The sequence below is a fragment of the Populus euphratica genome, unplaced genomic scaffold (assembly GCF_000495115.2).
Source record: "Populus euphratica unplaced genomic scaffold, PopEup_1.0 scaffold133.1, whole genome shotgun sequence".
Lineage (NCBI taxonomy): Eukaryota > Viridiplantae > Streptophyta > Magnoliopsida > Malpighiales > Salicaceae > Populus > Populus euphratica.
In genome coordinates, this window is record NW_011499937.1 from 521,591 (window position 1) to 591,897 (window position 70,307).

Below are 70,307 nucleotides of genomic sequence, written 5' to 3' on the forward strand. Positions count from 1 at the left end.
GAGCTATGAAGTTCTGGGAATTTTAGAGAGCACAAATATAGATCTTTTTGGAATTGGCGCGGAATGTAGAAGCTGAAACCGCCGGTGCCGCCGCTTATCTTGGTGGTCTTTTAGCTGTTTGATCGTTCGGTAACTGTCAAAGTAATTTTTATTTAAAAATATATTAAAATAATTTATTTATTTATTTTTTAAAATCAATACATTAAATAATATAAAAACAAAAAAAATTAACTTAAAAAAAATCAATTTTTTCAAAAAACACCGTCGCAGCTGCAGCAGGGTGGGTGGCGGCTTCTATTTTTTTTTTTCCTTTGAGAACTTTGAAGGGGTTTTGCTTTTTATTATTTTAAATTTAATTCTTTAATGGTGATTATTAATAACGTGGATTTAACGCTTAAATTATCTTCAGGTAAACTATATTTTTATCCTCATAGATTCATCATTTCTCATTTGTACCCCTTTTAGTTTAACTTTTCTTAAAACTACCCCTATTGTTTCAAAAGATTCAATTTGCTCTTTATTACTCATAAAGTATTCATGTCATAATTATAATATAATCATTTTGCAATTTCTTCACCTTTAATTCATTAAAAATAATTCATTCGTATTGTCGTTTATTTTCCATCGATCTACATATAATAAATCTTTTGTAAAGAGAAAGTTATGGGTGATTTTATGGGGTTTTATTTGATTTTTCTAGAGCTTCTGTGAAATGTTTTTGATTTTGGTGTAGCCATCCATATTACATGTAACTAAATTTTAAATCTTTTTTCTGATTTATATATAAAATTATTGTATTGTGATTATAGTTATAAAATAAACTAAAAAGACTGGGAAAAATGAACAATACAATTCACTGTTTATTGATTACTCATTTGGGATTCTTTATTCATTTGTACAGTTTTTTAATTTTATTTTGATTATCAAATTTTATTTCTTTGCAATCTTATTCTTCCAAGTTATATTAGTATAGTTTTACATGTTAATATATAGTGTCAAGGAATGTTTTAATAATAAATTAAAGATTGATTTTATGAAATAGAATTTTAAGTTGAGGTTAAAAAATTATAAGAATAAAAACTGGATTTAATAAAAAAAACAAAATATACCCATTTTCATTCTGGTGCAAAGAACATCAATTTGGTCCTTGAAGTTTTATTTTATATATTATTTTCTCCCTTTTATTTTAGCATTATATTTCAATTATAAATTTATTTTTTTATATTTTTAAGTCCTTAAATGTTAAGAGAAAAAAAAAAGGATTGCCAAGAAATATTAATAAGAAAAAAATGTTTGAATAACCATATTATATTATACCTATCAAAAATATTGATTTTACTGTTAATGAATTCGTCTTGCAAGAGAAATTCAATGGAGGTGGTATTGCTCTTTAACCATACTAGAAAAAAAAGAATAGATTTCATAAAGTTTTTTATTGGTTTATTATTTTTATTTTTAGAGTGATTAAAGAGTATTTTAAATTTAAAAATGAGTTTAATAAGATTTTCATGATGTTTTTTTTTAATATTTTCATGTAAAAAAAAATTAAATATAGGTTTTTAGAATTTTAAAACTCGAACCCTATTTTTTTTTTAATTACATGAAGTGACTAAAGAGTTATCTAGTGAATAATAAGTTATTTATAATAATTAACAATATCTTATCTGTTTAAAATAAATATCAATCGATGCATGTTATTTTTGGTCAGATATTTGAACCTGATTTATCAATTCAACAACTCACATTTTTTTTAATTAAATTTTAATTAATATTCCTATTTTATTTTTAAAATTGTTTATTTTAATTTTTAAACTACAATTAATATTTTTATTTTTTTTAGTTTTATAGTACTTTAAAGAAACTATTATAATTTGTCCTTATTTTTGTTATCTTATATATTTATGAACATAATTTTATTTGCATGATATATTTATAAAAATAAAAATAAATTGTTCTTAGCCACCATAAGTGACTTTGAAGATAAAATAAATGAATAAGTATATAATAAAAAGGATAACTGGGATAAAATATTTACATGTACACCTACCTCTTGTTTTTAGATGGAAGAATAACTTTCTAATTTTAATATTAATTATCATTAGCAATTTTTTTTTAACTTATCAATTCATATATTTTAACTCATTTTATTAAATATAAATATCATTTTCTTATTTCTCAAGATACCAAAAAAATACATTTACAACATCAACATATTTTTATCTTGAATTAAAATTTAACATGAACTTTGCATAGTGCAGGTTATAAGAGTATTATTGACTAAGCAATGTATCTATTTATATAAAGTTTTTATCATTAAAAATATGATTAACTTTTAATTTTTTTCAAATAAAACTATAGGATTTGTGGAATTTTGCATCAAATTAATTTATATAATAATTATTAATATTTTCTTTTATGGTAAAAGTGATTCATTAAAGTTTTCATAAAAAAAAGAATTATAAACATTTTTAACTACTTTCTTGATTCTTAATATATTTATATGAGCTCAAATGTATAACTGTTTCGTTGTCTTAATCAATTTAATTTCCACCCAATTCATGTTTAAAATACTTTTCATTACAACTTATGAACTGTAATAATCTGTGTATTCAAAGCATGTTAGATTTATTTCAAATACATTTACTTTTTGTTTCGGAAACAAATACATTTTTATCTTTAAATGTTGATTAATAAAATGAATGGTTTGTATTATTATTATTATTATTATTATTATAATATATATATATATAAAAGTAGTATGTAACAATGCATGATATATTATAAATGATTTATTAAGTATTTTAAAAGGATTGTTAAACATTGAAATCATAGTTTTCAGATTTAGTTTAGTGGCCAGTCAAGTTCAAAGTCGAATTTCGAGTTTTTATAGGGTCAATTTAAAAAAAAAAATTATATCGTTTTAGTAAAAAAATAAAAATTAACAAGTCGCAAGTAAGTTTTTAACCGGATTTTTTCTTTCGCTATTTTTCTACAACCTGATCCAACTCTAGTTTTGAGTCGGTTGGGTCGACTCGCCAGACCGGCCTAGCTTTCAAAACTACGATGAAAACATAATATATATATATATACTATTTTCTGAAATTTTTGTTATATTAAGTTTAACATATTGGGTATGTTTTTTAAATATAATAATATAGAATCGATTAAAGAAATAATAACATGACATTTAGAAAAAAAATGAGGTACATAACTTCTTCTTTTTTAACGATTGTTAAGTAGTCTACCATCAAGGGACTATATTATTGTTTCCAAACTAGAGGGACTGATTAAGTATTTTATTAAAAATATAGTGACTAACATAAATAAGTTTTCCTTTTTATAATGCCTAGAGCATACAAGTTTCAATAAACCAGACGGTAAATAAAATCCTGGAGCAGCTTGCTGGCATAAGAAAAATAAAATAGAGAAAAAAAAAGCAAAAATAGAGATAAAAAACTTCAAGTACTGGCCATGGAAGCAGCAGCTTCATCATGTTCAATTCTTCATCCCCTTCGTTCATCAAGCAACTATCATAGCAAACACTACACTGAAACCCCACCTAGAAACAACAGCAGCAGCAGCTGCTGCAATAATCTCTATCTGGGTCTTCCATTTTCTTCCACTTTCCTAAGAAACTACACTTTCCCTGGAAAATTTGTGCAACAAAATCTGTTCACTACATTTTGCTTAACATCTAGCTCTAGTAAACAAAACCCATCTACAGAATTTGCTGTTCTTCTTGAAGTTGACGGGTATGTATTCTCACCATCTCTGTTTCTTTTTTCTTTTTTCTTTTCTTTTTTTCAATTGCTCCATTATTTATCTTCTCTTCCGTTATTATTATTATTATTATTATTATTATTATTATTATTATTTATTTAATTATTCAGAAATGAATTATCTTTTCTTTTTTCAGGGTACTTATAGATGCATACAGGTTAGGCAATCGCCGGGCTTTTAATGTAGGTGCGACTATTGATTAAATTCTCCAAGTAATTGTATGTGTATGACATAAAATGATCATGTTTTGAAGGAAATATCTGTGATTGTATATGTTTTAGAGTTTATATTGTTGTTTTTGTTAATTTTTTCATGTGCCACCAGCATTTCAAAAGCTTGGACTTGACTGTGCTAATTGGACTCAGCCTATCTATCAAGACCTTGTAAGGTGTGTGTGTGTTTTTTGTTCTTTCTTTCCAAGCGTTATATTGCTGCTCATATTTCTTACAAAATTGCTTTTTAATTTTTTTGATTGAGTTGGTTTTAATCAAATGCATAGTTTCTTATCATCTGGGATTTGTTTAAGCTATCGTTTTCACTGCTTCTCAGAAAGAGCGATGGTGATGAGGAGAGGATGCTGGTTTTGTTTTTTAACCGGGTCAGTCCCTCTCTAATTTTGGAAAGTAATCAATAAATTATGCCTTCTTTGTGATTTTTTTACATATTATACTTTTTGGCCTCCTTGCAGATTGGCTGGCCTACTTCATTGCCCACAAGTGAGAAAGGCGCGTTCATAAAAGGTGTACTGCGAGAAAAGGTATCTTTTTGGAATAAACGGTAACATCATACCGAGGTTCATTTTTCTTGGTTGGATGAGAAACTCAGTTCATGTTGTACTACAAATCTGGTGATCAAATAATGGTTCAAGGGTACACGTTACCAATTTGATTTTATAGTTATATGTGACTGAGGAAAGGAGAAGTGGAAGAACTATGAATGAAATTTAATTATTCAATACTCAAAGCTATGCAACTTTTCATTCCTTTTTTCAAATAAAGATGCCTGGAAACCGTTGCAAGTTTCTAACATTTTACAAATTGTTGGCAGAAAAATGCATTGGATGAATTTGTGGCATCTAAAAGTTCACTTTTGCGTCCTGGAGTTGAAGAGTAAGCTTTCTCATCATACTTTCTGTGCCAGTGGAATTGTCATTATGTCAGTTTCCTTTCTCCAACTCTCATGTCTAATCTTTTATCTAGGCAGAGATAAATATCTCCTTTGACACTGTTTTATGTATGTATGAGATATGTTCACTCAAGTTTGTTTATAAAATATTTGGGTGATTCTCTTCCAACGTCTGAATTTCATTATGTTTGTGACATTTGATGAATCTGTTCTTTCAGCCTTCCAGTTTTTATGAAGAAAGTCTCAATTTTATAATAGATGTTGATGTTCCCTGCATTGTCTTTGGCTATTCGCTGCTGACTGGCCTTGATTGTTCCTTTTCCTTTCTACCGTTTTGCTACACTTTTATTTCTAATGTTAAGAACTATTCCTAAATTTTGAGGGAGTTATCTCTACCCTTCCAAGTCAGGTCTGGCAGCGAATCATGAATGTCCGCTTTAATGCTTTCATTCAAACTTTGATTTTCAACTTCTACAACATTTTTAAATCTTGGAATTGTGTGCCAAGGATCTATACCTGTCAATTCTTATAAAAAAAATATTATTGTTTCTTTTTTTCAATTCACTTTTATAAGCTGTTGTGTCAGTTTTTGACATCTTCTATTTGCTCTGGATGTGCCTTTTAATATTTGTAAATCAACTTAATTTTAAACCCGCAATTGCCAATTTTGGCTTGCAGTTTTATTGATGATGCATCTAATAAAGGAATACCTGTTGTCATCCTAACAGCTTATGGTAAAAGTGTGGAAAAGATTGCCAGGTATGGTATATTTATTACGGAAAACTATTCCAGAATGTAAGTAGGTTCTATAATTATTAATAAATATGCTGCCCGGTTGCTATACAAAGGCATGATACTGACCTTGTTTCCTCTGTTTAAATACTTAAGTATTTCGTACTCTTATCAATAAATCTTTGAATTATCCATGTGAAGAAAGTCTACTGGCATCATCTTAGAGCTGTCTGATATATCCACTAAATGAAGAAATTGACTCTAATTGTTGATGGTTTCAAGCATTGATGCCTATAAAATAATAGTAAAGCCATAGTTGAAAAAAAATGGCACAAATGGTCGAGTTACCTATTTGAGTATATCACTGCCCTTCTGATCTTTCTGTCAATGGAATAGCACCTCTCTTATAAGCAGAACTGTAGGCCTCACAGCTTAGAATGTTAAAGGTTTAGATCATGGTGTTCTATTCTATTAAGCATATGCTTGTAGTCTTCATCCTGTTTGGGTGATGGGCGAAATGTTAGAATGAGTCACGGCAAATTATCCTGTCAGGGTAGTGCCCCTTCCAAACTGTATTTTCTTTCTGTGGATGGAAAACATTCTGTCATGTGTTTCTCTATAGCTAATTTATTATTGTTGTTGTTGTTGTTATTTGTGAGTTACGGTATAAGTTTTATGTAAAATTATAAATACAACATGCATGGAATGAGCTTGGGTAGGCCTCGTCCTTGTTCACCTGTCTGGGCTCATTTATTGTAAAAGCTTGAACCTAGCCTCAGGATCATCTCACGTGGGACTCACACTCACCTAATCACAGGCTTCACTAACTATGTAGTTTTCTGGTTTCATCAACTTAATGGAACAAGTGGAATCCTTCATACTGAAGCCAGTGAATATCAGCTGTTTCTTTTTTTTTTTATCAACCCACTATGATAGCTTGTTATCTGATGAATTCCTGCATAAAATATATAAATTTATGTATACCCTAAAGCCTTCTGCCCTATTAGTTTCAGTTCTGCACATTTAGCTCACCCTAGCCCCAGTCTTGTTGCTCTTCTGACATAAGCTCCAAGGCTTCACACTAGGTATTTTGTTTGCTTGTCTGAATATTGTTAGATCCATCATAGACAAGCTTGGGCATGAAAGAATCTCAAAGTTAAAGATTGTCGGGAATGAGGAAGTTGAAAAGAGCTTATATGGTCAACTTGTGCATCATAAAGGAATCTTGTCTGGTACGAATGAGGAACTAGCTAAGGAAGCAGTGAAAGCAGGTAAGCCCTTAACCTGGGCTGATTGTCACCTGTTCTGTAATATTTATTTTTTCACAGCAGATGATTGGATACTAAAAGGGTCCTTTACTGCTTTCTGCTCAGTTTCTGCCCAGAAACAAAAGATAGCAGAGGAGGTTGCATCAATGCTAAAGCTGAGTGTTTCCCTTGATTCTAGCTCATCTGAAAGGTTAATCCAGTAACTTTCTTTTGTATTTGTTTCCCTTTTGCACTAAATTCTAGCAGTACTTGGCACGCTTTTTTTTTCATGGTATAAGGTTCAGAAACAATGAACACTATTTCTGATTAGATAATGTGCCGTAGAGTTTGTCTCTGATATTAAAAAAAAAAAAAAGATTTTGAACAAGCTATCAAAATCACAGACTGGATTCTGAATAACAAACACATTACGTTGAGCATCACAACTATAATGCAGTAAGAATCAATGGTTCTGGTTCTAAAATTTCTGCCTTTGGTGAAGCATGAAGGTGATGTTGTGTTAGAACAACAAAAATCTAGGGCATCATAGAGAAGAATGTGCTAGTAAATATGTATTTTTTTCCTTATGTTACTACTTTTACTAAATCAATTAGATATCCAATATGTCACTTTAAAAAGAAGTTGATGCAGCCAAAGAAAAAAACTAAAAGTGATGTTGAAGTTTTATGTAGAATTACTAGTTTTGGACTTCCGTTATCATTCTGGGAATTTATTATTTAGTTCATTTTAATTCTTTATAAAGTTATTATGATTAGAACTACTTGTATTTTATCCAAGTAGGGATTTCATATCCTATTTTGAGTAGGATTCTTTAGGGTTTTCGCGTGCCTATATAAGCATACATATTCTGTGTATTTGGGAGGCTATTTGGATGACTGACAATTTGGTCTTGGAATTTGCTGCCCAATATTTTTTTTCAAGTGAATCCTGAATTATTCTATTCGTGGTTTCTATAGAGGCTACATTGTCAAAGCTGCATAAATTCAGGCATATGTATATGTGCAATGACAGGCATTATTTGCAACAGCTGGCTTGTGCTTTCCGAGTCATTTGTTAAATTGTTTAACTTGTTTTCCTATAGCAATCCTAAATTGAACTAACGTATAATGAGTTATCCAGCCTACAAAAGACTGTAGCTGCATTGCGTGCAGGGGCTGAGTATGCTGGGGTATCTGTAAACAATTGTGTCCTTATTGCTGGAAGCCAATCTGGAGTGGCTGGAGCTGAGCAAATTGGCATGCCTTGTGTTGTTCTTCGGAGCAGGTGAAGGCTTGTTTCTCAAGTTTTTCACTGTTACATAGTGAAATTTACTAGCATATTTTCTCTATGTTATTATTATGAGTAGCATTTTTGGCAAACTTTCAAGTTTCATAGCATGGGTATGCAATGTCATCATGAATTGTTATAATGATCTGTCATAATTACATGGAGTTGGAATTCTGATACCAGCTATCCTAGCCACATGTGTATGTGTCCAATTATAGATAGAAATAAACCTGAAATCCGAGTCCGTTGAAATAATAGGAAACAATGCCTTGGGACAAAAGAAGTAGACTGTGTGAGCACCTTCATTCCTGCTGTTCACAGCATTTTATTTATGCTCTTTCAGTTTATGTATGTACCAGAGGAAATATGATGTTATAACAAGAACATTTGATAATGCACTATAAGAACAAACGATTTTGGTTAATAAGAGAATAAATTAGGGGATCAGTTACAACCTTGTGGTGATGATGAGTAAATTTAAAGGTGGGTAACCTGAGAAAATTGAGCATTTGACTGATTTAATATTTATGATTTGAATAGTATTTCTACTTCTGGTGTTTCCCTTGAAGTTTAGTGAAAATAGAAGTGATAAAAAAATAAAAATCAAGTTTTTGTTTGATGTTGTGTTTGTTCAACCAAGCTGAGTGTAAAATTTCAAGTGAACCAGTTCTCAACATCTCTAAACTGAAATAGTCTAAGAACAGAAATGCAAGTCCTTATTTCACATATTGGGCATCCATATCCGTTCTTCATGTTTCCGAGTTCTGACGGTGATATATATAATTTTTTTTCTTTCATCAATGCAATTAAATACTCTTGCATGTGCTGATGAAAACATGCTGCCTTGAACGGTCATGTGTGCAAAGAGGCTTTGACTTGCTTTTATATCTACATCCTGTGCTGCTGCTTTTGTCCCCAACCTTTGTTGAATCATTCACTCCTTTTGTGATCATAACAATCATAACATGATTTCTCATTTTGTTTCTAAATATAATTTTATGCCAGTTCCTTTGCTAATGCTTTGAATTATGTTTGTAGCTCAACATCTAGAACTCAGTTCCCATCTGCAAAAGCTACAGTGGATGGGTTTGGAGGTCCGGACCTGACGATCTCTAAGCTACTAGAGAAGCGGTGGTCCTGAGATTGATTCAAGGGCTTTTTGTTGAGAACTATATGAGGCCATGAGCTGGTCCTTTTTGTTTCCTGGTATATTGTAACAGTTACACCCATCAAATTAAGACCTGCCGGAGCTGTAATTTTCCAAGATTTTTGCATAATACAAGTATATTTTGTGGTGTGTGTAACAGATAAACTGCACTACAGGCTTCTGTTCGTGTTCATGACATTGCTGACTCATGTCTTGGATGCACATCCTCATTATACGATTGAAAGAAGAAGAAACAGGAGAGTTCGTTTCCCTGTGAGAAATGTCTCTTGGCTTTGTGATAGGCCTCGAGTATTGAGAGAGGGACTTTGAACAAAGTAATAAATAGCAAGAAACGTGTTCTCTTCCCAAATAAAAAAGAAGGTAAAAGAAAAGAGCTTATGATAATGACCTGTAAAAATTGAGTTTAATCCAAAAACTGTATGATTGAAACTGCTCTCTGATCAGGGGAAAAAAAAAACCCCTAAAAAAAAGAGAGAATTGAAAATTTTACCCATCTCAAAATTGAGTTTAATCCATGAAAGATCTGCTGGAGCTGTAATCTTCCAAGTATTTGCCATAATATCTGTATTTTGTGTTGTACATAAAAATTAACGGTTCTGGATTTCTCGTTCATGACAGTGTTGATCCTTCTTAAGGATGCATATTTCACGTTGTGAGACTGAAAGAGATGCAGGAGAGCTTGCTTCCATGTATGGTGTGGTTGTGCTAGAAAAATCTCTTGGTTTTGTTAGAGTTATCGAGTATGATAATGAGAGAAACTTCAACTTGTTGGAAAAATTTGTTTAATAACATGGTTAATGGATTATTGTGAAGTCAATTGTATTTCACTCGCTTTTTTAGATAAAATTTTGTTGTAATTCAATTTTCAATATAAGTTTTTCTAATAATTAATATTAACATGATTTAAATAAATTATAGATATGTAAAAAATTAATCTTAATAATATATATTCAATATAGTTTTTTTAAAGAAACTCTAAATTCATAAAAGATTACATATATAAAAGATTTTCTTGATATTTATAAAGTAAAAGTTAAAATTATATCTAGATAACACCTAAGCTTTTAGATTAGAGAGTTTGTAACTTGGTGCTTATATATACATATACATATACATATACGCGGGGGTGATAACCTATCTTGTGTCAAGACTTGCTTTTAAATTTACTGTAAAATAATATTTTAAGTTATAAATCATTATGTTTTACCAATTGAAATGTGAATATTAGCACCTGAATAATATCTTAAATAAGCATTTTATGCAAACATGAAAATTTTTTTTTTCAACTAAAAGATTCAAATTTATGGCCAAAATGTTTAGGTTTGATTTTTAATTTATGGCGACTAATTAAAGATCAATAATATTAAAAATTAATTATGATTACTACTAGAATTAATAAAAAATCCCCTATAAAAAAATGAATGAAAAGTTTCCTACAATTTTGTTTTTCCAAATTTTCTCACTTTATCTTACCTATTTTTTGTGTTTTATTTCTCTTTTTATGTTTTGATTGTCTTTCCAAGACTAGAACTTAGAATCACTATATTGAGAAATAACTGGGTCATTTTATTTTAATATAAAAACTTTATTTAGAAATATATTAGAAATATATCTAAACTAAAATGTTGGAATTTTAAAAGATTTATTGCAAATATTCTTTGCTCTAAGAGGAGTAATAATATTTTAAAAACAAAGAATTTATTTTTGACAACAATAAAAATTTATTATTTTTAAGTACTTTAAGTAAATATTTTTTTATTTTATTTTAAACTTAGATATTTTGTAAATACCTTTCTTATGAATACTAAAGCTTTATTTTGATATCAATTTCAAGTTTGATGTACAATTAGCATGCACTTTGAATCTTTATTTATTTTTGTTAATAGCATATTTGTCACTAGTTATATTTTTAGTATATATTTATAATTTTATACATGTATAAATTCTAATATTTCGTTGGAAAACTTTTGTTTAACAAGTAAACAATCTATTATAATTATTTTAACTAATTATGAAGAGAAAGTAGGGTACACTCCAAAAAAATAATCCCAGATGCAGCAAAAACAAAGGAAAAAAAACCTCTTGAAAATGGCCCTTAAAACTTATTTTAATAAGTTTTTTATCACAAAAAGAAATCAAAGCATAAAAATAAAACTTAAAAATCTAAAGAAAAAGAGAGGAGGAGAGATTATTCTCATAGATTTTGGCTGTGCAGTATTATGTCTGTAACTTGGGACTGCCATTATGGAAACCGAAAGATAATTTTACCAGTGACAGTATTGATAAGTAGGGCTTTCTCAGAGGGGTAATCAAATTACAGATTTCGTTTGATAAGATTCACCATACCATGCTGCATTAAAATTAGGGCCTTTAGCCTAAGCTAATACTGCTGCCGCCAGTCCGACTGCTTGGTCACCAGTGCAATTATAATTGCCACTATTTGCGGTTGTAAAGATCTCACTGCCACTGCCGCTGCATCTTTCAGCACCTCCAACACATCTATCCCTATATATTTCAGCGTCTCCCACACCTCCATCCCTAAATATTTCAGCACCGCCAACAACCATGTTGTTACAGCTTTCAACACTGCTGCCACCTCCGGCCTTGCAGCTATCTTCATGGCTGCAGGTACTCCCACTGCCGTGATCACTGCTGCCCCCACTACCCCGACCACTATCTTAATTAGCCTTTTAGTATTCCTAAGAGCCTCCTGCAGAAAACAACAAGAATGCCATGAAAGATTGCTAGTTAGATTCCAAGACATGAGAAACTTCAATGGTCGCACAGTACATATTATGCTCTTGTAAAAAACTGTGCAGGCGCATGCCATATAGAAATAGTTTCCATTCCCAAGATTAGAAAGCATAGGAACTTGTTGGCAAAAACTGAAAATGTTCTAACAAACAAGGTGCTGTAAAAACATAAAGCAATATATAAAAAGGTACCTGATCGGATCTAGCCTGGTTCGTTTTATACATCATGTCTTCTTTGAACTCCATCCACAATGACTTGCACTCCACTGGTGTTAGCAGCGTATCGTTTGGAGAAACCTATTTCATATTCGATTCCTATCAGAGACCACTTTGATAAACACATGAATGCGCACGCGTGTATTTTGAGTAGATACATTTGCACACATATAGTGATATGGTTACACATCCATATACACCATTACCTCTTCCCACGTGTTGGATGCAAGGGGGTCTGGAGCAGCCCCTGTACGCTGGGAAGATGGAATGTCACCAGATTCATCCATGAGAGAGGAAAAGAGTAAATGCTCAATCTGATCTGTCAGTTTATCTAAGCGCACGGCCGCCATTGCTGATAGAATTTTCAAAGACTGCAACAAAATAACCGGGAAACCTTCGGATATATATTGCTCAAAAGGTATAAACAATTTAACATGCTAGCTGCCAGTCAGTACAAAATGTAGGCATATTACCGCTGAGAGCGCATTCCTTTCAATTTCATCAATGTTTTTTTCCCTAGTCCAAAACCTTGAATTTGAGATTTCATCACGATTGAAAACCTGTTGGAACCTAGATACGATCCAAAGCTTTAATTAACCAAAAGAACAAGAAAAAGAAAAACAATTGAAAGAAGAAACAAAAGCAACAGTTAAGATAGCACTCCACCTCTCCTTCATGCGCGTCAAAACTCTCTCTGCAGCTGCCGCTTCTTTCGCCTTTCTCTTCACTACATTTCTTGCATTCTCCCTCAAATGTTCCAATTTAGTGTCAATTGCTGATCTGTGCACCTTGAAACCAACAACAGCATTTGAGAATTCTGATACAGCATTCTCAGTCTTGCTCTCAAGAAGATTTCTCACTGATAACCATGTGTCTCTTTCACCAGTCTCAAATAAGAATTGTAATTCATCAGCGAGCACATCAGTGAGTTGCTCCTGCATAGGGACATAACAAGTTTTGGTTATTTGATTGAGTAAAGGGATTGCAATATCAAACACGTAAATTACCTCATATATTGCCATCATTTTTGACAACATATCACGTGTAAGTTTTTCCCGGACATTAGAAGCATTCCACTCACTTTGTCTTATGGCAGCATCTGAGAGAGCATGATAAAGGTAATACACCAAATCCAAGAAACAGAATTAGTGGATCAGACAGTGTGCCAAGCATATGCAAACGATTTCAACACCTTCAAGGGATGAGTTTTAGCAGCAACAGCTTGAATAATTTGTAGTAGATGCCTTTTACTTCGCCTATCAAATTACTTTTTTCTTATGTTTATCTCAGCCAATGAATTTCTTAGATAAAGTATTCGGTTAACTAGCATTTATCTATTACCGTGAGAACCATAACAACTTGAGATTTCTTCAAGTGCAGAGTGCAAGCTGGTCAACTTGGAGGAGGTGGAGGAACACACCCTGAGAATGTCGAGTATCTAGATCGCACCATGGTTTTTAATGATAATGGGGATACAGGAGTTTTTAAAGTCCATGGGAGAAGAAAACCAATTCTCACGTAGACTGAAACTAATTTAGGGTCCTTTGGAGAACTTGACGTTATCATTCATATCAGTCAGATATGAGGGTTTCTCAGGTTTAAACTATTTCTGTGGTCATAAGGTGCATGTAGAAAATCTGACAATTCATCAAATAGAAGGTTTAACAGTAGCATCAAAGCATTTAAGCCAGACCCTCAAGACAAATGAAAAGATAAGAGTATAGCACCTACCCTAACTGCCAAGCTAAAAAACCTTAGCCTCTTCAAGAGAGATATGTATTAAATTTATAAATATGTAACAACATATTACATCCAGAAAAGCTAAGAGTTTTTATCATACTACTACTATAATAATTGTGAAGAAAAAACATTAAGATCATATTGAAGATTTAAAATATTAAGAAGATCAAAAGAATCTCACAAAAAGAAAAAAAAAAAGTAAATGAAAGAGCCACTTTTTCAATTGGAGATGAAACGGGGTTAGATACCAGTGGAGTTAAGAGAAATTCATTTTACTAGTTGAAGTTGAATACCTTTGCATCCTTGATCAAATTCATGCAAGCAAGATCGAGCACAGCTACGGGCAGAAGCAACAAACCCTTCTCCTTCGTTCAGCAACTGCTCCAGCTTTGTTTTAAAAATTTCTAGTGTCTTGGAAGACAAGTGTTCCAACATGGTTACATAAGCATCGCGTACCACCTACACCACATTTTTTTAGATAAGAGAAAATTGCATCAAATCACTAAAAGAAAGTAAAGAAGAATATGGAGAATAAGACATCCTCCAAAAAAAATGAAGGAAAAAGAAAATCATAAAAGAACAGCATATCCTGTTGAATATCAGCTAAGACAACTCCTGTCAAAGCACCTGATGTATGACACCACAAAGAGACGAGGAAAACTATTCTATCCCACAACAACTAAAACTAAGTTCACCTCACTAGAACCGTATATCCAGAGCATCGAATGAGAAAGTTCACTTCAGTTAACTAACGGGGAAAAGAGAGGTTAAATAGTAAAAAAAGAGGAAATATGCTCATTAAGGCCCTACCTCCAATGCATTTAACTCCAGCTGCCGTCGTTTTGCATTTCGTACATCTTGATCAAAATAAATCACCTCCTTGTCATATCTATTAAAAAAGAAATATACAAATTAAGAGATTCCGAATCAAGTTGAACAAGAAGCAGAGTCCAAGACTGCAGGCACACAATGCTAACGATTGGTTTGGATTATTAAGCATGATGTACACTGACTGTGAAAGATAGGTTGCTAAAATAGAACTGAGGGTTGCTCCAAACCAAGGTACTGGACCAACTTGAACATCTTCCTTCAACTCCAGCCATTTCTGTAAGATATCAATTTAGTATTGTATGATATTCAGAAGTTGAAGTAGCTTTCAAAGAAGGAAAGAAGGTTATATTCAATTTAAGTGCCTCATCAGAAGTAAGTTGTTTGAGCTTCTCCTTGGCAATTTCTTCGCACCGAACAGAAGCAGCCATCACCTGAAAAACAAAATGGAGAGATGTAATCACATTAAATCCTGATGATTTATTCTCACACAAGTAAATGGCTTTTATAAACCTTTGGATCAGGAATATGTAGATCCTTGTTATCCTTTATGGTTTTCCATATCTTCTCTGCACAAACAGAAAATCCAGAAGCAAGATCCCTTGGAGAATTGGAATTGAAAAAACGCTGCTTCAGATGAGCAACCTGTAAAACACATCATATTAGGCTACAATCCTGTAATACCAATTTGTAAGTGTCAAAGCTGTCAATAAAATGCAGTCAAGGATTGTAGACTCTTGGGTCCTCATCTGAGACATATATTTATTTTAATTATTATATGACCTAATGGTCATTCATCACCATGTGATAGACTCCTAATGTCTCTAAGTTACTCTCTAAATTACTTGATTTTACAAGAACTGGGAAACAACACCAGTCAAAGCACAAATATGTGTGGTAAGCAGACATCAAGTAGTTTGATATCAATTATAATATGCATAAAAGTGTAATTATTGATCAGTTATAGAATCTGCAATTAACTTCTAAATTAACAAGATGGATTAAAGAGGTGGATTAGTGGACTTGAAGCAGGCCAGTCACTCCGAATTGAACCTGTCCTACAGGGCTTGAATGTTAACTCATTCATCTTTTTGGACACACTGTCAAATCACTTGCCACACTTGCCCAAGTGTCTCCCCTATCAGTATAAATACAACTCACTCATGGATTTTTCTACCATTTCTTCTACACACAACCTTTCTCAAACTTCATAGTTTCTCTTTCTAAACCTTTTACATATCCCTTCCATCATTCCGTTTAGGGAAGGTTCACCTATCTCGCAGAAGGATATCACATCCCACTTAAGATGGCTACCAGTGATTTTGATTTCCAATACAAAGCTACAAATCATCCAGGACCTTTAATTTTTTTTAAAAAAAATGCCACAACATACTGCAGAAGAACACAAGTGATGAACTTAAGTTTTGAGGTGATTAACTGCTATTCTTAGAGAAAAGGCTACCTGATCTTTAAACTTATCCTCTTCGAATTCATAGCTAGACAGGGCAGTGATCTCCACCTTCATTTCAATAATTAGAAGAAAATTAAGTTATATGCCAGTTAAACAAAAAAACAAACGTATGAAGCATATATGTCAATGGCGTTAGTAAGAGAGATGATGATGATATTTTTCATACATTAAAATAATCACTGAGAGCAGCACTGCTATGTGTCTCAGGTTCAGCAACTGCAGCCCATATCTGCAGAAATTATGACCTCTGAAAGTGCTGGAAGAAACAAATATTTGACCCGAAAAGAGAAAGACATAGATGTAGCATAAGAAATATGCAAAAAAGTACCTTCTCTATATCTTTCCTAAGAGCAGTCTCCAAAAACTCAAGTGGAGTCTACATAGAAACTCAGAAAGGGCGTGGATTCAGTATTGGACAAAAAAATGCACTTAAAGAATGGAGCACGAGCTAAAAGGTGCTTGGATTCCTCTTTTAAAGAAACTCATGGGCATAAATTCCATACCCTTGTGTGATCACGTATAACAAACAGCAATGTTCTTTTCCGGGGCTGGAATAAACGCTTCATGACCTGAACAGAAGACAGGTAATAAGTTATCAACATCATAGCCAAATAGCTCGATTGTTGGCTGTGCTACCAAATTATTTGGGTGCAATAATTAACATATCACACACAGGCCTAAATGAATGTAGCTGAACAGTTTTCATAAAATGGAGCGCGTTAGTGGCAAATATGGAAGAGCCGGCACTTTATTTAAGCATGAGAAATTGACATATACTGGAGATGGAATAGGCTGTCAATTTTTGTTTTTAGAAGAGAAGAGGCTGTCAATATCCATGCATGTGTGTCATTCATATTCCTGTATGTATAGCTCTTGTAAAGTGATAGTTATTAGCTTCTTCTAGCTGCAATTTTGAACAGCTCAATAATTACTTCACAAGTACTTTAAGGTTAAGAAAAACAGCTATCCAGTCAAATACAAGTAAAATGATACAATCCAATTTGACTTTCAAGGGAATTGATTCATGGTGAATTAACTTGACAACAGCCAATCACTTGGGATAATTCTGCTTATTGCTTTTCAACATGAAGTACCTGGAAAACAAGTTTCAAAAGGGGTCTGCAGGCTGCATGTTCCAGACCAATGTCTTTGCACCACCTGTACAATGATATTCAACACAGGATAGAAACAGTGTGTGAGCATGAGAGGGAATGTCTTTTCTTGCAAAACATTACCTTCGTGTCTCCCTTTGAAATCTCTAAATTCTAGAGTGAAAGTTTATGAAAAGCCTGATTTGCGTGAAGGCATAATATATCCAACACACAGAAAAAAAGTTATCAACAATTTCACAATAGGATACTAACAAAAGCTCGTTCACAATTTTGTTCTTTTTCCCTGGCTGGATGCACATGCAGTTGTCTTGTAGGTAAGTTGAAATATATTCCTCAAGTTCATCTGAATATCTTGTAACAAATTCAGATGCATTTGCTCAGTTATTTGGCAATCAAACAAGAGACAGAAAAATGTTTAACAGACTACAACCCCATAGGATATTTGGATTGCAAAAATGCAAATAGGCAATGAGCCCTGAATGCCTAAGGAAATCATTTCAAGGAAAAGGCCAAGAGTGTTTTTTTCTTTTTTTTCGAGATTTAAACATAGGATAATTCCCAGTAAACCAGTGACTAGTAGTGTATCAAATAAGCAAGTCACAACAATGATATATAAGGGCCAGCTACTGCCTAGACCAAGCCATTCATGGCCATCCTTGACTATACCCAGGTGTGGACATTCATCAATTTTTCCAGGAAGAAATAGCATCTAGATATTGTAATCCTGAACTTCAAAACTCACATGTTCACCAATATAGTGTCAGCAATTGCTAAAGCAAACAGGGTACTCTGTTTCTCGAACGCAGTGTTGTCCTGAAAGCAAGATATTCACACAACGTGAAGCCATACAATGATGTAAACAGAAAAACGAAACCATATAGTGATGCTTGTCCTCGACAAAGCTCAAAAATCATAGTACTAATTCAAAGCTCTCAAAGTACCTCGCCTCTTGCACTGCTGTCGGTTCCCTCCAAATCCATGGCAATTGTGAAAGGCTCAATTTCACTACTCTTGGCAATCCAAATGCCCTTGGTTGTTTGACCTCTAAAACATATACAATCAGATTGTCTTCCTCCATGTATACAAAGCAGCAAAGAACTACAAATATACAAACTCTCCTTTCTAAAACTATAAAATTGAAAAAAACCATAAAATATCAAACCTTCCTTTGCTTGCATTCAGCATCTTGAAATCAGTACCGAAGACATGATTCATTAGGGTGCTCTTCCCTGCTCACAAAGAACGTGAATGAAACCATAAACGTGTATGCAATCAACTTCATATGAACATAAGAAAATAGTAGAATTTAATCAACTTCACATAGACATAAACAAAGGGTCACTGCTCACTAAGAAGTAAGAACTGAAAAGAACACGAACATACCGCTACTTTGCGGGCCAATGATGGCAACGACAGAATAAGAGAGACCGCACTGCGCGAACTCGGTGGTTGTCATGAAGTCCTGGAATCCTTCCACGTTGAACGTGCCATTTCCATCAATCAACTGCATGCCTTTCTCCATTTTCACTACCGTTCTAACTCAAGAACAACAGCTTTTGATGTGCCTTCCTTACCAGGTTTGTGTTTTTTTGGGTTGCAGAGGATCTTACAAACAGTGAAGTGGCAGTTTGGCAGAGACAATTGAAGTAAAGTCTTCATAAAAGCAGCACTAAATATTCTTTCTGAGCCAACCACATGACTCCTTCGCCGAGAAGTTTTTGGCTTTTTGAGTTTTGACCCCACTTAAAGAATATAAACTACTCCATACATGGCTGCATATGACTCCTTCGCCAAGATTTTTTTTTTTTTTTTTTGCTTTTTGAATTTTAACCCCACTATGCGTGTTTGTGACTGCGTTTTTTCCGCTAGCTTTTGAGCGGTGAAATGAAAGTAGTGACTACAAAACTCTACAAGTTTTCAATATTTCTCCTATTCTAGAGACCACTTTCTAATATATTTGGTAATAAACAAAACTGTATTTTATGCTGTAGGAATCATTAAAAAAATTAAATTTGAAATGTAATTTTTATATATTTTTTAATTTAATTTTATTAAACCCTATTTGATTTTATATTTCAAAAGTGATTTTGAAAAAAAATTATTTTTTTTGCTTCTAATTAATATTTTTTTGGTGATTTCAGATTATTTTGAAGCGCTAATATCAAAAATAATTTTTTAAAAATAAAAAAAATATTATTTTAATGTATTTTCAATTAAAAAGTACTTTAAAAAATAATCACTATAACAATTATAAATATAACTACCAAACATTTTACATATTTGTTTTACACAAAACTTTAACTGTAATTTTTATCAAATATGAAAAATCCAACTAATCAAAGTTACCCATATTTTTTTAAAAAAAAAAATTTCAAATCACAACTACAAAAACTACCTAAAAAGCAAATAAATTAATATATATGCTTTTTAAAATTGATTTATGAGGCTGTTTAGAAGTGTAATTAGATTGTAATTTTTTAAAATTTTAATTTTTTTAGTATTTTTTTTTATTTTGATAGATTGATATTAAAAATAATATATATATATATATATATATAGTTTCAAATAAAAAAAATATTTAAAATAATATATATTACATTCTCGAGCAATCTCCTAGTTAATATTTGTTATTATGGTATAAGTTTTTTTGTTTAAATGCTTTTAAAATTTAATATGTTTTTAGATAAATTTTTTAAAAAAATACTATAAAAAAACAAGTTATAAACTTATAACCATAAAATAAATACTTGCTGGTAGTTGTTATTGAATTATAAAATCAATCCATCAATTACTAAAATATTATTTTAATATATTTTTTAATAAAAACAAATTTTTAAAAATATTTTTTACCATATTCTCAGCAATCTCTTAGTAATTATTTGTTATCATAGTTTAAGTCTTTTTTTGTTAAAATACTTTTTAAATTTAATATTTTTCATATTAAAAAATAATTTTGAAAATTACTATAAAAAATAAGTTATAACACAAAAATAAATACTTGGTAATAAGATTGTTACTGAATTATCAAATCAATTTAAAAATGATGCAATTTAATTATAACTCTTGAAAAAACAACTACAATACTTCTTAAAATTAATATTTTTTTCATATAAAAAACAATTTTAAAAAATATTATAAAAAAGGTTATAACACAAAAATAAATACCTGCTGATCTGGCTGTTATTGAATTATCAAATCTATCCATGAATTATCAAATCAATTTACCGTTTAATTGTAACTTCCGAAAAAACCACTAAAATGACGTTAAATTTTTTTTGGAATTGACATGACCCGCTCTCACCTGGGATAAGAAGAATAACGGAAAAACAAAAGCTGAAAATAGAAAGGAAAGCAAGTGGTCGAGAGCCACATCAAATCAAAAAAACGCAGGAGAAGCATCAGCAGATGAGAGAAAGAACAGTAGTGTTGTAACAGTCAAAATATGTCTAGCTGATGCAAAGATAATGATGCTGGTATTCCAGATTGGCTTTCTTCCAGCATGCATTACCAAACCAATGAAGTCTTCATGGAAAGCTCTTTACATGGGAAGTTCGTTCATCTTCATTATCATTTGATCCAGCTAGTAGACATCAGGGCAATTAAAGGGCATGGCCATTCTGAGCAAGGTGACTTGACAGCCAAATCAATAAAAATATATATCCGATTCAGTTGAATCTAGCAAGATACAGATTAGCCGCCCAATTGTAGTCTGACAGTCTTTCCACAACACAGGATTATTTTCTTGTTACATATATAAATATATCTCAACTTCCCGTATGACAAAATAACTCCATGCCTTCATCCCCAGCCTCTTTCTTTCTTCTTTCTTTTTTCCTGTTGGAAAGGGCAGAAGAAGGCTTTAGCCTATTTATCTCCTCTACTTTGGTACAAATTTTACACACGTTCAGTTTTCATCAAGAAAATTCTTCCTCTGAGATTTTTGTACTTCGTCTGTGCATCAAGTTTGGACTTGAGTATTCACTATCAGTTGATGAAATGCAGGATGATGATACCGAAGACTCAGGTGATGTTGGATTCAGCTGAGTTTGATTTCTGGAATTCTGAAAACTAAATGATTGTTGCATTGGGGCTTCAGGAGTCGGACGTCCTTGAGCCTCTTCTGCAAGTCGCCTCAAAAGATTCATAACAGTGGGAAGTAACCTAGAAGAAATGGATAATATACCAGGCAACTGCACACACCAAACAAAGAATTAAGGCACAGGATCTCTGCATATGACAAGAGAAGAAAATAGTTTTTTGAACAAGGAAAAAAAAAAGTACCAAATAAAGCCACTGAGAACACTGTTTTATCATAAATTACAGCTACTTCTCTTATTGCCTCCTACTAAGGTCTAACCATAATGAAGAACGGAAGCCAAGCTTCATATAACAGGTTGTGCATGGAAAGGTAAATATCCCGGCACAAGAGCTTAAGACCAATTTTACTGTGTCAGAATTTTGTTCAAGCACTGGTGGGGGCTTTACTGTGTGCTTAAGTTCCTAGACAAGTTTTAAGAACAATATATTTTTTAGCAGACATCTTTGATTTCCATTTCCATATCCATGCATAGTTCTAGAGTCAAATCTTCTAATCACAATAAATCGTACCCATCAATAGACAAACACATGATAAAGGTTTGTCCCATTTTAACCATGTACTTAACATATGCACGATATTCAACATGGCTAACAAGAGAATGAAAATTTTATTTTTTTCTAAACTTACAGCGCCATTTCGAAATTCTCCTGTGATGTCCATCTGTACCCATAATGCTTTTGAAAGTAAATATACAACAAACAGCACCAAAAGGTAAAGCGGATTCCTGTTTCATTAGCAAAAAACATGTCAAAGAAAGGCACCAGTCAACTGGAGAATAAAGCAAAAAAGTTGTGCATGAACAGAAACTGTAGGAAAGCAAAGACTCTAGGTTTGAAGTGAGTACCTTAACAGAACCATGAATTCATTAAAACCAAGAACAACCATCGCCACTATTGCCCATGGAGGAGGTAACCAGTTATTACTTCGCTTGTGAGCCTCCTGAAGAAACACCATTTATTGCATATAAGAGTGCTAGATAGCTTGCAGGACATGCTACTTGATAAATGAATAAAATATACCCTTGGTTTCTGAAAAGAGAGTGATCTCTGTGCATGTGTGTGACTGAGTGAACGTGAGTTACATATTTTGGTTTGGTGCCCTACTACATGCATAGAAACTTTAATTGGCATGTAAAGCAGAAGATAGCAAACAACAAACTGAAAATATTCCCCAAATTAACTTGAACATTATTTGATTAAGAAATAAAACATCCAGTTAAATATTGTGAATCCAACCAAATTAGTATATGAAAACACATCTTGATAAAAGGATACCATAAATGAAAAATAGAAATATATAGTATAAGGTACCTGAGCAGAAATAGCTTGGGTCACACTATACTCGGTCTCTGCTTTGAACTGCCTCCACAGTGACTTGCACTGGACTGGTGTGAGCAGCGTAGCTTTTGGAGAGACCTGCCTCATTTGATTTCATGAGAAACAGTTTGAAATAGATAAGGCATATATACAAATACAGATGCCATCATGCACATGTACACAATTGTATTATTATCAACCATCTGTTTACCTCTTTCCATGTACTTGAGGCAAGGGAGTCACTACTGGCTCCTACGCTTCTATCTTTGGAAGATGGAACAGAAACAGTTCCATCACTGAGTGAGGAGAACAGTACATTCTCAATATCATCTGATTTCTCATCTAAGCGTATGGCTGCCAAGGTTGATAGAATTTTCAAAGACTGCAACAAAACAAATGCAAGATATTTAGATGTTCCTCAAAGATAAAAGGCAGCCAGCAATTCATAGAAATCTTGGTTGATTACCGCAGCGCGTGCATCCTTTGTAATTGCTCTAATGTCTTCTTTCCCAGTCCAAACCCTTGGCATTGAGTCATTGTCATGATTGAAAATTGTCGTAAACCTGAAATGTTATCTAAATTAACCAACAAAAAAAGAAAAGAAAAAAAAAAAAGCAACAATCATGTACTGCACCTATCCTTCATGCGGATCAGGACTTTCCCTGCCTCTTCTCTTGCCTTCTTCTCCACTACATTTCTTCCATACTCCCTCAAATTTTGCACCATTGTGTCAATTGTAGGCTTATCCAACTCAAAACTAGCAACAGCAGTTGAAAACTCTGATACAGCAACCTCAGTTTCACGTTTAAGAAGCTTTCTTATTGAAGTCCATGCATCATTTTCACCAGCTTCGAATAGGGCTTCAACAGGTCCAGAAAGCATATCAGTAAGTTGTTTCTGCATGATTAGTGTAACAAGATTTTGTTATTTGTTTCAATACAGAGTTCAACAATTTGGAACATTCAATTGTAACATCAACCAAGAAAATACCTCATATTTGGCTATCATTTCTGTCAACATGGTGCTGCGTACTGATGCTGCATGTGCCTCAATATCACGATGAAGTTTTTCCCTGACTTTTGAAGCATCCCAATTGGCCTGTCTAATGGAAGCATCTGAGGGATAGGATATTACATGTCAATCACCAAATCCAGAAAAAAAGAACAAGTAGATAACAGATCTTTGGAGAATAAACATGAAGTTTAAAGAATTATAGAAGGATGAGTTCTATAACTTCTAGTATCAACAACTTAAATAAGTTGGTACAGCAGCCCTTCACCTTGCCACTTTTCTTTTGTATAATGAAATTCTTTGATGAAGTATTTGACTGCCTTTAGTTTTGCAGTCACAGTTTTAATAATTGATGCTTGTTCAAGTACAGACAAGCTAATTAGCTAGGAGGATGGGTTAGAGGAACATGTCCTGAGAAGTGCTGACTAGCCATACCACTTTACAGTTTATTGTCAGGGGCAAGTCAAGATCCTTAGAAGTCCAAAAGAGAAGATGCAATTCTTGTGCAAGATAAGACTATTTCTGCAATTACATTGTGGCAAGCAAAAAGCAGTTATAAGATTCCACAGTTCAAAAATAAAAGTTTAAACCGTATCCTTTAAGCATTGTAAGGAGACCCTTAGCATGAATAGACTAGTTGAGAGGACTAGCTATGTAAGACCCAAACTTTTGGCCCAAATCATGCCTAAGTAAGCCCAAACACAACCTAAGTTGTATAAGGAAACAGTTGCAACAAAATTCTCTCTCTTTTCTAATTCTTGTGGCTGCCGTGACCCTGATCTCATCAAACCAAGGATTTCAATTTTTTATCTTGAGTTTTGAGTTCAAGAAAGGTGGAAGTAATAAGTAAGTAGTTCCTTCTCATGTTACTTTCGATTATGGCTTGTTTATAGAAGAATTAAAGAAGAGATTATGATTTATAAAGATTTGAAGTTTATGTTATTAAGATTGATTCATGATTATTATTGGTTAAGGTTAAGTGACTGATTTTGAGTGTGTTGTTAGAAATAAGAATTTGTGAATTGATTTGTTATGGGTTAAGAAATTCGTTTCAATTTTGCTGGAAAATCTGGAAAAAATGGTCTTGAGGTTGAAGATGATGAAATTTTATTTTGGTTCTTGATTTATAAAAATTACAGTTTGATCCCTAAACTTTGAAAAATTATAATTTGACCCTAAAAAGTATTTTGGGATTCCAGCCAGTATTATTACAAGGTTAAGGATGATAAATCTCAGTTTGATAATTGATTTGGAATATTTTCAGTTTGGTCCCCTGATTTTGGGAATTTACATTCTAGTCCTTGAACTTTAAAAAAATTACAGTTCAGTCTCTGGTTCGTTTCTGGACAGAACTGATGATGGTTTATGTGGGAAATTTTAGAATGGTTATGTATTTACAGCTTGGTCCTCCCATTTTGGTAAAATTACGTTTTGATCCTTTTTTGGAAATTTGTTGTTTTGATCCCTAAACTTAGAAGACTAAACCTGGTTTTCTTTTATGTGTTGTTTTCGGTTGTTTTTAGCATATTCCATATATTTGTTATAGATTCTTATAACAATCCTCAATAGGATTTTCGAGTCTTTCATTTGATATTCTTTTTAGTTCTATATTTTACGGGTGAATGAAATAATCTTTAATATGCATATAATATAAATAAATATCTATGTTGATTATATGATGAGTACGATTAGTTAATTTCTTAAATATTTATATATGTTGCTTTATTTTCTGAGTACTTATCTATTCTTGAATTTATACTCGCATTCTATTGAACCAAATTGTATTTGATATGATATACATTGCTTTGATAATTATATGAATATCTATTATGCCTTAATATAAGACTTGTCGGTAACTCCATGCTAACGAAGAGTAATTAGCCTATATGTACATAGTATTCTATATATCTAACTAGTGAAAAAGATATCAACATGCGGAGACTGATCCTCTCACAATGATCACCTTCACATGTCATCTATTCTCTAACATGTATTCCACTACTTTATGATAATATGCTGTGTGTGTGTGTGTGTGTCGAATTGCAAATTATTAATATCTAAAATGTATATTAAATCTTATTCCCTCACTGAGTTGGGTGAACTCACCCTCCTTTTTTATATTATTTCAGGTTCTTAGTTTATGTTAGTAGATTAATTTTTTGTTGAGTGTTCCTACTTCTTCAGTTTTGGTCATTAAGCCTTGGTTGTTTCATGACACTTTCCTTTTAGTTTTGATTCGATATCTTTAACGCTCTATTATTACCCTGTTTTAATTAAGTTTGGGTTTTGGCAATATAATAAGTATTATAATTTTTGTTTTAATTACTTATGATAAGTTTTGAACTATCATTTGATTTTATGAATTTTGAATAATATAATATTTTGGAAATTTATGAAATGTTGTGTGAATTTTATACAGTTTTGTTTATGATATGTACATTCTGAGGCTTAGCGTAGGTATGGTGTCCTTACAGCACCCTTCCTACGTTGCCGGTCATGGACCCGTGATTTGGGTTTGGGTTGTGACAAGCTAAGCAGTCCAACAGCTAAGAAACTTGGATTCAAAAGGTAAGGGTTTAAATCTGGGAAACTATGCACGCAACAATCCTGCTTATATGAATAATAGTCGCTGAATTTAGCCTCCTAACAACGATCTATTGAAGTAAGTGTTTCTCATAACAATCCTAAAGCACACTTTGTAACTAGCACAGCTGCAAATAATACTAGGAAAAGCAATGGCAGAAATTATGTTTTAGTAGAGAAAAGTAGGCACAGACTTCCAACACTTAACATAGTTAATGAGCACCTACCAATATTTGTGCACAAATCCATAAATCACACATACCTTCACACCCTTTATCAAACTCAACCATGCAAGATTGAGCACAGGCACGAACAGAAGCAGCAAATCCTTCTCCTTTGTGCAATGATTGTTCCAGCCTCATTTTAAAACTTTCAAGAGCTTTAGAGCGTAAATGCCCCAACATGGTAACATAAGCATGGTGGACCACCTACAGGAAAAGAAAACCCACAATATAAGAAGCAATTTTTTTAGATAAAAGCACCCACCAACTACAAAGACATAAGAATCCAAAAGGTAAGACATATGATTAGACCCTATATAATCCTAAAAACTTCCATCATGGAAGATATTTTAGATCATCCTACTGCAGGCAACAAAAATTATAGAACTAAGCACAAAAAAAAAACACTCATTAAGGACTTACATCTAATGCTCTTGATTCCAACTGTTGCTGTTTTGCGTTTCTTACACCTTCATCAAAATAGATCGCCTCATTTTCATATCTAGTGTAAAAGAAGAGTCATAACATCAGATGATGCAAATCAACAAGCACAAAAAAAAAAATTCTTCTGTGAGATAAAACTAATGAAATTGAGGAAATTTGAAATAAAACACAAATACTGATAAGATGAATTAGAGATTTTTGAATCTCCAAACATTGAATAGACAGAAAGAAATGTAGCACTCCACTATTTAGAATAGCAAGATATAAACTTACTCTGAAAGATAGAATTCCAAAATAGAGCTGAGTTTTTTCCCAAACCCTGACACTGGACCAGCTTGAACAGCTTCTTCCAAGGCCAACCAACCCTGCAAGAAATCATATTAGCACTTCTTGATGATAAATTTCACAATTCTCACATTTATCAGAGTAACTTTTAAGTAACCTGATCAGAGGACAAGTAGCGAAGCTTCTCATTGGCAATCTCTTCGCACCGAACAGTTGCAACCATCACCTGATAAGCAAGATTTGCAACATATTTCACATATGAAGAAAAATCTAACAATTTAAGTTCACATAAGAAAAGGTAAATCATAAACCTTGTGAGCAGGAAGATCCAGATCCTTGTTCTCTTTTATAATTTTCCATATCTGCTGTGCACTGAAAGAAAAGCCTGAAGCAGGGACAACTCCCTGCCTATCACCAGCAAGACCTCCTGGAGAAATGGAATGGAAAAACCGCTGTCTAAGTTCAGCAACCTGTATAAAACATCAAATTAGTCTACCACATGTAAACTCGAATGCTATGTAATCAAGAAGTGGTTTCCTCTGGTTATTTTAAATTATTTGTTCAGAATCAATCAGTCAATTGATGATCTGTAAATTGCAATCATGGCTACAAGATTTGACAATAAGGTCACATTGCCATTAACTTTGGACTCCAATCATTTTGGTAAACATACACAAGCTACATATCATTGACCAAGACTTTAATAAGAGAAAAGAAAAACACTACAGCAGAATCCAAAGTTGAAAAACCAATATATATGACAAACATAAGTTCTGTGGCTAATAAACTGTTACTTTTGCTATAATGGTAGCAGGTTACCTCCCTTTCAAACTGCTCCTCCTTTTCTTCATAGCTAGACAAAGCAGTGACCTCCACCTTTGTGCAAATGAACAGAAGCAAAAAATTAGAGTTTATGCCAATTGAAAGAAATGATGCACAATTGTCAAAACACGAGAAAGATGAAAAATGAGAGAATTATCTTCATACATTAAAAAATTCGCTGAGAGAAGTACTTTTATGAGCCTCAGGTTTCGTGACTGCAGCCCATATCTGCATAAATTATGACCATTGAAGATGTTAAAGAAATGAAATAATCAAACAGAAGATGAAAAGGTATAGCCAGAAAATAAGAGATGCACAAAAGTACCTTTTGAATATCTTCTCTTAAAATAGGCTCCAAATATTCAAGAGGAGTCTACATGGACAGTCACAAAGAGGTTACAGATTCAGCATTGGATAAATACAACTATAATCAAGGAGAAAAGGTAAATCATCTTAAACAAATCATATGGGCATAACTCCATACCCTTGTTTTATCACGTATAACAAAGAGCAGTGTTGTTTTGCGGGGGCTGAATAAACGCATCATGGCCTAGGTACAGGACAGAAAATAAATTATTGCATGCAAGGAACGCACAATAGTATGTTAATCACAGGAAATGGCAAAGAGTACCTGAAAAACTGTTTTTAAAAGGGGTTTATTGGCAGCCTGCTCCCGGCCAATGTCATGGCACCACCTACAAGTAATATTTCAGCATCTACTTAATTAGGAGCAGACCCAATAAACAGAAAACTGTAGTCATGCATGTTCGTGCCTTGTCAATCTTTAGCTGCATCTCTAATTTGCAGTGTCTAATTCATCCACTGTTAAAATATGAATATATTTTAATCCAACAGAGAATATTTCTGAATCAACATCTATTTTTCCTTTTTTTGCAGGACATAATCACTTATCCCTAATGATAAATTGAACTCATTACAATTGTCCAGGTTATCTTGTATTTAAATTGGACAAGTTTTCCTCATCACTCAAGCATCAAATGAGAATCAGAAAGATGTTTAACAGACCAGAATCCCACCAGATTATTGAATTGTAATATACAAATCAGCAACAAGCCAGGTAACAGCTGAGCAGATTATCTCAGAACACCTACAGACTGTGGAGCCAAGCAAAGTAGTTTTCCCAGATTTTAGACCTAACCGATGCCCAGCACAAACTGGACTATTTTTGTGTGTAACCTAATCAGCAAAATGCGTTAATCTCCAACACTAGCTAAAGGTGATTAAATGCAGTATGCAATTTTCACTTTTGTTAAGGCCATATCCCTTTCACCTTCAGCTTCATCTGTTTGGTCTGTGCATTCAACCCCTCCCATCCAGCACTTATAGCAAAGAATAGGAACATCAAAAGAATAGTATGTTCAGCATGCAAAGAGATGCCCACATCACCAAAACACATGTTAAAGTAGTAAACTACCAATATCAAACAGTTCACTGCACTGTTAGCCATGGTTTCACACACTTCTTTAACCACTAGAGGGTAATAGCACATAAAAAAGAACAAGATGGAAAATTGCAACAAAGTCGAAACAAAGTAAAGTTAAATTTAATCCTGGCTGTGCACTATACACATGCATTCATATAAAAAAAAAAAACTTCACAACAATTCTGGATTTTTTTAAAAAAAAGAATGTGATGACCATAACCAGGCAGAGCCGTTTCAACCATGTCACTCCTGACCAGCACTGGGCAATATATTGATAACAATATAGCAGTCTAACTAGCCTGACAGTCTAAAGCCACCACCAAATACAGCCAGGGGTCCAGGCATCCACTAAATTTATCAGGCAGAAAAGGCATCCAACACTATAATGCTTAGCATAAAATAAAATAACTCACATGTTTATCAGTACAATGTCTGCAACTGCCAAAGCAAAGAGGGCACTTTGTTTCTCAAATGCAGTGTCATCCTGAAAACAGCAAATATTCAGAGGATCAGGAGTGTCAAAAATTCCCTACAGCATGTGTTCAATAGATTCACGAGCTGAAATTTGTAGCTGGTTCGTTCAGCTTACTACAAGCATTAGACACCACAGCTTATAGAAGCATACAGTATTCTCCATCCTCAATATTTCTCAAAATTTACAAACTAATGCTACTCGGATTCCTATCTCACAAATGTTGAAAATAATAAGCTGCCACCATAATACTCTATATACTTGACATGCTATTGTAAATTAAGACTTACATTGACTACATGAAGCCACTAATCAATTGTCAAATCCAACAAACTTAGGGGATAATCAAATTAAACACAAAAGGCAACGACCAAAGACTATACAAGCCACCCAATTAGCAGAGCGAAGCTAAAACAATATATATCAACACAAAAGCTCACTACCTCTCCCCTTTCTCTGCCATCAGTTCCCTCCAAATCCATGGCAATTGTGAAAGGCTCAATACCAACACACTTTGCCATCCAAATTCCCTTGGTTGTTTGACTCCTGAAACATAATTATATAGTGTTTCTTCATGTGAAGATCACAAAGGCAAAGTAGAGATACAAAAAGGCATAATTCTCCCTTTGAAAATGATAAACTCACAAAACTAAAACTATCTAACCTTCCTCTGAATGCATCCATCTCCCTGAAGTTTGTATGAAATAGATGATTCAAAAGCGTGCTCTTCCCTGTTCACAGAGAACACAAATTAAACCATTTTTTGATCTACACATGCAAAATGCATATGCACAACATAAAGTTCTAATTCTAACTGTAACTAGTGTCATTGATGTACATCACTAAACAAAAGTCAAGAGATATCTTTAGTGCAATTCCTGCAGAATAGATTTCATATAGAAAAACAAACTCCAGTTTACAACAGCCCTTTATTACATTACTATACAGAAAGTTTCAAACTTCAGGTTTGCAAAAATAAAAAGGATGCAACAAAAATGAGCAAAACAATTTGGATCTACTAAAAAAAACCCAATTGAACAAATAATTAATCAATTAAACAACAGATTTAAGTTCCAGAGATTTCATTTTCACTAAACTTTGCATAACCAAACGTTAAGAATATTCGATCAAACTCAAAAACTCTCAACTTTCAACTTCCAAAAAACTAAAAAAACAACAAGAAGAGCAAAATATTTTGGATCTGCTCGTATAAAACCCCATTAAAACTAATCATTATTTAAACATAAAGAACAAATCAAGTTCCAGGAAAATACAATCAAACACCAAAATCTAACCAAACAAATTAAACATAAAAAAGCCCATTTCACATTTAAGCTAAAACAACCACTACAACAAACTAACAAATCAAAAGAGCTTTTTCACAGTTATAACTAATAAACCACCAAAAAAACAAAAACCCATTTCACAATTAATCTAAACAACCACAAAAAACAACTAACCAATCAAATGGACTTCAGATCCCACTAAAAAAAATATTTACCGCTGCTTTGAGGGCCCATGATTGCGACAATAGCATAAGAAAGACCACACTGTGACAGTTTCGTAATCTTCGAGAAGTTATCAAGTCCTTCCACGTTAAACACTCCGTTTCCATCAATCAGCTGTGTGCCACAGCTATCTTGATCTCGCTCCATTCTTGCTCTTATTTACTCGCCGATCTTCTACTTAAAGGACCAAAATTTAAAGGGTTTTGGAGAGGGGGCTGTGAAGAAGAGATTTAAGGGTTTTAGAGAGAGATAGTGGAAGAAGCAAGAAATTGAGTAGAGAAAAAGCAACGGCTTCTTCTTTGTTTCTGTCTTTTTTTTCCTAGTTGCTGAAAGCATTCTTCTCCTCGTCCAAGGAAGGATTGCTCGAAAGCAAAAGAGCCCTCGTTTTGCGTTATTTTTACTGTCTTTTTTATTTTCTTTTTATGGATCTCAATTATGATGTAATGATCATCCAAGTAATTCAAGTTTTGCCAAGTATAATAATAATTGATTTTTTTATTTCTTACGGTTGGGTGATTTTTTTTAGGGCGAATTATATATTAGTCCTTGGCTTCTCTTTCTATATACTTTAAAAAATATTTATTTATTTGAAAATATATTAAATTACTATTGTGTTATTATTTTTTAATAATTTTAAAATACTAATGTTAAAAATAAAATTAATATTAAAAAATTATTTTAATATGTTTTTTTATTAAAATACTCTACACTGTAATGCTTAACATACACTTGGTAAAATAATAAATATAAATTATTATATAATATAATTTAGAGTTAACTTACAGCTAATTAATCTAGATTATGGTTGTTTTTTAAATAAAACTTAAAATAATATGTAAAACAATAATAATTTAAAATATAATTTATTTTAAACTAGGTTAAGTTTTACAAATACTGAGTTAATTTTTTTGATTTTTTTTAAATGAAATAATGACAGCTCTTTTTATTTTTATAATTAGATGTATTAAGTTTAAATTTTTCTAATAGATATATTTATTTATTAATGATTTTAAGGGATATAATTTTTTTATTAGATTTTAAATTTAGTCTTTAAGGATCAATAATTCAAGTTTTATAAATTTTAAAGTTATTAAAAATTTATATGGTAATTAATTTCATAATTTATGAAATTGGTCGCATGAATATATATGTTAATAAAAAAATAAATGTATATTAAAAATTTACTTGCGTATTATTAAATTATAATGTGGCTTAAAATCTTACAACTGCTCGTGCTATTATTTAACAGGCATAATGGAAATTTCTGACAAATGTCTATCAAGGCATTTGATTGTACTATTATTATAGAATTAACATTTCAATTAATAAAAAATATACAATAAAAAATCTAATATATCCTTACGTCTTTTAGAACAAATTGGCAACTCAAAATACTAATGACAACTAGCTATAAAAGGAATGAGCAATTAATGGAATGAAATACATGAACTGGATATGGATTTTTATTTATTACAAGGACTAGGACTAGTTAATGGATTCTATAAAATTAATTGACCCGTGATTCTAGTCTTTGAATTTGTTTATTTTTTTATTATTAATATAAAATATTTAAGTTAACTTATATATCTTTCTCGACTAGTCCTTAAATATATTAAAATTAATAATCAAGTCAGTTTTTAATATTTATTAATATTAATAATTACATAACTCGAATCTAAAATTATTAAAAAAATAATTTTTTTGATTTCAAAGTTCTATTATTTTGCATCTAGTAGATAGTTTACTCTTCAAGAAGGCTTGGAAAGTTTAAATTGTTTTTCATTTTAAGAAATTGCCCGTGTGGTTACAAAATTGAAATCATGTTATAACTCATGAGAAATTCATTTAGTAATATATATAGCTCTAGTTGAAGGACCATGCTGTTCTTTCTTTCAATCAATGACGCTGTAATTTCCTTCATGCCAGATTCCCCCATGCAATAATTTTGAAGTTGGATGAATTCAAAATCTAGTATTTTATTTATTCTTCTACTTGTTTATTTTTTTAATTAAACATCACCATGATAATTTGTTTTTTTTTTCATGCTGGGATATTGCTGTATTTAACTAAATTACAATGAACATTCTAATTTGTGGACATATGCATTTATGTAATTTAAATACAATGAATACAAGCATAGAAAATGGTAATATTTATTTATTTATTTGAAATGAACATTTATTTTTTATTTAATGTATTTTTTGCATGGCAAAATGATTTTGATTATATGCATCATTTAATATTATAGTAGCGATTATTTTTTAAAATATTTTTTAATTGAGGATATATTTAAATAATATCTAAAAAAATAAACTTCAGCTTTACATTTAAATAGATTGATTTATCTGTGAATAAAATATAATTGTTAAAGGAAGAAAAGAAGTGAAAGAAACTCAAGAAAATGAAAAGGCACAAACAAATATTCATCTTTTTTATTTTAACAAGAAACAACTTTTAAGGGGTATTGACCTGGCTTTACTGTTTTTTTTTTAAGTAATAGTAATTTATTCAAAAAAAATGTGCCCCAACAATCTCAATAAATAATAATAATAATAAAAAACTTTTCCATGCGATTAGCGTATTGAATTGTTATTTAGCTAACACTACATGGCCACGCCATGCGCTAGTTTGGAGCGAATATTTTATTTTAAATATAAAAATTATTTAAATAGCCGGGAACTTTTTACTATTGTTTTTAAACTTAGTTCAAGGGGTTAAATTCAAAATTTTTAACTCTACTCTTTATTTAGTTTGGATTTCAAATTATATTGTTGGTGATGAGTTAAAAAATAAAACAATAAAAAAAAATGATAAAAAAAATTAATGAACATAAAAAACCAAAAATCATGTTCATAATTTTAAAGGCAACTTATAATACAATTAAAATCACTTTGTTTTTTTTAAAAAAACATTGAAGATAATAATTTTTTATATTAAAATAAAAATATATTGAATTGATTAAAATTAATTAAACAAATTTATGATCTAAATTATAAACTTTAATGGTTTTAATAATATTTTTAATTTTTAATTATATAATAAAAGATTAAGAACAATTTAAAATTAATTTAATATTAAATAATTTTTTTATCAAAACTTTAATATTATTTAAAAAAAAAAAAACAAGCATGCATAACTAAATAGCCCAAAACTCGAGTTTAAAAAATACCCTAGGCCCATTGGTCTAGGTCTAGAATATATAGGATGGCACCTGAAAAAAGAAAAGAAAAAAAAGAAGCATATAGCTAAAGAATCCAGAATTTTGTGAATGTCAGAAAATTATGGGGTGAGTTTTTTATTTTAATATATTTTTATCCAAAAAAATACCTTATAAACAATATTTTAAAAAATACCCTATAAACAATATAAAAACCACTTTAAATTATCTAATAACCTTAAAATATTCTAAAATAACAAAAAAACTAAATTCAATTGAATAAAAAATCAAAATAAAACTTGATTTTTTTTCCATGCATGTGTAGAGAAAAAAACTTATTATCATCAAATTTCTATTATCAAATAAATTTTTTTAACACAAAACTTATGAAAACCAACTATTTTCTCTCTCTTAGATTATATTTTTGCAACTTTCTCTTTTCATTCCTAACTTATCCTAACTTATTGATCGGAAAATAAACCAAAAAAAATGGTGAATTCGAGGGAGGTTATATTTTTTGTGTTTTACAATTCAATTATATTTCTTTTAATTTGATAAATTTACTATAATTATAATATTAATTTTATACAACTAGGTTATCAATGATGAACTTAAAAGGAATTTTTTCTTAAAAAAAAACACAAGGTTCACTGTTAAGCTTCCCAAATCTTTTAAATGTATTAGATAATTAAATTGACGTTAAACCAAAATATAATTTATTTATTTATTTACTTTGAAAGGACGTTTTTTCCTTTTCTTATCATAAAAGAAGGATTTCCCCTAGTTTAGAAATGCATTTTTCTTTAAAAACTAAATTTATACAGCTGCAGTTTTTATTTTTGTAGAAGTACCTGTTAGTGGCGGACAGACGCCAATGGAAAATGTCCTGTCATGTTTTAATTGTTGCCGCATTCATTTCTGACGAAAATTCATTATGAACTTTCAAGAGTTTCTGGTTCTTGGTTAACCCACCGGGGGCAAAAACCCAGAAACACAAATTTAATTTTAATATATTTATGAAGTGTTGAGGTGAAAAGGAATAATCTTTTCGTTAAGAAATTGTTGTAGAATTTAGTTTTAATTAACACGTTTAGGGATGCTCTTCTTCGTTAAAAAAATAAATCAGTGACGCCATCCGTATAGAATTTTCTATTGTAGGTGGCCAACGGGACAGCTGAGGAGCCATGAGAAACTTTCACTTCAAGCTCGCAGTTTCCTACCAGACACTGGATTGTTTTAGCCTAGGATTTCCATAAGCCCACCAGTTTGATCAATGCACCATGTAATTTGGCTAAATTTGAATGTTAAAACTAGAGTCCAGAAAAAATTATTAGATTTATATGTACCCTTGAATATGCAAGCAGTTTCCTGCTGCATGAATACGTCAACCATCCAGAGCCTAGCATCAAGAACGAAGACAGCAAAAGAAAGCATGACGGATCACCAAGCATATTCTATGAAATTGGACACCATACCCTGACGTATCCATTGAAATACAACTATGAATCTATGGCTGTTACCACACACGAATCGCCTCATTCCTGTGGCAGCCGCTGCCAAAACCATACCAACTGTCCCTCCTACAGCACCCGCCGGCCCCACAGCGACCCCTGTTGCCGTCCCTGTATTTACGGCAATTCTCCAGTGAAAAGGTGGCCTCCTTTTTATCAACTACCGAGCCTCCTGAAGAAAACATTGAAGGCAAATGATAGCCAAAATGCTCTGCTATGAACTGCTCCCGTAATACTTATGCACTACAATGGCGTTAGCAGTGTAGCATCTAAAGAGACCTACCTGCCTCATCTTCTGATTTTATGCAAAATCCATTTAGAAAAAAAAAAGAAAGAGATTGAGATCTGTATGCAGGAAATATGTAATTCCAGCACTGTATACATACTTTATTTAAATAATATCAATCAACTATTATCACTTCCCATGCTCTCGAGGCAAGAGGTCCATGCTAGCTCTTGTGCTTCTATCCACGGAAGATGGAACAGCAGCAGCAGCAGTTCCATCCATGAGCTTGGAGAATAGCACTTCCTCAATATTGTCTTCCTTGCCTAGGCGTAAGACTTCAATGGCATGATTTCAAGATATTCAGATGTCATTCAAGTGCAGAGAGGCAGGGAGGCAGCTATTTTTTCAATAGTCTATCTAGGTACAGCATTTCTTGCATATAACTGATACAATTTCTTCTTTCCACAGTCCAAACTCGTGGTTTCAAACCATCATCATGATTGAAAACCATTGAGAACCTGAAATATGATCCAAAAATTAATCAGCAAAACGGACAATTGAAAGAAGAAAAGTAGGAGCAAACTGTATACTCTACCTGTCCTTCATATGGAACATGACTTTCCCTACTTCTTCTCTCACCCTTTTCTCCACTAAATTTATTGCATGCTCCCTCAAAGATTGCTCCTTTGTGTCAATTATAGATATGTCCATCTCAAGAGTACTGTTAACATCTTTTTTTAAAAAAACATTGATAGCGTAATCAGTCAAGAGCTTTTGATTCGTTCCTATTCCAGCCCAGGTGTCATGTTTGCAGACTTCAAAATAGGGAATATATGGGCCTGGTGAGAGCAGAACTGAGTTGTTTCTGCATATGAACAGTGTATCAAGATTTTGTCATCTCTGTGCATATTGTAACAATATAAAAGACATTCTTGAGGCAAGAAATAAACACAACAATAATAAGATGATGTAAGATTGTCCATCCATATTTCCTACTTTAGCAAAATTGTATTTACGTCTTCTATTCCTTGACCACAAATATCTCCAGGGCCCCTGATAAGGTCCCGTATACTCTTCATGTCTTATGAACCAACATGAACCCAATTGCTATCATGCTAGTCCTAGCCCTCTTGGCATTTTCCTCGACCCGGGATCTTCAACATCCTTCATCTGGTAATAATGGGGAGCTATTTCTACCAGCCAGTCTAGCTTTAGTTCCGTTACTTTTTTTATTTTTTAGATTAACGTGGGTGTCCGGGCTAGCTTGTGCGTATCATGACTAATCCCATGGGTCCTGAAGTTAACGACCATGTAAGGCTCTAGTGGCCATCATATGAGCAACTAAGAACTCGAACCTGAGACCACAAAAAAAGCAAACCTCTTAGTCCTAAATATTAGTTCCGTTACTTGTCTGAAGTACTCCTTGATATATAGTAAGAACCAACTCGTGGTATATAACCCATGTTGGGAGCACCCACAACAACCCTGAGCTGGGGTGAAAGTGAATCGTCTGTGGGATGTTTCACAGTTCTGTAGGATCCATTCTTCTGTAGCCTAGCTGAATGGGGAAAAAACCAGATGCTATGGACTTCTTTATCACATCTAAACCAATGGGGTTGGACGATAGCTCAATTTCAACCATCTCCAAAAGGCCCTCCAACTGGTTTCTCACATCTCTTGCTCGCTTCATATTCACTATATTTGGTCAGATTGATTCATTATTTAGCTCAATCAGGCAGTTGTGATTGCCATTTTATTTTTACAAATAGCAGATTGCACTATATACTGTTACACAGGATATAGTTTTAGATTTTGCCTTACCTGAACCCATCAATCATAGGTGAATCGCATTGCCGTCAGTGTTTCTGGGTTCCTCTTTTTGGAAATTATACATGATAAGGATAAAGCTCGTATTAATGATAAAGATATACTTCAGCATGTAGAGGTTGCCGAAAAACATTGAATTCTAGTACAATTGTATTTGAACTCTGATTCCTGCTTATCATTAGCTTCCCTACTGTATTAAAACACTTATAATTAATGATAAATATCCTGTAACAACTTTGATAAATATATATATATATATATATATATATATATGGCTGAGAGAACACAGTTTCTCTCAAGCATTTGCAGAAGTATTTTAAATTCTTTCAATACAAAAGCAGCAATGTTTTGTATGGGATTGTACTTTATACATAGTGGGTCTCTCGACTCCATTTTTTTAGCAAATGAAGCATAAATCATATTATTTCTGTTGACAAGCCATTTTTGTTCTGGAGCCAGTTTCTTCATAAGAAATATCTTTTTTTGCATCATTTCTGTGATTTTCATCGTTTTTCTAAGCCCTAATTCACCTGACAATCACTAATTTCATTGGCAAAGATGGTTGACAAATATCCCAGAGGAAGCTCCTGTGGAATGTGTGTGGTGGGGGGAGAGAGAGAGAGCGCGTCGCTAAACTACTAAAAAATAAGATACAAATGGCCACTTAAAGCTCTAGTCTTGCTACATGGACAAGCAAATGGGCTACTCATCTATTCTGACTTGATCTTCATAATCTTTAACGTTGCCTTTAGGATTCTCTTGAAATCTTTCACGTTGCTCGCTTCAAAGATTTACTGAATAGAAGTCCTAGCTGTAGTCTCTGAGTACTTTAGGGAGACCCTAAGCACGATTGAACTGGCAGAGATGAATAGTTGAAACAAGATCCTGTTTTTATACTAACAGCTATAGAAACTCAGATTATTTACGCAGAAAAAAAGTGTGGTTTTAAATCAGGAGAACCTGTGCAAACAGTTCTGCTTTTATGGTAATAGTTGTTGAATTTGAAGCCGATTTAGCAACATTGGTGCTCTCATAACATATCCAAAACATGGGTGGCAACCATACCTTGTAAGCAAACAGCAAACTGTATTTACAATGAAAGTTTAATAATATATTTTCACATAAGAAAGGGGCTCGTAATAAACCTTGTGAGCAGGAAGATCCAAATCCTTGTTCTCTTTTACTGTTTTCCCTGCCCGCCACAGGCTGAGAGAAAATCCTGAAGCAGGGACAACTCCCTGCCTATCACCAAAGATTGTATGCTAATCAAGAAGTTACCTCTTGTTGGGAAGAAGAAGAAGAAGCCACCTCAAGAATCAAGAGCATGTATGGAGTTGAATGGCATGGCATGCATATAAACTTTCAAAAAGAATGTCATGGCATGTATGATTGATCATGCTTTGAAGGGTGGTAAGATTTCGCTTGTAATTAAGATATCCATTAAGTTTATTTGTACAAGAAATTAATATAGGAGTACAAAAGTTCAAAGGTTTATTGATCAAATAATTTTGTACATGCATTTTTTAATAATATGATTTACCTTGTTTTCAGACTTGATTTGAGAATTGATTAGGAAAAAAAAATCTGAATTATTAAATCATTAAGTTAATTTGTGTAACATCAAATCAATTATTTTTATTAAAATAAAGTTGAGTTTTTTTTTCTTTATGTTGAATCGATTTGAATCGGTTTAATTATGTCAATCAAATCACTAAAAACTCATAATTTTATCAAATAAATATTTCATTTATTTCAATTAAAAAGCTATAAGTCAAATTAGACTCTTAATCTCAGATTATCAGTCCATTAATCCAGCCCATGTTTAACAACTGGTATAATCTGACCCTGACCATGGCGTGCTAGGGAGTACCAATCCTTTAGAAGTACATGATTAGCCAGGTTTAGCAGGAGCACTAGAGCTTCTCGCAAGAGGTCTTTTTCAACGAACAGGCCGACCTTCGATATATGCATCAAGCCACAAGTAAAACAGCCGGCAGAGAGGCCCAAGCTTGACCGAGATCTCCCGATTTCTATGAAGCCTAAGTTCTTACAGCTTCCACGGAGCGCTTCAACACGAAGAGTGCTTTCGTTTTGTCCATTCTTAAATTACAAACAATTCTGCAGGTGCCTGAGTTGATGTCTTCAAGATACGTCAAAGGCTGAAAAGCTGCAATTTCTGAAGCCATAGTCCCCGACTCTCAGTCTTCTGGAAAGGTTGATCGTTCAGTCACATCTGGATCCAGCTTCCCCGTTTTGAAGAAGCTAGGATTTCCTTTCTTTTATCCAATTCCGAAGACCTATTCTTAACCCTCCGATGAGGTCAGTCTCGTTGATCCGGTGGCTTCGGTTGGATTGAAACCCCTATAGTTTTTGTTAGAGCTGACCCCGATTGAGCCAACATGGGAGATTTCCCCGCCAAAGGCTTCTCCAGACACCAGAAATAAACGTTCGAAGGAGTCCAATCTAGGAGTTATAAGCTCGAATTCAATTTTTATATCAATGCAGATATTAGTATATTACATGTAATAATGGATAAAAAAAATTTAAAAGAAATTTGAAACACACCCAATCCAACTTTCTTGCTTTCTTGTTAGGTTGATATTGAAGGTGCTGTCCAAGATCTGCTTTAAAATACAATCCATTTTAAAATATAAACCATGAAAATTAAAAATAAGCTTGAGTTCAATTTTTTTTAATATATCATTATATATAATTACAAGATAAAAACCAGTTATCCTAGTACATTCGCCATCGTTTATGTTTGATCACACAAGAAGATGAGTTCAATTCTTTCAAACCTTGCTTCAAAGTTTCCTTAAAAGTATAGGATGGTACCACCACAGGCTGAAGAGGCATTTATAGGAAATCTGACGACGATGAGAATTAGATTTTATAGTTGAAATTTAGCTCTCAAACATGAGGTTGTCTCCATCAACAGCAGATTTAGTTATTTACACGAGCAAACTTGCTTTGCTTCAATTATTTTAAATTTTACGCCTTCTCAACTAAATCGCATGCCTACGTAATAATTAAGCAATAAAAAGAATAGAATTCGCAAGTTGCTTTAAGGCAAATCGAGAATAACACATCTAGCATCATTTGAGATACCGACATCACCAAAATCTATAAAATTTGTCTCGAAACTCACTGACAATTATGCTAAACTTGCAACAACACATGGTCGAAGTAAAGACTCTTGCAGGCTCAACTACCAGGGACCACCTTCGTCAATCACAGCACTTGCAGTTTGCTGTGGGGGAGGGGGAGGGGGAGGAGCAGCAGCAGCACCCCAGTCTGGATCCAATCCACCAGCAGCTGTGAAAAATGAAAAGTATAAGCCAGGAACAGAACTAAAGAAAACGATGTTGGCATTAAAAACTTAAGATGTGTAGCAGCCAGTGCGAACAGACTAACAAATTCAGCATCCAACACAAAAAGCTTCAACCTAAATCATTGTCAAGCGGCTTAATCAACAAAGTAAACACATTTCATACCTTGGTCAGGTGTCCAGCTTGTTGTGACAGGTGCAGCAGGGATTGGCAAGGCCTCATTGGTCCATCCAGCATCAGCCACAGGGGTAGACCAGCTGTCAGCAGCACCGCCCATATAGTCAGGTCCAGTAAGTGCATAGTCAACAGGAGCAACCACATCTTCCTCTTCCGGTGGTTTTACTTCCTCAGGCTCCCTGTAGAAAAATAAATCAACCTGCCAAAGAAGAATAACAAATGGACATAAGAAAACTTGGAGCTAGGATATAAAATTGCCTGCTAATTTATGTTGACAAGGTCCTAACAATTAAAAGATTAAAAACAAGGAGGCACTCAGGATTTCTCATTTCAGAAAAGATAAAAAACAAACATGAGCATTCATTGCGTCATGCACCTAAGCAAACTAGGTAATGCAATTGCAGTAATAGCATGAGCATACAAATCAGAGAACATAATTTATGTCTTATTGCAATTTAAAAACAGAGAAAACCATATGGAACTCACCATCACATCCCACTTGTGCCCTGAACGAATAGTGCCACGCATTTGGAGAACCATCCTTGCCAAAAGCCAAAATAGACACCCAATGCTGTGCTTCCCCTTGTTATTGGCTGGAATACCAATATCCACAAACCGCATTGGTGAGTCAGTGGCACAGAAAGCAATGGTTGGGATATTTCCCAAGGCTGCTTCCTTGATTGGCTGCAAGACAAAAAAAACACTCATGGTTAAAGTAAGAAAATCAGAAAGCACTCAAACAAGCCATCAACTACAAGAGATATAAATGATTGTTAGCCTCACCTGGTGGTCAGTCCTTGGGTCGGTAAGGACGAGAAGACGAGGCTCACAGAAGGAAGTTTGGAGCTGATTTGTAAATGTACCAGGAGTATGCCTTCCAGCAATAGCATTAGCACCAGTGCATTGAGCAAACTTCAAAACAGCTCTCTGACCATAGGGCCTAGCTGACTGAACAATAATGTCTTGTGGGTTTTCAATGGCAACAATAACCCTGGCAGCTAATAGAAGTTTCTCCCATGTCTTACCAAGGTTGATGATGTAAATACCTGTAACAAAAAAAATACAGAGCAACTCAAAAAACATAATCAATCACATCCTAATTTATCAAAATAAATTTGAAAAGCAACCAAGAACCAAATTTCAACAAACGCAAATCTGCTTAAAAGCTAGTGATTTATTTAACATAAAAAAATAACCCTTCTAAGATACATTATCTTAACTGCAAGTCATTAATTAAACTACATTATCCTAATTAACAACTAATCATAATTCTAAGAGCAATACCAACCAGACACCAAATCTTCCCGAAATCCTCAACCATTGAATGAGTGGATTGAGTCCCATAAATACAACGGTTGAAATTCTTTACGAAGCAATTTCGGAAAAAAATTCAGCAATATTACATTATTCAAATTCAACAATAAACTTCATATTAGAATAATAAAATTTTTATTATTTCCCACGTTTTCTTGACAAAAACCACAAAAATACCACTCTTTTAACAACTACTGTAGAGAAAAAGCAGAAAATATACTGCCTAAGAATCCCAGAATCCAAACATGAAAAAAACAGCCAATTAATTGCTTAAGAAAAAATCCCCTCAAGACAAAACTAGATTAGAACCCAAAAAGCTTGTTCTTTCAGACACTAACAATACACAAACTTCAAAACACAAAATCGCAAAACTAACCATTTCACTAATAAAAAGAACAATATTTGACTCCGTGTTTTGTAATTATAAGTAACTAACCGTCGTTGCGGCGCTTGAAAACGTAACGTTCCATTTGGAAATTACAGTTCTTGGTGCCGAGGTGGACTTCAGCAGCCAACATCATTTGAATGTCAGCTTCTTTCTGCGACAGCTCCCGAGGTGGAGCTGGGGTTGCTCCTGCTGTTGTGTTCGTCGCCATGATTTCACCCTCTAGAGAGTTAGAGAGATTAACCCGTAAAAGCTAGGGTTTTGTGCAGCTAGGAAGCAAGAATGAAGGCGCTGGCGCTATCTGCGAGAGAGTCTTGTACTTTGCTTATAAAGGAGACGGTGAAGAAACCCTAGATGCACTTTTATGGGGTTAATTACTGAGTTGCCCTTTTAAGTATTGGGCTTCAAGTTAACTAACCCAGTGTGATAACTAAGCCTAAGTGGCAGCTTACTTTACGAAGATAATGGGCTGAATCTGTTTCCATAAATATCACAATATTATTAATATTTATTATACTATATTTTAAAATATTTTTTATTTTAAAATATATTAAAATAATTTTTTTATTTTTAAAATTTATTTTAAAAACAATTTTAAAACATAAAAAAAATTATTTAAAAAAAATAAAAACTTTATAGAAACACGATGAATCACTTCCCAACACAACATTAAAAAGAAAAAAACTTTCTTTAATTTTCTGAAGTCTGGTCTAGATATTGATCCTTGCTTCAGGTGAATAATCTCCAGAAATTTTCGTCCTCGTATGTTAGGAAGTAACTTGTCTTTGAACTTTGAAGGTCTTAGGATGCTGTGATTGTGTTGTGCAAATCTGGATCGAAGCAGGATATCTTAGACCATTAACATCTAACAGATATGGAGAGGCATCAACAGTGTTTCGTAGAGATGAATTTTACAAGGAACCCATCTTGATAACACGAACTTCTGAGCAACAGAAATTTCTGCTGAGGTTTCTGACAAAAAGGATGGGCATCCATGCATAGAGGGGGGGTGTTCTTGCCTCCAGCAAGAGTTACAGTTAGAATGAATAAAAAAAAAATGAAAAGAAAAGAAACCTCGAGCAGGCCAGTGAAGGACTAAAGCCAGAAAGTCTCTCCTCTTTTAATCATTTCTTTCCAAGGAACCAAAGAGTGCCATAAAAAGGTCAGAAGATTCGAATAAGGTGATCAAAATGACTTCACAGAACATTTTCAGTTTCAATTATGCTTAAGAAATTAATCCCTGCTGGTGAGCCTCTGTGATGTACTTTTTGGCTGGAAGTACGTAAAAAAACATAAAAAAATCGGAATTCATTCTACTGTAGAGCCACTGTAAAAACATAAAAAAATAAAACAAAATTTAAAAATTTTAGTTTTTTTATTCTAAACTGCATACAATATTAAAAAATAAAATCAAAAGAATAAAACTAATAAGAAAAAAAATCTGAATCAACCTGGTTAACTCGTCAAATCAGTTAACCCATCAAACCTGAAATTCATGTCATGGAAGTGTGATAACTAAATAAAAAAATAATTTATTATTAAAAAAATTAGAAAAAAAAAGATTAATTAAAAAGAAAAAAGCAAAGAGAAAAAAAACCTAAAAGAAAAAAAAAACTAATGAAAAAAAAGAAAAAAAATCTGAATAAACTGGGTTAATCTGTCAAACTTAGGATCCATGTCATGAAAGTTTGATAATTAAATAGAAAAAAATTTAATATTAAGAAACTAAAATAAAAAAACTAAAGGCATCAGCTTTTTCACTGTGAACTGTATTGTGCAATCCACAATAAAAAACTTACAAAAGAAAAGAGAAAAAAAAAGGTACACGCCATGAATTAATTTTTTTTCTTGCATAAAAAATATAAAAAAGGCTAAGGTCTAAAAGTACTGGCTCTTTTTGCAAATATATGTCCAAGAGCCTTTAGCTTAGCTGCAATGCTTGACCCAAGAGTAATATTTATAATAGTAATAATAATATTAAACTTACATAACTCAAGTTTAAGTGAGTCTGACTACAACATCGGACCCAAGAGTCTTGAATGTGAATCTGGCTGCAAGGTCGTGTCATAAAAGTGTGATAGTTAAATAGATTAATTAAAAAAATAAAATAAAAAACCAACATTAAGAAAAAAACTAATAAAGAAAAAAATCTGAATTATCTAGGTTAACCCTTTAAGCTAGATTAACTCGTCAAACCTGAAATTCTCGTCATCAAAGTTTGATAACTAAATAGAAAAACAAATTGGCGGGCTAACTCGTCAAGTCCGGGATACGTATCATGAAAGTCTGATAATTAAATAGAAAGAAATTTAACATTAAAAAACTAAACTAAATGAAAAAAATTAATTAAAAAGAAAAAAAGCAAAAAAAAAATCCAGGTTAACTCGTCAAACCCAGGATCTATGTCATGAAAGTCTGATAACTAAAAAAAAATTAACATTAACAAACTGAAATAAAACAAATTCATTAAAAGAAAAAAAAACACAAAGAAAAAAACAAAAACACCCCATAAAGGCATAAAAAATAATAAATAAATAAAACAGAAAAAATTAAAAAAAAACAATTTAGCATTTCACTGTGGACTGTATAGTGAAACACTTAACAATTTTAGTATATGTTATTAATTAAAAAAAAAAATTCAGGTTAACTCGTCAAATCAGGTTAACCTATCAAATCCGGGATCCGTGTTATGAAAATTTAATAACTAAATAAAAAAATTAACATTAACAAACTAAATTAAACAAAAAAATTCATTAAAAAATACAAAAAAAACCCCATAAAGACATAGAAATAAAAAAAATAAAAACAAAAAAAAAAGAAGAAAATTATTCAGCATTTCACTGTGGATTTACACAGTAAAACATTTAGCAGTTTTAATTTATTGTTAATCATAACATTACTATTCAGAATCCCCAATACTAGTGACTATTTTTATTCTATAAAATATAATTAATAAATATATCTAATTTTTTCTTGAAATTTCTTTTATGTAGTACAGATCTCGAGTTATTATCCAAGTTGTTTATATACTCTAGCCGGCTATGCTTTCCATGTAGGAGTAGTACTTATTTCCCTTATCTACTCCTATTTTCTTGTCCTTGCATGCTAGCTCCCCTTATACTTTGCTTGTTTGGACATGGAGTAATTCGAACAACTCCCACGTCCAAAGGCAACCATGCTCCCTTCTTTTGCCTCTTTCTGGCCTATCTTTGCTCGCCTTGTTGGTTTCTCAGCAGTGTCCATATGGAAGTGTATCCTTCTGGATGTCTCTTGTCAGGCTAAATTGCAGAGTACTATGCCCTGGAATAGGATACGTGGATGCCAGAAGCCAAACTTCTCCCAAAAAAAAAAAAAACTGATATGAGTTAATAAAAAAATTATTATTATTATTTGATTAAAAAGTAATAAAAAATCCTAATATCAACAACGAAAAACACTTCAGCAATAGACTTTTCAAATTTACATATAATATTTCATTGCTGATTTCATTTCTAATTTGTATACAATGAATTTTAGTTTTATTCATAATGAATTAAGTAATCGTTAATCATTTTGATATAAACTGTGTAGCAGAGAAGTTAATTGTAACCTTACCATTAGTCTTGAATTTCTTCGGCATAATTTCAACAATCACAGAAATTAATGCCAAAAAGTAATCCCTGGAATTTTTCATTTGTAACCTTCATCTTTGGCAATCACTGCATCCCAATTTCAACAATCACTCAATTAGTCTTGAATCTTTCATCTCTAATAGCGCAGTCTTGATGAGTTTTGATATAAACTGTGTAGCAGAGAAGTTATTGTAAAGTTGCTAACAATATTGATGGAACTTTTATAACAGTTTCGTTACTACATTTAAAGGCTTATAATCTACGGATCGTGGAAATATTTTGGTTCCATCTATTCTATTATGACTACAGAATCGACCAAATATCTAGCAGAAATTCTTCTGTTTCAGAACTTCTTGCCTATTGACTATTGATATGCAGCCACTTTTCTAAGCTCCCATTAGGCATGTACTCAAGATCCAATGCCTTAAAATCAACAGTATTAGAGCAGCTACTGATGATTTTTAAAAGGTTTCCATGCCGAATGTTGCGCATAATCTCACATTCTGCATCAAAAATTTTGAAAGCTCCTTCAACTTGCAAGTTGAAGACCTTTACCACAACAGTCATCCCATCTGAAAGTACACATTTGTATACTCTACCATAACTTCCTATTCCATGAAGATTACCGTCATCGAATTTATTGGTTCCAGCTAAAAGTTCTAGATATGAATTTTTTCTCTGTGATGCTATGAATGAGTGGTAAGGATCCTTCTTGGCTGGGGCCTTGCCTATTCTTCTTTCGAGTTCTTATTATGATTACAGTAATTAAAATAAGCATTGCAAGAAGAATAGATGGCAAAATGTATCTAAAAAATTTCAACTCGGCTTTATTTAATCTTGGAGCATTATCATTCTTTCAAGTTGGGAAACTTAGAGGAAGGCCACACAACCCATCGTTCTTGAAAGTTCGACATGAAAAACGATTCTGTGAAGTTTTCAAATGGTCCTCCACTAGGAAGTCTTCCTTGTCATTGATTGGAAGATAAATATAAGTTCTCGAGTTGCAGAAGTCCTTCCATAGAAGTTGGGATCCCACCGGAAAAATTGTTGTAGGATAAATATCATTCTTTCAAGTTGGGAAACTTAGAGGAAGGCCACACAACCCATCGTTCTTGAAAGTTCAACATGACAAAACGATTCTGTGAAGTTTTCAAATGGTCCTGCACTAGGAAGTCTTCCTTGTAATTGATTGGAAGATAAATTTAAGTTCTCGAGTTGCAGAAGTCCTTCCATAGAAGTTGGGATCCCACCGGAAAAATTGATTTAGGATAAATCCTAGGATTCCAAGCTTTTCAACTCAACGAATACTTCTGGAATCTGACCTTGCAGTTTGTTGTTAGCTAAGGAGAGATTGAGGAAACTCTGCATGCCTCCAATGGTGCTGGGGATGTTTCCTGTTAAGCTGTTTCCTGATAAATCTAATGCAAGCAAGACCTTCATCTGTCCAACCTCTAGTGGTAGAGAGCCACCAGAGAGAGCTAGATGATAAGTTTAAAGCCAAAAGATCTTTAAGACCCCATAGAGTTGAGGGTATCTGTGATGTCAACTTGTTGGAGTCCAGAAACAGGCCTATGGTCTGCACTACTTGTTCTTATAGCTGTGAATTGTTTCTGGTGCACAATTATGCTTCTTCCATGTTTAAAGAAAATAAATAGACTTGAGAATTAGAGAGGCCTGCACTACATGTTCTTGTTGGCTTTAGGTCTGGATTAGAAATCAATGTGTTTGGTTTACTATGTTCTGATCCATGAAGAGTCGGCTGACTGGAGAATATTTGCGAACTTGATTTACACGTACCCCTGCGGCATGATCCACTTTGTTGATCAAGATGTATGTAGTTCTCGTCCTTTTTTTCGTAATTACCTTTTTCTTATTAAAGCAGATTTGCAAATAATGAGATAAAATTCTACTTACTATGTAAAAAACTAAAGGAGCGGGATAAACACTGTTGAGCCAACAACTTTGATCTAGTATTTACAAAACATTATGATATACTCTATATTGTTTAATAATTTATTTTGATTCTCCAAGTTTTATTTTGAGTAATTTCATTTTAATAAATACCAGTTGTTTTTAATTGAAAGTAGAGGGAACTAAATAAAAAGGATACCAAACATGGGTGAAGTGCTAATTTTTTTTAAAATACACTTAGGTACTCAAACTTTAAAAATAATATAAATTAAACAATTTAGGTCCTTTTATATTAAAAAAATAATTTTAGTATAAAAATCTATTTTTAATATCTTTTAATCTCTAATTAAAAAAAGAAGATAGAAAGATTGTTGGATTCCAACTATGAGAGAAAAGGTTGTTGTTCAAGCCATTTCTGGTTATCAAAATAGAATTTTTTAGTATTCACAGGTTCCATGAAATAAGAAAAGTTTTGATAGTGATTATTTAAAACCTCAATATTATCTAAAAACATATTTAAGCTGAGAAAAATAATTTTAACTTAGTTTGGTTTCATGTTTTTGAATTTGTTTTTAGATATTTTGAGTTGATGAGTTAATTTATAAGTATTACAAGAGTGTTGATAAATTATTTTTTGTTGAAATAACTTAAAAATTAGTTTTTTTTAATATATAAAAGAGGCATTGTCCCAATTTCCTAGTCACCATTCGGTGGCTGGAATCTGGGCTCGCAAATAACAAGTCATCTATTTTGTCAAGCGACATAACATCTATGTTTTTTTTTAAAAAAAATGTTGTTTGTCCCTTTAATATATATATAAAAACAAAACTAAGCTCAGGTGCATAAACATAGGCTTAAAGGCCTACCCACATGTATAGGCCTTTTCCTTGCAATCGCTCGCATTACGTCATATGCATAAAAGCCTAATGTGTTTATAGGTCATCTTTTGTTTTTTTCTTAATGATAAATATAAATTACAAAAATTATTCAATGCAATTGAGTCCATGATCCATAATATAAATTTGATGAGTTAAGCCATAACATTTGAGTTATTATTTTTTGTAATATTAATTTATGTAATTGATATATTTTTTTATTTTTTTCTTAAATAATTTTTAAATTAATATTTCAATTAATATCTCTCTTTTATGATATTTATTTCTTATTTAACCTCTTTTTTTATATAAAGATGTCGTTTTTAATGATGTTGTGTGTATTTAGTTTTTGAAAGATTATTCTAATTTATCTATAATTTTAAAAAAATTATATAGATCAAATTTATTTTTAAAAATTAAAATATTTATTTTCAAACAATATTTCTAATATGTACAACATTGCATAATATCCTTTTTTTTTATTTAACCAGTTTAATACATATGTCTATTTTTATTATCGTTTGATTGAATAAAAAAATAATTTTAACAAATAAGTTCAATAAGGACAATTGGGTAAATATATTGTTTTATGAAATTAAATATCTTACTATATACATGTCTCTCGATTTTTTTAATTTTATTTTTAGTTATTGTTGATGACTTTTTTATCTGTTTATTAACACATATAATTCTCGATTTGTTTGATTATATTTATGCATGAGCCTTTTGGTTTATAAAATTTTTTTATGAATAAAAACACATTGAGAAAGTCAATATATAGTATTTATTTTTTAGAGAAAAAAAATATCTAATCCAAGGTTTTTACTCTAATTTTTAAAAGCTTGCAAAATGTGAGTTCATACTTATTCATACCAAAGTTATTAAACTTATTGATTCCTATAACATAAATTATATTCAAATTACAAGTTGGAGGGCTAATTTGAAATGTCTTTAATACAAGACAAAGTAAAAACATTTATGTTTTGAATTTCTTTTTTAAAATCAAACTAAGTTTTAACTACTTTATTTGAGTTTAACTTGATAAACTTTTAACTATTTTTTTAAACCCAAATCAAGTTAGGTATTGAATCAACTATGGGTTAGGTTTAATAACACTAATTCACACAATCTTATTAAACCAAACTAAACCAATTGTTAAAAACAATAAATTATATAGGTTCTATCTAATATAGTGGTAATTTAAAGTTATTGTTGCTTAAATTTTTCTTGGTCCAATAAAAGAAAAGAGCAAAAACAATATTTTAATTCTATTAGTTAGTGTTTAGTTGTTGTCCCATAATAGATAATGAAAATAAGATAGAAAAAAAGATGGAGAAATAATTGTGTTTGATAATAATGCACTAGATAAAAAATTGTTTTTGTATCCGATTTGGTTATGGTGAACAAAACATAATATATATATATATATATATATATATATTATGTTTTGTTGTCAAACTTATATATTTTAAAAAATAACTAGATATTTTTTTTTACTTTAGTTTATATTAAGTATTGAAATTAATAATATTATAATAATCCTAATTATAAAATCATAACTTACTTGTATAGTAGACCTGAAACTTGGACTGATACAAATTTAAGAAAAAGAGGAATATTTGACTCAAAACTTGACCCGGTCAAAAACCCAAGTCAATCTACTATAAAATTTGGGTGAAAAACTAGTTGATTTTTTTTGAAAAAAATTGGTTAAAACAAGATTGCTTTGATTTTTTTGGGTCAATAGGATTGAACCTCCTAACTGGTGACCTGAACCTTGCATCAAGTCAACTCTTGAATTTGATTTTTAAATTTTGATAATAACTAGTTTTATCTACAAGTTGACCCTCTTGACCTATGATTTGAACCTTGTCTTAGTCGATCTCCTGAGTCAAATTTTAAAACTATAATAATAACAACTTTTATCATTACATTGACCACGATTAAAATGAGTTGACCTTCCTAATATGCGACCCCAACCTTGTTCATGGTTGATCTCCGAATCAAGTTTAAAAACTTTAATAATAATGATTTTTATTTTATGTTGACTTGGATTAGCCCTCCTAACACATGATCCAAACCTTACTCTAAGTTGATTCATGAGTTGAGTTTAAAAACTATGATAATAATTATTTTTATCCTTGAGTTAACATAAATCAACAATTAACCCCTTTTATGACTCGAACCTTACCCTAGATTAACTCTTGAATCAAGTTTAAAACTATATGATAATACTTAGTTTTATTTTTATACTGACCTGGTTCAACTCGACCCGTGACTTGAGCCTCGACCAGTGTCCTAAGTTTTGTCTTGGATCAACCCCTCAAGTTAAGTTTTAAAATCATGATAATAACTATTTATATTTTTACATGTCTTAAATAGATAGTTTTAAAATTTAGAGTTTTTTATAATGATATTTTAAAAATAAAAAAAATAAAAAATATCATCTTTGAAGACATATCTTCCAAACACATCATTTTCTGAAAATATATAAATTCACTTCAAAATTATTCTAAACACAAATTTATTTTTATATCTTTATCTTTTTAATCAAACATATTTCTATTTCTACTGTTTTTATTTTTTTCTATCTCAAGATAGTAATCCAACATTACCTTTTATCATAATTAATTTATTGGTAAATTAGAGTCAAGTTAATATATCATGCAATAACATTTCATTATAATTTTTAATTGTATTTAAAAATGTGATTGAAATCATTTTTTTTTAAATTTGGATTTTTTATTTAAAATTAATTTTTATTTTAATTTTTAGATCATTTTAATATATTAATATCAAGAATAATTTTTTAAAAATAAAATATATATTATTTTAATATATTTTAAATAAAAAATACTTTAAATTGTCGTTACATCAACCTTCTAAACACACCTACCAAGAGTGTTCAAAAGAACAAAACAATACTGCAAGACACCGGACTGCTGTTGGATCAGTTGCACCTATAATTGGTCGGTCCATCCTGAGTTAAGTTTATGGTAAGCTCAACTAGGTTCTAGAGTATAAATTCAATTAATTAAATTCAATTACATATTTATTAAATTAAATTTATTTAATCCAATATAATTTTATTTTATTTAATTAAATTTAGTTACAGCAACATAAAAAAATAATATTTAACCTAAAGTTTAATACAATAAAAACATGTATTTTCTGTTTTCATATGTTTTTTAAAAATTTATTTGTTTTTTTAATGTTTTTTTTATTATTTTAATGTATTGGTTTTGAAAACAAAAAATTAGTTTTAAATAAAAAATTATTTTTTTAAAAAAACCAATTAATTAAAAAAAAAAAAAATCAGACAATCGCTATCGTGTACCTATGGGTCTTTCTTAGCTTTTACCAGGAGGGATCCTTCCTTTCCTTCATTTTCCTTCCTTCTGCCTTTGTTTTTTTCTCTATCTTGACTTCTTCCCTTTTTATTTGGTTTTCTACGCCTAATATTTATTTTCTCTCTCTCGAGATTAAATTCAAATTCATATTTCAATTTTGTTGATCTGTTTTTTGATAAATTACAGCCATCGATTGCTACTCGTCATGGCCACCACTGCAAACAAGAATATCAATGCTAAATTGGTGAGTTTTTTTTTGTTTCTTTATGGATAATTGGTATCTGGGTCTGATTTAATTTTGATAAATTTTGCTTGCATTTTTTGTTAGTTGGGTATCTTTTTTATGCAATTTCTGATGTGGGTTTTGTTTAGTTATGGAAATTTTGATCTGGGTTTCTTTAATTTTCAGAAAAGTCTGATGTAATTTTTATCTTCTTTTTTTTTTTGTTTTTGTGATTGCAATTGATCTTTGTGTATTTTGTTTACAGAATCTATGCAAATTCTGTTGCGTTATGTTTAAATTTTGAGAACTGATCTAGCTCATCTTAATTGAATATTTTCTGTGTTTTGTCTATTGTGGGTTTCCCGTAAACTTCAAGGATCTTGTGTGAATTTGTTAAATTTTGCTCACCCTGGTACTGTTTTAGGTTAATAACAACTTAAGTAAGCTAAGCCTTGATGTTATCTACTACCTGCGAAAGAGTGTTTTGACTTTCAACTGCTGTTTGTATTCTGGTAATTTATTGTGTCTTTAGTCTGATGAATTGAGTAGGATTATTGAATTAGGTTCTGGTTTTATTATTAATTGCTTATCTAGCATTTTTCATGTGCTAATATTATATGCTTTAGTCCTTGCTTTATGAGTCCGAGATTTGAGACTTGTAATGGGTTCATTTCTCTTTGAATCCCGGGTGTGCTGTTTATCATTTTTGTTTGTATTTTCGCTTATAGAAAATTTGTAGCATGCCTTTCCTTTTTTGTAGCAAAATTTAAGGTGGCCGTGTTTCTCCATGCCTGCAGTTTGACTTTTTCTTGCTGTTTTTTGTTAGCATTTGGCTGATGGTTGATTTGTGCTTCAGGTGCTACTCGGGGATGTTGGTGCAGGAAAGTCCAGTCTTGTACTGCGTTTTGTTAAAGGACAGTTTGTTGAGTTCCAGGTTAGTACTGAAGGACTTTTGAGGCCTATAACATTGGTAGCTGAAATTGTCCTGTTTGCATTTGGAGCTTCAGCTTTGTTTTATGTCATTGTAGGAATCAACCATAGGTGCTGCCTTTTTCTCGCAAACATTGGCTGTCAATGATGCAACTGTAAAATTTGAGATTTGGGACACAGCAGGTCAGGAGAGATACCACAGCTTAGCTCCAATGTACTACAGGGGAGCTGCAGCAGCAATTATTGTGTATGATATATCTAATCAGGTAAGCAAGGTTGCTAACACAACATATACCATTCCCTCTAAGCAACACCAACACTTACGTTTACAAAAAGTTATTAAGGTTAGGTTTATATTGTATACAGAGGTAAGGAAGCATTAGACTTTTAGGCTTTAACAGTCTGTAGTGTCAGCCTTCAGGTCTAATGCTTATTTATCATGTAGAAGGATATGGAAGAAGTGGGAAGTGTGTGGCAATTTGAAATTCAACGTTTTTTGTTTAGAGAAGAATTTTCATATCAAGGCTACCATATCATCATTCACTGTGAGCTAGACTAACAGATGCCATGTGTTTTGGTGCATTTTCCTTGGTGGTTACCTCATGCTGACATATCTTTCTTGCCCCATTCAGTAATCTCCCAGTTACACATAATTCTATCTTCAGTTTTTCCTTAAGATTATATATGGAATTAGCAGATCTCAGTTAAGGCATACAACTCAAATTTGTCTGGGTGTTGTATGCAAATCTATGCTATTCCTATACTGTTTTCATGGCCTGTGCTTTATATCCCTCTTCTCTGAGTGCCAGGGCCTGCCCTGCTTTCCGACTGGCTGGAAAATCTTTATCTTCCATATTTTCCACTTGTTTCTCCCTCCCCTTGCAATGATACCTGTCCCTTTCATTTATTTCTTCTTTCTCTATATCAAAGCTTGTTTTCAGAAAATAAAGAATCATTAAAAGTTGTATTCCAAAGCTCAAAAAACTGAGTCACTGATCTTCATCTAGAAATGATTGCAATATTGCATGAAAGTGCTTTTGCTCGACCAATTTAAAAAGTTTGCAGAGTGGTCTAGTAAGATTTTTTTACTGAAAAGCAACTTTATTTAAATTGTTTTGCTAAATTGGCTGATTTCATTTGGTCACTAGAATTCCAACTCTTGATTCTCTTGTAGGCCTCATTTGAGCGAGCCAAAAAATGGGTTCAAGAACTTCAGGCACAAGGTAGTGATTACATTTTTGCTTGTATAAATGTGAATTTGGCTGTTCTTAAAAGCCTTCTTCACGTGTCATTCTTGAGTCCTGTTCTTGTATACTGTTCAACTACACTTGTTTTTCTTGAACTGTAGCCTATCTTTTTCTAACATTTTCCCTGGTTCCTGAATTTGTTAATCGTTATGATCTGCTTGCTTCCACAAGGCAACCCAAATATGGTTATGGCACTTGCGGGGAACAAAGCTGATTTGCTGGATGCAAGGAAGGTTGCTGCCGAGGCAAGTAGCTCACTTACTAGTTGGCTTTATATATTTATAGTAGGTCCTTTCAATCATGACAAATATAGCAGCTTGTTGTCAAGGATATAGGAAATTGAGAAGAAATCAGAGTAAAGTTTTATGTACTTGGTTTGTACGACGTGACACAAACAAAGTAAACTAGTCCTTAAAGATCCTTTTTGTAGAGATGACACAGGAAAAGTTAGCAACAAAGAGTTCTCTTTTTTATTGAGTTCTTTTAATAATTTATTAGATAAGTTTCACCTTTTACAATAATAATACCTTAGCATTTATTGAATATCTTGGCAAATTCATTTAGAGATCTGCTAGAAAATATTTGTTTTTGAGAAACTATTTTCATGCAGGAAGAAATGTTAGACAATGGCACATATGATAGTCTTTTCTTTATTTATATATTATCTATTTTCTATTAAATTTTCCCCTATAATTAAAGACTTCTGCTGATCTGCAATCCTCAAATTATTGAGGATCAAATAGCGATCTCTATGTTTAGACTCTAGACTGTACTCCGTGATTTTTTTGCTGCTTTCTGTTTATGTTAAAGGAACATCTTGTAGATGCTCTATGACTATTCATTAATGCATTGCAGGAAGCACAAGTTTATGCTCAGGAGAATGGCCTTTTCTTTATGGAAACGTCAGCGAAAACTGCAACCAATGTCAATGACATTTTCTATGAAATAGGTAAGTTATCACTGTGGATAGAAGGTTTAAATATTTATATGTTGACAAAATATAACGTTAAGGACTAAATTGTTTGAAAAGTGAGTTCAATATTTTCCAATGTGTACATGAAATTAATCTTGGGTACAAAGGTAATATTTTGCTCAAAACTCAACAAACATATTATACTGATCAATTAATTGTTCTTATGTTCATGCACATTTACCATCTCTTTTTCAAGAAATTGATGGCGATTATTTTGGTTTTCTTACCATTCCGTGTGCAGCAAAAAGACTATCTCAAGTACAGCCAGCGCCAAACCCTTCTGGAATGGTTATCATGGATAGACCTACAGAAAGGACAGCTAGTGCAGCTTGCTGCTCATAAAAATACCTAGTGGCAGTGATATTGCTGCGTGTCTGCATGTCTTCTTAGCAGTTATTGTGATGCTCACCGGATATCTGTGTTTTGATATTCTAGCTCGTCGACTGTGTATTCCTCATAAAGAATTTGTTAAAAATTGTACATGCACGCTTCCTTTTCAACCACTGAAATGGAATTGTAGTGGCTTCTCGTGTAATGAAATGGTGTGTGGCATTATCTTTCACAATCTATTGAAATTTGAGCGGTCTCTGATATACTCTACTTCACTGATCATGCATTTGTTTTGATATGAAAACGCAGAAATTTTGTTTTCTCGTAAGATATGACTCGTGGTGTCTTTAAGCTGCAAAACATTTCACCACAAAAAAAAAAGAGAGTTCTCCAATTTGTTTTTGCAGACAAGAGGATCTTAGATTCTTAATTAGAATTCAAAGGAGAATTAGGAAGCAAGAAAACGTCAAGGATTTAAGAGGATTTTAGATGTGTTATTTTCATGTTTAAAAACAATCTACTATCCTTGAAAATTCAAAAATATTTAAGAAAAATAAAGTCTTTATTTATTTTAAAAAAGGCATTTTTGGAGAGGCCTTTGGGAAATAGTGGGAACTTGAAGATTCCTCATTTCTTTTTTTCTTTTCTTCTTTCACGTGCTTCATTAATTAATTTGCAAATGCATTCCCATCATACCCATTACTTAAAGGAAAACACAGCTTCATAAAGCTTCTCCACTTCTTTTTGTTCTTCTTCGACCAATTAGCAATGAGAGAATATCCAACTCATGATCATTTCTTAATCAGTTCCAAGGTTCAAAGAGCCTTACAGCATGATATTAATCTAGTTCAAAAGACTTGGCAAAGTACCAATTCGTTAACAAACAAAAGGAAGTGGAAAAGCAAAGTGCTGAATAAAATTAACCAACCAACGGCATGCACCATTGACAATGTAGGAACTACCATCAGGTCTTGTGTAGTGGTTGAGAAGATGCAGCTGAAGCACAGTCCATTGGTTGAAACCCAATTCTCTCTTTCTCTAAGTCATAGACGACCTCCACATTTTGTTGTTGGAAGCTCCCAAACACCCCAGCTGGTCCATCATCACCATCATCCATGCTTTGGAACATGAGGCATTTGACCACAGCATAGTTAGTTGGGGCACTCACAGGATAGAAGTGATTTCCTTGGGGCAAAACTAGACTCACATTGTTCAAGAAATGGAAAGTGATTGAAGGAAGGAGATCACCCGACGTGAGAGTGTTATTGTTTGGACGTGGGACCTTATAGCAAAGATCAAACCCGGTTTGCATCTCCATGCCAGTGTCTCTAGGATAATTTATTGCTGACTGAAGAATAGAGAGAACCTGAGAATAGAGCGGTTCAGGTAGGTGAGTGTAAGTGGTTCCTGAGTCAATCTTCATGCCCCCATTACCCAGTGAATCAAACTCCCTCAAGCTTGAAGGCACTTCAGTTGCACTAACATTGCCAACAGTTATGGCCTCTAGACCAACGTAGTAGTAATTAGGGTACATGGGACTATTCAACATCGGAGTGAATTGCATATCATCTTTAGAAGTAAGGGCAATATCTCCTATAATTAATGGGCTTGAAATATTAGGATTGTTTGCGTATTTGAAGGCCAAGAAGCAATGTGAGAAGCCCTTCTGAAGAAACCCTAGTTGTGAAGCCAGAGAAAGTGTACCCCTACCAAACCCTGCAATCCCAATAGGCTCCCTATATGCAGACCCTACACAACCAAAACAGAATTTTGGAATTTCTTTAGTGACTCCAGGACTACTTCCATTAACCCTGAGTGTATCCCTAGTTAGTATCCCATTGACCACCCCTTCTGCACCGTATGTGTGAGCAAATGAAGGGCATGGCCTAGAACACGTGGCTTTAACAAGTGTGCTCAAAGAGCATCCAGCCACAGTGCATGGATCCAAAGGGTTATCAGAACTATGAATATCAATGCAGAAGGGGCTAGCACAAGAGTCCCTATATGATGAAGAAGAATAGGAAGGAGAGAAAGTAGCCATCAACTTATTGTTTCTATAATCATCACATTCCATGCAATCAAAAGAAAGGTTTCCACAAGGAACCCAAGTAAGGTCAGTGCCGGTATCCATGAGCACTTGAATGACTTGTGGGGGTGTGCCTATATTTAGAGATATCAAATACCCATCTCTAACTTCCCTTGAAGGCTTCTTCGCGCCAAAAACATCTATTGAGACACTCTTTCTTGAAGAAGTGGAAGCTTTTGGATAAGTTGGAAAGGAAGCCCTAGAAGCTAGGGTAAGATCAAGAATGAGTGAATTAGGGTTTCTTGGACTTGCTAGGGACTGGATTGAATAGGACACTAGACTATTGACTAGGAGAAAGAAAAGAAATGTGGTGGTTTTGTTGAGTGCTATGGCCATTATTACCTCCTTGGTTGTATTTTGAGATGGAGGTATAGGTTTCTGAGGGGGGGTATCTATTTATAATCTGGAAAGCAAAATCATGGTTCTTGATGTCTAGCCTAAATTAAACCAACAGATGTACTTCCATGGCCAAGAAGACTAGGGTTTTCAGTGGAGGTGTGTGAGCGTGCCGCATGAGAGAGATGAAGGAACTAAATAAAATAAAATAAATTACATTTTTTAATTAAGAAAAAACTAAAATTAATTGTAAGTTGTATAGTACTTAATTACAATTAATTTTATAGTACTTGATGAATTGGCATGCATTTTCAGTATTTTTTTTCTCTCTCTTTTGGGAGGAAGCTCCTTAATTTGAATGATTAAACTTATCAAATCTAAGTTAATATTAAAATAGTTAAGTTGTTATTAGGCAACTGTTAAATTAATTAATTAATTAATTAATTAATTAAGAGATACATGACAAGTGTGGAAGCAGAGAACTCATGTCAAGAGTAATTTTAATGATTTATAAGTGTAAAAAGTATTTTTAGAATCTTATATAATAATTTAAGTTTTTTTTATTGAGATGATTCTCTAACACTAAATAATTATCTTATTATTTTTTAATTTTTTTTATTTATAATTAATATTAATAAAAATACTCCATAAATACCCTGTCTTAAATTGGAGTTTCATATTTCTTATATTTTATATTGATAAGGAATATTTCCATGGCAAATATTTGGGTGGAATTCCAACTTGTTCCATGACCTTGTGTCTTCTTCATCCAATCAATGGCCATCGATAGTAATTATATTGTCTTTTTATGAATATTAATTTGGTGATTATAATTAATTAAAAACATCTATAAAATTAATGATTGCGCAGCATCAATGTTCTTAGGTTAATTAATTCACTTTGGGATCGAATCCATGCTAGCGAATTGGATTTATTATGAGATAGTGGCCGTCATGATACTTAGCTTTGAGATTAATTACTAATTAATTTGGCTTTGAGATTAATCTCTAATTATAAAGTTAACATTTCTTAACTCGGGTTGTACTGATCTAATATTATTATGTTAATTTAGAACAGTCGATCAAGTGTATTTCATAAGCAAACTTTTTTCTTAGTGAAGAGAAGCCGCCATTATATATTTATAATAAAGTTTTGTGATGTCTAGGGAGATGCTTAATTATTGGTGAGTGAAGGATCTTAACAGGGTGTGCTCAATATTTAATTAATTTTTCATTGGAATATTTGATTACTAAAATGTGAATGTATTATATTGCAAAGTGATTGCTACACCCTTATCTTTTAGCCAATATAAAATAGTAATATGATCATAACCCCTTAAGCAATTATAATCCTCGGCTTGTAGCTTATGGCCAGCATTTGCTAACAAATCTAGAAGAAAATATTGATTAATTTTCTCAGAAATTACTTATTATTTTAAAATTATTAAACCTGGTATGTTTTAACGGGTCATTTAGTGATTTGATTTCTAGTTAATCTGATTAAATTAAATTTTAAATTAAATTAAGTGAAAATTAAGCTAGTATAATTTAGTCAACCTAACAGTCCATGATGACCCGGTCAAAATTTTTTTAACTTCTTTTAAATAACATTGACTGGATGTTAACTTAGATTTAACTCATAATACACGTCATGTGACCTGTCTAATAACTTTCCAATTTATCATGGGGCATTACTCATTTCTTAGCTCTTCTCATGCCTGGCCTTACCCTGAAGTTCTTTCAATGTAGCATTCCATTCAACAATCTCTGACGTTCTTTCAATGTGTTTAATTAACCCAAAAACTAGCTTTAATCAAGTCTTTTTGTTAATTATGCATGCTAATAATATGAAAATTAAATAATTTTTTATTATGATATGTTTTTTTTATATATATATATATATTTATGTTGGGACACATTACTATATAAATTATCTTGGATTTATTTTTCCTTGCAAACTTATCAATTTATTTTTCTAGGAGAATTTATTTAGTGATATAGACCTAAAAATTAATCTTATAAATAAAAAATATTTAATAATATCATGTCTCCATGCATAGTAAAATCAAGACTTGATATAACTAAGTTATTGTGTTAATTTGACTAATTTAAAAATCACAAAGGTCAATTAAACAAAATCGAAGAATACAAGGATTAATTAATCGAAATAAAAATACAAACATAAAAATGAATAAATGACACAAACTTAAAGGTAAATTTAGGAGTTTTGCTTTTAGAAAAAGAAAAAAGAAAAAAGGAAGCAAAGTGCTGTAGTGTGTAGAACTGCTTGAAAGGAACATCATGCGCTAGTTGTAGATTTAAGGATCGATGTGTGCAAGATCCTCGCAAATCATATACAATAATTGATTTCCAAAATCTGATCACCTTTTCTTTTGGTTTTAGCCCTCTATCCTATACAGTAAAGAAAGTAAAAAAGATAAAAAAGGAACATTAGACCGGGTATAGAGACACAGATTTGATCAAACTGGTATTATGTGATCTCTCACTGTCTTTTTGCCAAGGTTTTCTTCAATCCCTTGATGATCTTCCCAAACCACATCAAGTTCATGATAAATAATACTGCTGGAACCAAAAAGACCAGAAGGCAGCCAAAGAGGCTCATCTGGATAACCTGTCAATGAATCAAGTAGCTGTCATCGTGACTCATGACTTGCTATACATATCAAACTCATACTCTGTACCATGATCATGTAATATTTCAGGCGAAACTTGGGAAGTTGGGAAATCATTGACAAAAAAAGACGATAACATAACTAAATTATGGTTGGAACCAAAATGAAAATAAAAGAGAAAATCATTCAAAATTAGGACGTTAGGAAATCATCAGGGAAAAAACATGATAACATAAGCAAACATAGTTAGGAAACGCGGGAAGTTAGAAAATCATTGATGAAAAAACAAGATAGGATAACTAAACATAGTTGGAACCAAAATGAAAAGAAAAGGGAGAATCATACAAAATTTTACGTTATGTCAAGAATTATTTTGAACAAGAAATACACAACGCGTTGCACTGAGCCAAATAATTGTGCATGAAATTGAAAATAAAATAAAGTGGGTGCATACAAACAAGAAGAAGAGGAAGCTTTGTACTAAAATAGTTATTTGAGGAATCATTATTTCGTACTTAAACAATAAAACAAAAGCAGGCAGCAAAATGAGGTAGTTTAAGAACATGCTTACCTTGTTCTGACACAGATAAAACAGAGGAACAGGTTTCTAAATTTTGATATGACACTCGTGCTATTTCCAAATTTTGTTCATTTCCACCTATCTTCCTCTCTTTAGCATTTAAGTGGATCTCTAATGAAAAAACTATCAACATTCTTGCATATTTGAATCATTTACTGAAATCAATCGAATAATTGCAGATAACAAACATTTTTAATTTGCACAAGTCTACTGCATATAAGATACAAATATTTATGAAAGAGGGCATTACCTGATCATAGTGCAAGTAGATGTGGTGAAACATGTAAAGAAACAGCAGAATTCTTGCCATCTGCATTCCAGTGTTTGCTTCAGAAGATATCAATAATAATAAATCAAGGAAAGAGTAGTTCTGTTGTATTATTGAATGTAAGCGAGATCTTGTTCTTGCCACTAAGTGGCCAACAAGAGGCAAGAAACCTGGGCCAGCTTATTCAAATCTTGGAAGTATCATAAGTAACCACATGGTTTAATTTTTGGCAATAAGGTCATCCATGATAAATGATCTAGATTAGTTTGTGCAAACATGTACATATAGACATTTTTATTGTCATGGATATCAATGTGCAACAATTAGCAAAGGAAGCAACAATCACTAGATATTCAAGAACCCACCAGCCAAGCAAGAAAGATTGCTAGACCATTAATAAGATATGCAGCAGACCTCTTCAGACCAGCTGTATCAAGATACCTACACAGAGGCAAAAAAAAAAAGGTTAGCATTACGAAAAAAGATGGAGCTTATCAAGAATTGACCTCATCACAAAACCTACCATCTCATATTAATCTCTGGAGTTGTCACTTCGGAGATCAGGCACATGTATGTATAAAGCTGCATTTCTCCAGACAACATAGAATATGCTACTGCAATTGTAGAAAGAGAATGATGGATAACCTGAAACCAAATGTGACCAGTTGTGAGTTGCAATGGCATTCCTTCAAAGTCAGAACTTTTACTGCAAACACTATATTGCAAGTTCTCATTCGAGAGATAATTTGTGTTCAACTTTGTTCATATAATCTGCAGTGCTGTAAGATGTCATCTGTCCTCTCTTCTTAATCAATTGTGCTGATTCAACACTCTTAACATACAGAAAACAGTATCCTGAATTTGTTTACAGATCAATGAATCAGGGATTCTGGGATGGATGCTAAGAGGCCAAGAAAATCAAAAGTGAAATGAAAGGTCAGACACCTCACTTCCTTGTGAGGAAAACTCCGTCATGCAAGATGAATCTAGAGAAAAAATCCAAATGAAACAAAAATATCTATATCACAAAGTAGTGCAGGGGGAAGTTAATCTAAATGCACACAGAAAGAAGAAAAACATGCACATGAAAACAGTTGTATTGGGACGAATTCTCATTTTTTAAGATAACAGAGAAAGAAAAAGGTTCAATTTGTCTCCATCACGTTAAATGCACTCACATACTCCTTTCCACCCAAAGTAGGATAGTACAAAAAAATCATTCCAAGGTCTGCAAAGAAGTATCCAACAGAAACCTGTCAAAAAAACTATATTAATGTCACGACTAATACAGGGAACAAATAAATAGAGAAGTATAATATCCAGGAAGGCCGGAAAAATATTCAGAGATATGATAAATGCAAAGATAATAGCTAAATAGGCAGAATACCTGAGTCAGCCTGTTGACAATAGTGTGTCAATTTTCCAACGAAAAAGAAAACTCTCTCATGAAATTAAGAAAACTCCCACATGTAATTAGGGACAGATACCTTATCTGGCCAAGAAGGATTACTAATACAACTCTGCATACTACTAGTTCAATCTGAATCAGTGGATTTTACATATGAGAAGTTACACTAAACTTTGTGGGTACCAATACCAACAGCTAACACATGGGATATGAGGTTAACACCTAAGGCAAAAATATTGCACTAATAATTGAGTTGTTCACACTCAGAGAACTGCTTTCCGATCCCACAATATTAGAGATCATCTCAGGAAAAAAAAAAGGAGGAAGAAGAAGAAAGAAAGAAAGATTTGAAATCAAGGGAATCGACCAGAGATTTGATGTCATTAAATATCACCAAAGCAGAGCTAAAAAAGAACTTACCCCAAGTCCAACAATGGAGAATTGTGAACTTCTTAATGTAACAATGCCAGTATGCTGTTGGTCAGAAAAGAGATCTGACCAGAAGACAAAGTACAGTGACATAGCCGTGATGAAAACAGCATGAATTGTAGACATACCTCTGCCAAATTTAGGTAACTGATTGTCAGTACATTTAAAATAGATGACAGGGTGGTAATATTGGAACATGCACTCACCGATTGTTCCACTCAATTCGTTGAATTTTTGTAAGACTATTATAAGTTTTGATGTAAAAAGTGCTGATTAATTGAGTGAGATCATAGGCCTGCAGACATAAATGCAAAAGGTAACAAAACAAAACCCACTTAAGGTCCAAGAAAGCTTAATGTATTGGAATTACTCTATCATCGTAAAGAGGTATTGAATCTAAAATGAAAATACTAGTGCTGGTCAGGCAACAACTCTCAAGTTCAAAACTGATCTAAAGGGCAAGACAATTACCACTTTGCAAGCAAAAATGCCACCAAGGACGGAAGTGTAAGGAATGAAAGGATCTGCTAATAAGTAATTCTTAACTAATGCCTCAGCCTGATTCTGGTAAGACTTGATAGCCATAGCTGTCTCTGTAGACATAGCCATATACAGACAATCCTTTTGATCAGCAGATCTTCTCTTTGCTATCTTCTACTACTTTCTTCCGTTCTAATATTGCCCTATCATTTCTTCCCTGACAGAAATGAACAAGAAGTTGGGGCCAAAATAAAAGGATACCATGATGCAAAAACAAACCAGTTTTAGTCTGTATTTTCCAATCAAAAGAAAGGAAGCAAAATAATCTGACATAGTTTATGCATTTTCCATAAAAGGAAAGGGAGCGAAGCTACAAATGTAATCGAAATTTCATTGCCATTTTCTACACGCAGAGTACCGCATTTTCTAATAGCAAACCAATGAACAAATAAACAAACATGTTTAGCTTCATGTAAAGACATAAGCAAATTGCCATAGAAATTTTAATTCTCAAGAGCTACTATTAGTCCTCGTAACGATTAAAAGAAAAAACCTCCAGTTAAGTAAGAAGAATCACCTATAAACCATCAACACAGGTCCACAAAATCAGAAATTTATTTGAATCCAAGCTTTTCAAGCTTCCTCGTGTTACCGAAATACATCAGCAACCAAATTAAGACAAAACAAAACGAAGTGTAAGACATCCTTGTATATCATACAGCAAATGACATCAAATCACAGCATCCATTGACATAAAAAATCCAACATTTAAGCCCACTTTGCATCATATAAGAAAAATAAAAATGCAACCACCCATGTCACAAAATTGCGAGAAAACTCATACCAATTAATCGACAAATCAAATCATGCATTATATATATAAGAATCAAATCCTACATTACAAAAAAAACAAAGCCAATAAAGAGAAAGCTTACCAGCATTCATATATTATTGAAAAACCACAGACCACCCTTTATAGATCAAGAGCCAATGGCCAAATGGGTATCTAAGGAAACAAAAGAGAGGCCAAGTAGATGACAGGGCAAATGGGCAAATGGGGTGTTTGAGAATATTAAAGAAAGAAAGCTAACGCAAAAGAACTCAACAAAAAGCGAACAACCCACGAAAGAGAAGGGAGCCAAAACTCACGAGTGGATGAGGGTGAGAGAGTTTGAGACCGATAGGTAATCAAATCATCAATCAATGCAAAATGCAAATCCACACTCACAAACGAGAGATGATGGCAAGCCGTGAGGTTCAATCAATGTGAAGGACTCTCAATGGGAATCTCTAACCGAAGAAATGAATAAAAGTTTGTTATAGAATTCATAGAAACTGCAAATCAGTCCATCAATTATAAATAACTTTACATATCGGTATTTAAGGTCTTGAATGGATTAATATCTCATGAGAAACATAAAATTGACTATAAATTATCTATGAGAAACATAAAGTAATTCATTAGTTAAATAATTGAACTAATTTTCCACACTGATATGCTAATAAACCTAGAAAATAGGGAAAAAAGGATTTCAATAACCAATTATCTGTATTTTTTTCTAATAAAAGGCATGAACACAATTTTAAACAAGAAAAATAGAAAGCAAATCTTATAAAATCATGGAAGTGTCTAAAATCTCATTAGTAGCTTTTACAACAATAATTGGGTTTTAATATACACGAGAAATGGTACTAGCATGGGTTCCTTGGGCTGCATATTTGCGAGCACAGGGAAGAGGTTAATGTTGAGTAAGGTTTGATGGTTTCAACTTTCAAACTCTTGTTTTTTTTTTTTTGTAACTTTTAGGGGATTTAATGAAAACAATTTATATAGTATAGGGATTGATTTGTAGATTTTCAGAAAGAAAGCAAGTAGAAATGAAATTAGGGGTAGGGTTGCAATACGTGTGGACTTTTGTAAGGATTGGGTCCCCATGGCTTGCATAGCAATGGACCATCCAAGGAGATCGGGAAGTGTGTGAGAAATGTAAAAACGCCATCGTTTTGGGCGGTTTTATTGGCTTGGATGAGACAAGAACAATGATGGCTGTTGATTGATTTTACTGTAATTAGATTGAGTATTAATGCGGTGTTTTCTCATGTAATAAGTTGAGTAAGGTAGGTGATGAGAGTTATATGATTTGTAGAATAACAATAAACTTTATATCTATAAGACTTAGATGTAAAAATAAATGGATGGTGGGACAAATGTTACCCTCATTCAATAAAATTATAATGGGGATAGTTTAACCACCTTTTTTTTTTTCCCTAATAAAAGCTCTAAGATTTTATTTTTCCAACCATATGAGGGGATAAGGGTATCTTCAAATTAATGTGTGTGTTAACTGAAACTAGATGTCTATCTAGGCGATCTTGATTAGTGTATTGAAATAAAAAGGAATTATATATTTTTTAAATAGTGAAATTTTAATATTTTAAAGAAATACTTAAAAAAATAATATTAAGATGATGATTTATTAAATTGATTAATTAAATATACAATTCCAGCTATAAAACCATGTTAATTTTATAAAAATAAATTAGAATAAATTATAAAGTTGAATTTTGAATTAATTTAATATTAAAAAATAAAATTAAAAAAAATTACTTTAAAAAATTTAAAATTAACCCAGTTTAATTTATTAAATCTGCAACTTAAATATAAAAATGGGGTAATATTATAAAAAAATAGAAAATATAATTTTTAACTATTTTAATATTAAAAAATATAAAAATATAAATCAACTTAAATTAATTTGTTAAATATATAACTTGTGTTATGAGAAGATATTTTTATATAAAATAAACTATAAAAAACTATAAAATTTAATAAGAATAAAATTTAAAAAATTAATAATTAAATATTCATGCATGAGTGTGGATCCCATACCATGAATTTTAACTAGATTAGTTCCTGATGAAACTGCATGAAGTTTCAAAAACGGAAAAGCAGAGCCTGTCAGACAACCGCGTGATCATTCCCAGCTACGTTAATGGCTAGGAAACGATCCTCTACAGCCAAGATGATCACGTGGGCCATCAAGCCATTACTCACGCTATGATCACGCGGTCATGATTCCTGTCTCCTTGGAGATTAAAGATACAGAGGTACGATCCTATATAGAACAGATCCTGTTCAAGTAAGGTCGAGCTGTTACGAGGTCCTCGAACAATTTATTAACTATGTTGGTTCTACACTCTTTTTCGATGTGGTACGGTGTTTTTATCCCAAGGAAAACGCTCTGTTCGTCTTTTTGCTTCGAACCCTTGTAGTATCCAAGGGGAGAGTCATATGAAGGTACGAGGAAGACCCTGAGCGGCTGCGGTGCTTTAGCGGTGGTATTTTGTTAGAATGAAACAAGCTGAGATAAGAGCACTTTCCAGGCACCGAATCACTAGCACTCCTGCAGAAGGAAAAGCTGCAGACTTGAATTAGTCTCTTGATCAGTTGAGATAAGCTTAATGATGATCATCCTTTGTCCCTTCTCGAAGTGTCCAGAAACCCCCCTTATGAAGTAGGAAGACGCTGGATAATTAAGATGGTAAACAGTGTTGGGAAAGAAGTTGGGGTGACGGGAGCGGCACTTCTTGCAATCCTCTACCCCGACCTTCATGACGGAATCCTTCCTTTACTTGAAACCTGCGCCAAAAACAGATGAACACCCAGGAAATTGAAGGAAAAGGTAGATCTCATATCTCTTTGTGTGTGAACTCACGAGCTGTATCACCAACATGGAATCGGTTCCCTAAGGCCCAGTCAACGTAGATTCTGGTATCAATGGCAGGAGGGACAACCCAGTTTTCGTTGCCGCCGATTTGGTATTCAAAGGAATAGACCGACAACTATCGAAGAGAAGTGAAAATGACCCCCAAGAACAACTACTTCTGCCTGGGAGTGCTCATGGTATAACAGGAAGCCAATCGCTACAGAAGCTATCTTGCTGTGTACTGAAACTATAGGGGAAAAAAAGAAAGAAAGAACTTGGGATTTGCCGTTGTAGCTCTAATAACAGGCTTCGTGGGAGTGGTGGCCTGTCAGACAACCGCAGGAAGAACCATGGTTAACTATCCTCCACGGTCACAATCAAGCAAGCTAGGATCACACGGTCATGATTCATCTGTCGTAGAACCGAAAGATAAAACAATATTTATTGCCTTCGTGAGATATCTGTCTTGCTTTGATGTATGTGGGACAATATTTTCCTCTTTGTTCAAGGGCATTTTTGTCCGAGAAAAAAGCTTAGCTAACCGTTTCGCTCGAGTCCTGCTGTATAAAGAAAAGGAGCAATGCTTTAGCAATATCACCATTGGATTCCATTTTTTAAAGAAGATGCTTCACAATTATTGCTCAATGTGGGACAGTGTGTTTCTGTTTGCTTCAAGTCCTCAAAAGACAAATAATCGGTACAGTGTGTTTCTGCCTTTTGTTTTTACACGTATAACTTCGAATTTTTAGATTAAAAAAAAACAAAATTTTTAATATCTAATTTTTTTAGATAATAAAATAATAAGGAAAATAATATTCAAATAATCGGTACAATGAGCAATTCATACATGTTGAATGAAATTAAAAAAAAATTAAAGGATTAGTTTTAATCACTAAAATCAAATGATATCTTAAAAATATATTTACCAAACATAACAAATGTGTTCCGTGTGGGATCGATAATGTATTTTAATCATTGTTATCAAAATTCATACAACTTCGTTTGTTTTGATGTGGGATAATATGTTTCGTTCAAGAATGTTAGGATTTATTTACAATACAATTTCTAAATTAAACCAAAAACAATATTGGCTGCATTGCTTAGAACAACGTAGCTCATTATCCTATGCTATTTTAAAAAAATATATATTTTTTGAGCTCTATTATATTTTTAAAAAATGCTATTTTTTTAAAAAAAATCACTATCCTATGCTATTTTCGTTCAACGATAATTTTTTTTTAAAAAACAAAAGATATTAAGTTATTTATTTAGAATGTCTTTAATGTTTTAATTGATCTTCACATATGTTTTATCAAGTTTACTAGCTATTTCAAATGTGAC

General features: G+C 32.5%; 7 protein-coding genes across 12 annotated transcripts in view; 2 read left to right on the plus strand and 5 right to left on the minus strand.

Annotated features, from left to right (window-relative positions):
* The window catches only part of LOC105136631 (arginine biosynthesis bifunctional protein ArgJ, chloroplastic-like), a 1,606-nt gene extending 1,446 nt beyond the window's left edge, over positions 1-160 (minus strand). The window contains exon 1 of the mRNA XM_011042042.1: positions 1-160. This exon is cut by the window's left edge and continues 160 nt beyond it. The gene's annotated coding sequence lies outside the window, so the exon portion shown is untranslated.
* Positions 161-3,381: 3,221 nt separating this feature from the next.
* LOC105136633 (Haloacid dehalogenase-like hydrolase (HAD) superfamily protein) lies at positions 3,382-9,497 on the plus strand. Of its 2 annotated transcripts, XM_011042044.1 has the most exons (11): positions 3,382-3,752; positions 3,917-3,966; positions 4,105-4,168; positions 4,330-4,378; positions 4,469-4,537; positions 4,828-4,889; positions 5,584-5,664; positions 6,754-6,908; positions 7,011-7,095; positions 8,025-8,168; positions 9,210-9,497. In XM_011042044.1, the coding sequence occupies exons 1-11, from the start codon at positions 3,472-3,474 to the stop codon at positions 9,310-9,312; spliced, it is 1,143 nt and encodes a 380-aa protein (XP_011040346.1). In that variant the 5' UTR covers positions 3,382-3,471; the 3' UTR covers positions 9,313-9,497. The 2 variants fall into 2 exon arrangements, with proteins under 2 accessions (XP_011040346.1, XP_011040347.1); XM_011042045.1 differs by lacking the exon at positions 9,210-9,497 and having other exon boundaries at positions 8,025-8,172.
* Positions 9,498-11,501: 2,004 nt separating this feature from the next.
* On the minus strand, positions 11,502-19,179 carry LOC105136635 (protein ROOT HAIR DEFECTIVE 3 homolog 2-like). The gene is made up of 20 exons (XM_011042048.1): positions 18,843-19,179; positions 18,622-18,688; positions 18,401-18,503; positions 18,202-18,272; positions 17,442-17,505; positions 16,851-16,916; positions 16,676-16,723; positions 16,514-16,576; positions 16,339-16,395; positions 15,390-15,521; positions 15,242-15,310; positions 15,062-15,153; positions 14,859-14,937; positions 14,342-14,507; positions 13,316-13,407; positions 12,975-13,243; positions 12,782-12,878; positions 12,515-12,679; positions 12,285-12,389; positions 11,502-12,049 (listed from the first exon to the last, which is right to left on the minus strand). Exons 1-20 carry the CDS (start codon positions 18,979-18,981, stop codon positions 11,720-11,722), a joined length of 2,274 nt encoding a protein of 757 aa, XP_011040350.1. The 5' UTR covers positions 18,982-19,179; the 3' UTR covers positions 11,502-11,719.
* A 1,706-nt stretch (positions 19,180-20,885) lies between these two features.
* Positions 20,886-32,081, minus strand: LOC105136634 (protein ROOT HAIR DEFECTIVE 3 homolog 2-like). Its single transcript, XM_011042046.1, has 22 exons — positions 31,658-32,081; positions 30,821-30,887; positions 30,600-30,702; positions 30,098-30,168; positions 28,872-28,935; positions 28,725-28,790; positions 28,566-28,613; positions 28,406-28,468; positions 28,238-28,294; positions 27,730-27,888; positions 27,576-27,644; positions 27,407-27,498; positions 27,113-27,191; positions 26,731-26,896; positions 23,865-23,989; positions 23,509-23,771; positions 23,341-23,437; positions 23,086-23,256; positions 22,869-22,973; positions 22,403-22,497; positions 22,186-22,282; positions 20,886-21,649 (listed from the first exon to the last, which is right to left on the minus strand). Exons 1-22 carry the CDS (start codon positions 31,809-31,811, stop codon positions 21,374-21,376), a joined length of 2,487 nt encoding a protein of 828 aa, XP_011040348.1. The 5' UTR covers positions 31,812-32,081; the 3' UTR covers positions 20,886-21,373.
* Positions 32,082-41,395: 9,314 nt separating this feature from the next.
* LOC105136636 (40S ribosomal protein SA-like) lies at positions 41,396-43,906 on the minus strand. Its single transcript, XM_011042049.1, has 5 exons — positions 43,642-43,906; positions 42,675-42,937; positions 42,378-42,575; positions 41,880-42,090; positions 41,396-41,700 (listed from the first exon to the last, which is right to left on the minus strand). The coding sequence occupies exons 1-5, from the start codon at positions 43,799-43,801 to the stop codon at positions 41,594-41,596; spliced, it is 939 nt and encodes a 312-aa protein (XP_011040351.1). The 5' UTR covers positions 43,802-43,906; the 3' UTR covers positions 41,396-41,593.
* A 9,432-nt stretch (positions 43,907-53,338) lies between these two features.
* On the plus strand, positions 53,339-57,303 carry LOC105136637 (ras-related protein RABF2a). Of its 2 annotated transcripts, XM_011042051.1 has the most exons (8): positions 53,339-53,393; positions 53,524-53,581; positions 54,417-54,494; positions 54,589-54,756; positions 55,665-55,713; positions 55,909-55,982; positions 56,593-56,686; positions 56,952-57,303. In XM_011042051.1, exons 2-8 carry the CDS (start codon positions 53,543-53,545, stop codon positions 57,050-57,052), a joined length of 603 nt encoding a protein of 200 aa, XP_011040353.1. In that variant the 5' UTR covers positions 53,339-53,393; positions 53,524-53,542; the 3' UTR covers positions 57,053-57,303. The 2 variants fall into 2 exon arrangements, with proteins under 2 accessions (XP_011040353.1, XP_011040352.1); XM_011042050.1 differs by lacking the exon at positions 53,339-53,393 and having other exon boundaries at positions 53,422-53,581.
* A 690-nt stretch (positions 57,304-57,993) lies between these two features.
* Positions 57,994-66,575, minus strand: LOC105136638 (transmembrane protein 56). 4 transcript variants are annotated; one of them, XM_011042053.1, is made up of 11 exons: positions 66,409-66,575; positions 66,195-66,265; positions 65,251-65,476; positions 64,986-65,074; positions 64,771-64,909; positions 64,121-64,195; positions 63,466-63,587; positions 63,308-63,383; positions 62,925-62,984; positions 61,999-62,093; positions 57,994-59,379 (listed from the first exon to the last, which is right to left on the minus strand). In XM_011042053.1, exons 3-11 carry the CDS (start codon positions 65,386-65,388, stop codon positions 58,005-58,007), a joined length of 2,169 nt encoding a protein of 722 aa, XP_011040355.1. In that variant the 5' UTR covers positions 65,389-65,476; positions 66,195-66,265; positions 66,409-66,575; the 3' UTR covers positions 57,994-58,004. The 4 variants fall into 4 exon arrangements, with proteins under 4 accessions (XP_011040355.1, XP_011040354.1, XP_011040356.1 ...); XM_011042052.1 differs by having other exon boundaries at positions 66,195-66,575; XM_011042054.1 differs by lacking the exons at positions 66,195-66,265; positions 66,409-66,575 and adding an exon at positions 65,837-65,926.
* Positions 66,576-70,307: the final 3,732 nt, after the last annotated feature.

Excerpts from the sequence above, each read along its gene's own strand:
- LOC105136633 (XM_011042044.1), top strand. The coding sequence starts at position 3,472 with ATGGAAGCAGCAGCTTCATCATGTTCAATTCTTCATCCCCTTCGTTCA. Across the intron at positions 7,096-8,024 it reads GATTCTAGCTCATCTGAAAG|CCTACAAAAGACTGTAGCTG; the intron begins GTTAATCCAGTA and ends TGAGTTATCCAG. Across the intron at positions 8,169-9,209 it reads TGTGTTGTTCTTCGGAGCAG|CTCAACATCTAGAACTCAGT; the intron begins GTGAAGGCTTGT and ends TTATGTTTGTAG.
- LOC105136635 (XM_011042048.1), bottom strand. The coding sequence starts at position 18,981 with ATGGAGAAAGGCATGCAGTTGATTGATGGAAATGGCACGTTCAACGTG. Across the intron at positions 16,917-17,441 it reads TTTTGAAACTTGTTTTCCAG|GTCATGAAGCGTTTATTCCA; the intron begins GTACTTCATGTT and ends TCTTCTGTTCAG. Across the intron at positions 15,311-15,389 it reads TACATATTCCTGATCCAAAG|GTGATGGCTGCTTCTGTTCG; the intron begins GTTTATAAAAGC and ends TTTGTTTTTCAG.
- LOC105136634 (XM_011042046.1), bottom strand. The coding sequence starts at position 31,811 with ATGGAGCGAGATCAAGATAGCTGTGGCACACAGCTGATTGATGGAAAC. Across the intron at positions 28,614-28,724 it reads TTATACGTGATAAAACAAGG|ACTCCTCTTGAATATTTGGA; the intron begins GTATGGAGTTAT and ends CTGTCCATGTAG. Across the intron at positions 23,990-26,730 it reads GTTTGATAAAGGGTGTGAAG|ATGCTTCCATTAGACAGGCC; the intron begins GTATGTGTGATT and ends CCTATCCCTCAG.
- LOC105136636 (XM_011042049.1), bottom strand. The coding sequence starts at position 43,801 with ATGGCGACGAACACAACAGCAGGAGCAACCCCAGCTCCACCTCGGGAG. Across the intron at positions 42,938-43,641 it reads TTTCAAGCGCCGCAACGACG|GTATTTACATCATCAACCTT; the intron begins GTTAGTTACTTA and ends TTTTTGTTACAG. Across the intron at positions 41,701-41,879 it reads AAGCTGGACACCTGACCAAG|CTGCTGGTGGATTGGATCCA; the intron begins GTATGAAATGTG and ends CATTTTTCACAG.
- LOC105136637 (XM_011042051.1), top strand. The coding sequence starts at position 53,543 with ATGGCCACCACTGCAAACAAGAATATCAATGCTAAATTG. Across the intron at positions 53,582-54,416 it reads AGAATATCAATGCTAAATTG|GTGCTACTCGGGGATGTTGG; the intron begins GTGAGTTTTTTT and ends TTTGTGCTTCAG. Across the intron at positions 55,983-56,592 it reads CAAGGAAGGTTGCTGCCGAG|GAAGCACAAGTTTATGCTCA; the intron begins GCAAGTAGCTCA and ends AATGCATTGCAG.
- LOC105136638 (XM_011042053.1), bottom strand. The coding sequence starts at position 65,388 with ATGGCTATGTCTACAGAGACAGCTATGGCTATCAAGTCTTACCAGAAT. Across the intron at positions 63,588-64,120 it reads CTTTGGGTGGAAAGGAGTAT|GTTATCCATCATTCTCTTTC; the intron begins GTGAGTGCATTT and ends ATTTGGTTTCAG. Across the intron at positions 63,384-63,465 it reads CCAGAGATTAATATGAGATG|GTATCTTGATACAGCTGGTC; the intron begins GTAGGTTTTGTG and ends GCCTCTGTGTAG.